Source organism: Schistocerca gregaria, chromosome 3 (assembly GCF_023897955.1).
Source record: "Schistocerca gregaria isolate iqSchGreg1 chromosome 3, iqSchGreg1.2, whole genome shotgun sequence".
NCBI lineage: Eukaryota > Metazoa > Arthropoda > Insecta > Orthoptera > Acrididae > Schistocerca > Schistocerca gregaria.
Genome location: NC_064922.1, coordinates 309937952 through 310010040, shown reverse-complemented (window position 1 = coordinate 310010040; position 72089 = coordinate 309937952).

The following is a 72089-nucleotide window of genomic DNA, read 5'->3' as shown; positions in this document are numbered from 1 at the left end:
TCTCTACTTTCCTTTCGTGGCCGCTAAAATTACTTCCGATTCGTTTTGCCGAGACATTCAGAACCTGCAATCTTCTTTTTCTTATAAAAATACTAGTCCGATGCAAAAGAAATACTCTTAGATTTAAATAATTGCCATTCTTTTACCCAGGCCACGGGGATTGATAGAACGTACGTGTCTCTACTCTGAATGTACGTTCGCAATCTCCGAGTGTGTTACGACGAAATTATTTCACAATGAAAATTTCTCATCAGACCGCAACCACTCGCACGCGAATGTACGTACCCTCTGAATGTATCTAGTCAGTCACGCGCGTTGTTCAAAAGCTTTACTTTTAATATTCAGTGGATTACATTTCCGAAATTAATTTTTGTTTATGTTGCAAATCGTACTTCACGCGAAGTATTTATTACGTAAGTTTTAGGCTCAATTTCATAAAAAAAAAGATTCCGAATAATAGAAATAAAGAATAACAATCAAACAAATCAAACCTAAATAAACAGAAAGAGGGAACGTTACAAACTGTAGAAGCAGACAGAGACAATTATAGACAACGTCAGAAAAAGAAGTGCTAAATTCTATTGGTACATTTATAGCATGACCGAAATAAGCTGATCAAGAAGATTTTAACACAGTGATGAAAAATATTATGGAAACTAACTGGGCAAAGGAAACCATGGAAGACCTCAAGAAACATCTCCACATAAGAAATAACAAACAGAGAAAAATACAGAGAAAAAAATCAGGAAACAGAAATTCGAGGAAATACCAAACGAGAAGAAACCGGGAAAGAATTGTACAGAAGAGAGGAAGAAGAAACAAGGTGAATATATGAAAGATTTTTGGGAAGAGAAAAGAAAGAGACAAAACAAGTGCCATGAGAATTGATTGTGTTTGACGCGCTCCTAAGTGGGAAATTAACAATGATAATAATAATAATAATAATAATAATAATAATAATAATAATAGTTACTTTCATAGGGAATTTTATAAATTAATTTAGTACATTTAAGTGTATGGAGAAAGGAGCGAAACGAATATAGGTGAAGGAGAAGATCGAAATGACAGTGACTTTAGATGATATGAAACAATAAAATACAAATACAGAACTCTGCTGACTATAAAGGGGGGGGGGGGGGGATGGAGTTATAGTGTAGAGGGAAACTGTGAGACTAAGCTTCGGATCTGAGAATGGTATAGATGGCTATTGAGATAGAAGGTGGGCCATTAGCTGCTTTTGAAACTTGGAACGGATTTGGTATCTTTGTTATTTTGTGGAAGATTGTACCAGATGTGGCTTCCTGGTATGGAGAATGATTTAGAGAGTATGCCAGTGTTACGTACTGGCACAAAGAAGATTTTACTGTGTTGAGAACGGGTGTTTCTTCTGTGTTGTTCAGAGAGTAGTGTAAAAGTTGACGATAAATAAGAGGGAGTGCAGCGACTGAGAAGACGATGGAGCAAGCTTAGGATATGATAGTCTCTACGCTTATTGGCACATAGCCATGACAGTTGTTTGTAGGCAGGAGTCGTATGGTCGAAAAAGCGAATGTCACTAATGCATAGTGCTCAAGCATTCATCGTCAGCTTTGAATGAAAGTTCTTGGAGGATAGCATCACCATAGTCGAGTATAAGGAGTCGAAGTGACTTTACAAGTTTCTTATTAAGCTCGAAAGGAAACAATTTTCTATATTTATATAGTGAGAGCAGTGACGCTGACACCTTCTTGCAGACTGCAATTGTGTGTTTAGTCCAGTGTAGGTGAAGGTCCACATTTACTCGAAGTTCTCTGCAGAACAAGGAAAGGTTATTTCTGTGACATTTGCGATTAATAGTGGAAGAGAACTCTGTATTCAGGGGCAATGTCGTCAAAGTAGGTAACCAGCAAAGTATCGATGTAGATAGAAATGTAGAATTTGCTGATGACTATTTGCTCTCCCATGCTTCTCATCGGACACTGTGATGTGCTGTCGCTCCTCGTATGTTAACAGTAACCTGTCGGCAAAGCCTATACCGTCGTCGTCGTCATCGATTCGTCGTTGTTAATATGGATGTTGGCAGTGGCCGTCTGCATTGAAGCCCTCTAAGATTAACATTAGCGTGAGGAATGCACGCGCCCGTCGGTTTAACCCCAGTATTCGGTCACTGTGGTGCGATAACAGGTACACCTTGGCGAGAGGCCAGAGCACTTGCGTTGTTCCCGTGCATAGTGGAACAAGCGGCGAGTAAATCTCTCAGTGTTACGTTGAGTGCGCTACCGGCCAATTAGGCTGCTAGCGGCCATGCAAAATAGCGTGCGGGGCCAGACTGGTGTGGCTTTGGACAATGGTCTCTGCGGTGCTATTGTTCTACCCAATGAATGGCAGAGGCCATGCGTTAGCTCCCGAGGGAGCAGCTAAGGGGCAAACCCGTGGGTTAACGGCAGGCAGTATTTTGCCTCAAACGCTTTCCGGCCGTGCGAGAGCCTATACTTTGACCGGCACATTAGCCTGGTTACGGAACACTGTTATCGCCCTACAGCACCTTCAGCTGACGTCACAACGATGACTTGAGCGGTAATAAAAATTGCAAGATGCGTCTAATACGCTCGCTTCCATAGTATCATATACGAAATTAAAAACATGAAAGCAAAATGAATTTATATTTAAATTAACTATTTTAAGGCGAAGCATCAGCAATCGTTTATTCTAAAATGATTTTAGTTTCCTAATTTCGTTCATCATCTTCGATGTTTCAGGAAAACATGTATCTGTGTCATTCATGATTTAAACAATTAAAACTGTACCACTTAAATTTTTCATGCTTAGCACAATGCGTTTAGAGAATTTACTTTCATTTTCAAGAGCATTTATTTACATCAATATTTTTGGTGATGTTTGCATGTGTGATATTCTGCATTTTGTAGATGTCTTTTTGAGATTATAAGGTATTGTTCCTCCTTTATTAACAGACTGTATGTCTCTCTCTCTCTCTCTCTCTCTCTCTGTCTCTCTCTCTCTCTCTCTCTCTCTCTCTCTCTCTCTCTCTCTCTCTCACACACACACACACACACACACACACACCACACACACACACATAAACATACACACTATGTGATCAAAAGTATCCGGACACCCCACAAAACAGGTACTCCATACCAGCGACCTCAAGGGTCATTAGACATTGTGAGAGCAGAATGGGGCGCTTCGCAGAAATCACGGACTTCGAACGTTATCAGGTGATTGGGTTTCACTTGTGTCATACGTCTATATGCAGGATTTCCACACTCCTAAACATCCATAGGTCCAATGTTTCCGATGTGATAGTGAAGTGGAAACGTGAAGGGACACGTGCAGCACAAAAACGTCCAGGCCGACCTCATCTGTTGACTGCCCGGACAGCCGACAGTTGAAGAGGGTCGTAATGTGTAATAGGCCGACATCTATCCAGACAATCACACGGGAATTCGAAACTGCATCAGGATCCACTGCAAGTACTATGACAGTTAAGCGGGGTGTAAGAAAAGCGGCTGCTCATAAGCCACACATCACGCTGGTAAATGCCAAACGACTCCACGCTTAGTCTAAGGAGAGTAAACATTGGACGATTGAAAGGTGGAAAAACGTTGCGTGGAGTGACGAATCACGGTACACAATGTGGCGATCCGATGGAAGGGTGGGGGTACGGCAAATGCCCGATGAACGTCAGCTGCCAGCGTGTGTAGTACCAACAGTAAAACTAGGAGGCGGTGGTGTTACGGTGTGGTGGTGTTTTTAGGGAGCTTGCACACCTTGTTGTTTTGCGTGGCACCATCATAGCACAGGTCTACATGGATGTTTTAAGCACCTTCTTTCTTCCAGCTAGTGAACAGTTCGGAGATGGTGACTGCATCTTTCAACATTATCTGTCACCTGTTCATAATTCACGGCCTGTGGCGGAGTGGTTACACGACAATAATAGCCCTGTAATGAACTGGTTTGCACACGAATCCTGACCTGAATTCTATAAAACGCCTTTATGATATTTTGGAACGCTGACTTCGTGCCAGGCCCCGTCGGCCGACATCGATACATCTTTTCAGGGCAGTACTCCGTGAAGAATGCTGTGCCATTCCAAAAGAAACCTTACAGCACCTGATTGAACATATGCCTGCGAGAGTGGAAGCTGTCATCAAGGCTGAGTGCGGGCCAACGCCATATTGTATCCCAGCATTACCGATGAAGGGCACCACGAACGTGGAAGTCGTTTTCAGCTAGGTGTCCGGATACTTCTGATCACATAGTGTATCATTGTGCATGTTTTGACTACTAAAAAAACGAGTGCGAGTGATGATTTCTGTGTGTGTGATAGCGTAATGGAAAAGGTACAATACTTTAAGCAGGAAAACAAAAATACTATCTCTAAACATACTCCAAGGCTACTTTGTCCAATTTTTAAACTGCAATGTGACTTCAAAAATACAACTACAGTTCAACAGTCGCAGTCGTAGAAAATATCTCATAAAAAAACTGTTTAAACAAATGCACTTGAAAATGAGAAGAAATTCTCGAAACGCCTTGTGATAAGCATGAAAATACGTAACTGCTGCAGTTTTCATTTTTTAAACTATGAATATTACTTTCAGTCCATATCGTAAGCTTTTACAGCTCTAACCGGTTCCGAAGTTGACTTACCATCAGGTGGCCAGTCTTGTGGCTCGTGATCCTTCTGAGCGCGTTTTAGAAGTTGATTAGCAGGTGCACTTCGACCTGTGGATGTTTAATGAAGACGACGTCCCTGACGGATCCAAGAGCCACAATGATTAGCCATCTGATGAGGAATTAAACGTCAAAACCTTTCATAACTGTAAATGTTTGCGACTGGAAAAAAAGGTCTCTTTTCTTCTCTTTTAAGTAATCTCCGTTGCCCACAGTCCACATTTGGCAAATCGAGCAATTACAATAGTGAGTAATAGGTATTATAACCGCAATGTCTTGCCAACGCAAGAAGTATTTAATGCTAAATTTCATGAGGCTATCTATAGATGTAATTGTGTAGCAGATTCAGTAAATATTTGATGTTAGTTTAATGAACTTTTAGTTGGCCCCGTCTGAAAAGCCAGTTTGGTGAGTATGTAAGGATGTCCATCTGAACTGTATTATAATTTCACATGTTCTTACTTTAAAGAATACCTGTGTGTCTCTAAGCATGAAGAATGAGAAAATCTGATAGTAGCGTCCCCCATCCTAGCAGCACCTGGCAGCTAGAACTTACATCTTTGTGCAAATTTTTGAGCCAGCTGCTAGTTGACGCCACATTTGGCATGGATTTTAATATCTCTCAACCTTGTTCTGCAAATTCTGGTCTTTTTGGCGAATGTACTTTTAAAGACATTTTTCTAATTTTTAACTTTTCACCTTTTGTAACTTCTTGTTTAACAAATGGCTGTCGCTCTTTATCATCCTTCTTGAAAATACTAACAATGGTAGTAGCGGAAACGGCGTAGGTAGTAAGGTAAATTTTAATAGCGCTCTGGATTGTTTTATTCACAAAGTCATCACAATGACCGCGGACTCCTAGAGGAAATTAATTTATTTTGTCAAAAACGTTAATTAATTTCCTGGATAGTGTCAGTGAAGGATTTTTGTGATTTAATAGCACCACTGATATCACATAACTTTGCGAAATGTTACTCTGATGTTTGATTGCCATAATATGTATAGGAGAGGTAGCACAAGATATTATGTCCTGAACATGACTGCAGAAATACGAAGTGCTGGCCAGAAGTTGCAGCCGCTTTTTCACATCAGTCGTTGTGACTGGGGTAGATCTTCTACTTACCTAAAACGATCAGACGCCCCGATTTGACCGGGACACATGCAATTTTTGGAGTCCAATCTCCTTGTTCATATCGTGTTCTGCGGGGACGCCTAAACATTCTGGTTTTTAGAAAGCAAATCAAATTCACAGTCATGTGAGGTTTCGAAATATAGCTATGTTTCTAATGCTGTAAAAGTATCTATACTTTTATTTCATATAATTTCCCTAATTTAACGTACCATGACGCGCCGAATTATGAAATGCTTTCACAACAGGCTACTTGATGGTGCCCCCAATTTCGGGATCTCCAGAAATAATTGTGCTGAAGTTAGTATTACTGAAATTAGTTTGCTGAGCGGTAACCAAACGTTTTCATATGTATTTCATTGGCGTCAGTATTGTACACGTGTAGCACAGGTAATGGGTTCTTTATTCTCTTTGTTCAGACGGTAAACCACTTCTCAAAGACCAAGTCGCACTGCGTTTTCGATTAGGTACATTGGGAAATGAAAGTAACGTATTCATAAACAAATGTCACAAACAGTATAATATAACTATTTTTTAATATTCTAAAATAATTCGAAACTGGTAGCTGTAGCACCCTGCCACAATAGAATGGAATAATTTTTACTGCGTTTTTAATTAAATCAAATTTAAGCAAACAAATGCTCATAGTTCATTACTTATATAATTTTAAAACAGGTATCCATTTATAATAGAGGGCGAGCAGACTGCGATGTCCGCTGCACGATATGTAGAGGCGAGATTTTTGTTGCTCAAGGACCAAAGTACGACATACGTAATCGTTTCAAAACCACCAAACCCAAGTTGGCAGATACTAGTGCCGCATCATCCAGAAATTTAACAAACTTATTTCGCTAAGTTGTCGCAAGTGACCACGAACTTTAAACTGTCTGCAGCGGGAGGTACATGGACCTTCCATTTAGTACAAGACAACCATAGCTTCCGTTCAAGTGACTGTACGTACAAACATATTCAGAAATGCTTCGAACCGAGGTACAATTGTGGTCGTACAAAGTGAGAAGTCATTACTGTTAACGTGCACGCTCCATATTATCATGATGAGTTGCAGCGGGAACTGTATAAAGTGGGTTGTATTGCTGCTCATTCTGATGCATCTAGTCATGGAAACATAAAAATCTACCCCCCCTTCTCGTCCGATACTTCTTGCCTCTTGAACGCATATGCGTGAAAATTCTCCAGTTTAAGGAGCCACCTGGTGAAACTGCAGGCACTGTTGGAAAATATCTGTGTGACACCGCCACAGAAAATAATTTAATCGATAAAGTTGTAGTAAGCTGCGGGCACTATGCTAACATAAATTCTGGTGAGCGGTCTCGAATTTCCACGAATAAAAGGCCTGTATTTTTCAGAATAGCATTTCTTTAGAAATTCTATAAGACAGCTGCAGATCGCTTGCGAGTGTATGAAGGGTGTGCCATTCACAAGATTTATTACTATTCCAACATATACATAGTTTAAAAGAGTTCTGCACCTTTTTTGGACGTAGAGCACAGACAGTTGTTGGATACAGAAATAGATGGTTAGCCTATTTCGAGAGTTGTGCAGCCCTATGGGCTACTAAAATCATATTTTTGGAGAAAAGAAAACTTTCCAAAAATATTAAAGGCAGTTTTTGAAAACAATGTTCTGTAGACCTGCTTGTGTTTTTACACAATTAGACATCAGCTTTTCACGTAGTATTATTGAAGGTAGAAGGACAGTATGTTGCAGCTGCCCTGGCTGGAGAAGCACTTCATGATTTAAGAATGAATATGACATAAAAACTCCCGGGTTCGATTCCCGGCGGGGTCAGGCATTTTCTCTGCCTCGTGATGGCTGGGTGTTGTGTGATGTCCTTAGGTTAGTTAGGTTTAAGTAGTTCTAAGTTCTAGGGGACTGATGACCTAAGATGTTAAGTCCCATAGTGCTCAGAGCCTTTTTTTTTTTTTTTTTTTTTTTTTTTTTGACAGAAAAACGAAAAACCGAATTCATGCCACACGTTGTAAGAAGTTCTGTTGAATCTTAGTGTATACACATTATTAAGTTTACTGAAACAGTATGTGACTTTTATGACGGTAGTGCACAGTTCATTGAGCAGTGCACGGATCATTTTAATACCTTTTCAGGCTACATATTGTTTCTACTGAATTAGGCAACTACGTCGGATGACGAGTCGCTTTCAAATGTGTTATCAGACAGCAAAATTAATGATAATGACTTGCTACAAGTGTAGGTTAAATGCAGCAGTTTGTCACACCTCAGCGAATAGAACAATGGAGCATAGAAAAAACTGTGACTGATGTGCTTTGGGTACAAATGTTTCAGCAGTTCACATCCATCTTATGAAAATATGTCTAACATTGTGGAATTTGTGTTACGACTTCTCGGAACAAATTCAGTAGTTGAGCGTGTCGTTTCGTTGATGAATGAGGTATCAATACTTGAGAAAACTGATGATGGTAGCGACTCTTAAAGCAACACTGATGGTGAAATGTAATTTGAAATACAGATGTTGGAAATTCTACAACTTCTTAATCCTAAGGTCAACATCTACGGAATCAGACTAAATCATTACAGAAGTATGGGGCCATGAAAAATTGACTGTTAACAGCTGTGTGTAGTTACCTAAGCAAGTTTTGTGTCCCACGTTACAGTTATGCAGCAACTATGAATGAGCCTGTGCTACAGACTATGTTTGTTACCTTATCATTTGGCGTCCATCATTCATTTTGTTGTAAGCTTTAATATAGTGTAACAATTACAGAGCATTGTTGCATTCCGAGCAGTGAATTGTTATGAAATTGGTCCCAGGTCCGACTCCCAGAAATATGGTCACATTAGATCACCCAAATATCTGTGAGTGCCAGTGTGAAAACCTCGCTAAATTCAAATTTTTCTGATATAAGCCCCAAAGACGGGCGCCTTTGTTTTGCCGATATCTGTTGAAATTAATGTAGGCTGTGCTTGCAGTTGTCTGCAGTTAGCCTGAATGTGAGCATTACTGAGTTTCCTTTCCGTCCAGAGTACACTGGAACTAGTCACAAATATACGTTGTGTTAACGGCTTCTAATCCGCACTCTTAGATCATCAACATGCGTATATCTCACCGTGTTTCGTAATTTTTAACAAGACCTGAAGTTTCTGCGTTGTTCGTTCCTATGCACGAATTGTAACGACACACACAATTTTTCATCACTCTCATAGATACCGCAGTTGTCTATTGTAGAATGAAACATGCAACTAGATACCTATCAAAAAGGTCAACGTCAATTTCTGCTGTGGTTTCAGACGACGACTTCGTGTGGCTCCATCATAACAGTGCTTAGGAGCGATAGCACAGGATCTTAGTGGCCATGGTACACAACCTAACCTTCGAACCAAATCATAAAGATATTTGTGTTTCTGTGGCATCCTCACATCAGTATGGAAATGTGATGGTGCACCACCACTTTGAAGCCGCATCTGCTTGTGGCAATCGAGGGATTCAGTGTCCAGCAACTGTGACGGAGGATCTCGTATGAACATCAGGTGATGCGTACCAATAAAAAGGGATGGCAGAAAATAAGGTCCTGTTGGTTGAACTAGCACACCTACAGTCCTCAAGTCGATAGGGAATTGTTTGTGGTGATCTATAACAACTGTGGCGTATAGGTTACCATCACTCCATGTAAGGCTATGGTGCACCACCACTTTGAAACCGTATCTGCTTGTGGAAATCGAGGGATTAAGCGTCCAGCAACTGTGACGGAGGATCGCGTATGAACATCAGGTGATGCGTACCAATAAAAAGGGATGGCAGAAAATGAGGTCCTGTTGGTTGAACTAGCACACCTACAGTCCTCAAGTCGATAGGGAATTGTTTGTGGTGATCTGTAACAACTGTGGCGTATAGGTTACCATCACTCCATGTAAGGCTATGGTGCACCACCACTTTGAAACCGCATCTGCTTGTGGAAATCGAGGGATTAAGCGTCCAGCAACTGTGACGGAGGATCGCTTATGAACATCAGGTGATGCGTACTAGTGAAAAGGGATGGCAGAAAATAAGGTCCTGTTGGTTGAACTAGCACACCTACAGCCCTCAAGGCAATAGGGAACTGTTTCTGGTGATCTGTAACAACTGTGGCGTATAGGTTACCTTCACTCCATGTAAGGCTATCGCGGTAATTGAAAACACCATCAACCCTTTCCGTACTGCAGTACTCCTCTGGAAAATCCATCGGCAGAGCTCATCTCTGGGTTGAGGAACTCTTGACCTCATTATTTGAGCACTGTGTTTTCGATGCCGTTTTAATAACTGTAGCAATTCTACCGGTGCTATTCTGTTCCCTTTTATAGGATGCTACATTCAAAGTTCCTAGTACCTAGCAACACTAAAAACTGCTTCTGTCAGTCTTTCATACACTACCCATCAATGTTAATGATTTTCTTACTCTCAGTCAACCGACATATGGAACAAAAGGACAGTCTTTGTTATTTAACCTACCTGTCGACATTTCTCACTGAAGCTTCAGCGTTGCTCTGTTTCTTGCCACCTGTCGTATGGGGTTTGTCTTCTGGTTCTGCGACCTGTTGCGACTTTCAAATTATATACTAGAATTACTTTTTTTCCAGAAAAGGTCATTCTATTAACTTAATACTTAATTTTGCACTTTCATTCAGCCTTACTTCGAGTGCTGAAGATAGTTCAGTATGATGAACATTGAAAAAATGCGCGGTATCGGTAACATTACAGCCCCAAAATAACTAATAAATTTTTTTCGCCTGAAGCTGAATAATTTAACTAATATTTTCACTGATGGTGGAGGCGCCGAAACGACCTACAACTGATATCACTGGAGGTCACTGCTCCATTGCCTCTGATATCGTTATAATTTTGAAATAAGCTTTGTGCACAGTTTTAAACTCTCACGAGTGAAAGGCTTCACAATACAAACGCAGATTATTATAACTAAATAGTCTTTTCATTGTAACATCCCTGTCACATATCGCTTTGCGATTTTGTTTCAGCTCTGTTCTATTCCATGATAATTAACTGTGAACTTAATATGTTCTGCTGCGTGTGAAAATCACTCAATATCACGCCAGAAGAGAGACGATCTTGAATGCTCAGCAGCCTCACAGGGTCGTCAGAAGGCTTTTCACGGTGTCTCAAAAGCGGGGAATGAGTGCTCCTGGGAAAGCAGCCAGCTTTATTGGAAATGGCCCTGTTTCCCGGAATGCTTATTGTGGACAGTTCCTGGCGCTATGTCACGTGCCAAAGGCTAGGTGCCGCCACTCAACACAGCTTTCATTCTGAGAGTGAGAGTGAAATCTGCCTTTCCCTCCCCACATGAAAGACAAACCACGTACTGGCACTTCCCAGGCATAAGAAAGTTTTTGTTGCCCTCTAAAATTACGTACTGTCTAAACCAGAGTGACGCCATCGCTAGTATACGCTGTATGGACAGCGCTGACCAATGGAGAGAGACTGTTTGGAACCAGTAACAACCTCATGAATCGTAATGAGGATTTTTGCAAGGTTGAAGTTGTAAGTTCTGCTGCTTTACGTAGAACAGAGTAGGGGGCGGAGAGGCAGACCACATACGTTCGTAAGATAGGCAGCAGCATTTAATCCCCCTCGAAGTACAGCCTGGGAATTGCGAGAGCGCAGGAAGAACTTAGAATGGAGAGAATTTGCTTCCCAGTTATCGACTGGTGCTGACTGGCGCCATCTCACTGTGCTCACAGAAAGTATACTGAGTTAGTAGTGTAACCCACCTCATGAGCCGCTCGCATTTAACTCATTAGGTGGTGCATCTTGATGCTCAATTATCTGTATAAAACATTAGTTTCATTTATCTAGCTGTTGCTAACTGTCAAGATCTGGGAGTTGTAACGGGACATCCTCCTATGGCAATACTCTTCCTCAACAGTAGATGTGGATAAAAGTATTATTTTTCGAATTTTGGACAGGTCAATATTATCTCAGTTGCTTTTCTAGAAACTTTCATATAATTTTAAATTCTGTATATTAAATTTCAAGCTACAATTTTTTAAAATGAATTACTTACTTTATAAAATGTTTTAGTCTGGATGTCATGATCTGTAAGAACTAATTCTGAATGTACAGTTAAAATTATTTGTTTTAGAAACAATTGAAATTACGAACTATCGGCACAATTGATATTACAAATTATGCAATACTGTACTGTTTACTATGTTTATTTCTGTATTTATTTATGAAATAGTAATCGAAATTAACAACATAACAGAAACGAGTAGAAATTCATTTGTTAAGAAAAATTGTAAACCCTTTGGAACATGGTTAATTCCGCAGAGTGTGAGAGCATGCCTCTGATGTGATCGGACGTATCTTTGTATTTTGGGCGAACAATGTAATTTTGGCTTTGTTAATATGTAAAATCAAAAGACTGTATGATATACTAAAATGTGAGAAAATATTTTAACGAAAAAACAAAAATTCTGCAACAACCATTTTAAAATTTGTTTAGATCAATCCTACTGTGAGGACCTGACATGTGACATTTTCAGCTTGAAGAATTAGACACCTAAAGAAGAAAAACTGAAGCCAGGTCTACATGAAAAGCTAAGTAAATTAGAAAGTTTATAGTAATCGTCGCTTCTCTCAAATTTTTCATAAAAGACATTGTTAATTGTTGACAATGGCTGCAAGTAGGAAGGTGGCAGTAGATTACAGAGTATTATTCATTTTTGCATCGCACAGTCTTCCAATTAAATGAGAGTCCCACAGAGTTTAGAGTCATTTTATGTTAGTCTCCTACAGTTTCGAGACCATTACTCCTTATTGCCCATCGTCAGTTGTTCACTTGATTAAATTAAAGTTAAGTTTTGTTTTCTTGATCTGACTTAGATTTTGAGAGCCGTAATGTTCTTCAACTTCCCTGTGGTAAAGCGATCCTTAAACAATAAATATAAGCAACAACATTCCATATTTTGTATCAAAAATCTGGTGTGGCCGTGCTGTTCTAGGCGCTTCAGTCTGGAACCGCGAGACCGCTACGGTCGCAGGTTCGAATCCTGCCTCGGGCATGGATGTGTCTGATGTCCTTAGGTTAGTTAGGTTTAAGTAGTTCTAAGTTCTAGGGGACTGATGACCTCAGCAGTTAAGTCCCATAGTGCTCAGAGCCATTTGAACCATCTTTTGTATCAAAAACTGATAGTCTTTAATTTTAAAAATATCTAGTTTCAAGTGCAGACGCATTAGTAGGCTTGAAAAATAGTATGTCAATAATTTTAAAACCAATCATGTGTACCTATCCTGTAAGCTGACTCGTTTCACATCATCTTTCATAAGATCTATGGAACATGTAAGTAACTGTGTAACGATTCAGAAGGAAAAAAAATAAGAGTGTAGTGGCTAACGCATTATCGTTCAGAATTTTTAGATACAGCAATGCTTCGATTCAGTTATAAAATATTACTGGAAGCATGACGAATTGCTTCTAATTTAAAATAATTGACAAAATGAAAATATGCCTTTCTCTATATACAATTTTCACATTATTAAAGCGTTCCTCTGTGTTACGGACTTTGCTAGTAAACTCATAAAATAATCCACAGAAGAGATGCAGACCGATGTTTCAACTCGGTTTCCACATTAAAAGCGCTTGAACACCTCTAAATTCTCCGCTAAAACAGAATGTTCGTAATTGCAAATGGAACAGGTGCACTTAATTGTCGTAATTTACGTACAGAACGACTATTATAAACCAAAAGCAATGCAAGGTAAAATATCACGCAATATTCCAGATACTACATAATGTTTTCGAAATACTGACCGTTGTGCGCTCATCAAAATGTATGGGTGTATTGCTTTAGAAAACTGGTAATATATACTTACGAAACAGGGTGATTAAGAGCGGGAACTGTGTAAATTCTAGACAGCTACGCTAATCCTCTTAGCGACTGTGCATGAGCAGGAAATTCTGTTCTGTAAATATGATCCATTTGACGTAAATTACTGGAAAGCAGCAAAACAAGCCTGTGATGACGGACAACACACACAAACAGTGCTGGTGTAGAATCACACAGTTTAGCCGTAATTAAGTCTATCCAAACAAACACCGCGTTAGAAGGCAAACTTTCGTGCGTCCTGCCGGGTTACTGGTGGCCACTTCACACTGTGTACTACGGAATACGGATCTGACTATAGATATAGATACAGCAACGGGTTCTGGTTACTTATGTGCTATAAAAGGACTTCTGACGTGTAAACTGCTTCCACAGTTTAAGGAATATCTGTCATGTTTTCCAGTCTATACTGACACCGACTTATTAAATGAGGTACAGTGGTTCAGCAGCGGTCTCAAATACCGTAAGTCAAGAAGTTATGTAGCTCATACTAGTCTACTGCCGGCCGTATTGGCCGAGCGGTTCTAGGCGCTACAGTCTGGAACCGCGCGACCGCTACGGTCGCAGGTTCGAATCCTGCCTCGGGCATAGATGTGTGTGATGTCCTTAGGTTAGTTAGGTTTAAGTAGTTCTAAGTTCTAGGGGACTGATGCCCTCAGATGTTAAATCCCATAGTGCTCAGAGACATTTGAACCATTTGAACTAGTCTACTGGTAACTGTCAATGTCTCTCTAGCGGCGCAGTGCAGTGCCGCATCGTATTGTGCACGACTAATATAATGCCTGAGAATACCCAATAGCAAAATTTGGGGAGAAGTGTAGAACTTTATTTCGTCAACGAAGGGGGAATCTATAAAACTGACCATAGTGCATGCAGTACCATGAGCAACGCTGAAAAATTCATAAACCATATTGAATCTTAAATGTTAGTTTCGTGTAATTAACGTTACTAGTAAATAAAGAGGAGTGAGGGTAGCACTTTTGTATCATGTACGTATTATGTTAACAAATGATCTAGCAAATATCGAAGTATGGTAAACACTGTATAAAGAAGATATATTTATTGTACACATATACAGGGGCACTCAGGAAGCATGATTACAATTAATAAACGTGGACTCTAATATACATACCTCAAGAGCTATGGGAGTTTGATGTGTTTCACAGTAGAGAAGATGAACAGTTGCTCATACCTCGTACGTTATGCAATGTATACATTTTACTTTTTTCATGTTTTAGTCCGTACTACCACCTCTCAAAATATAGAAAACAAAGAGTTTGTAGTACAAGAGATTTCGTTCATAGTATCGACGACGAACAAGTGCTAAAAGTTTTTAAGGCATGCATTTTAGAGCCCATGTTTACCTGTATCTTTTTGCTTCGAATGATCGTTATAATTATATCCCTGAATATTGACCTTCCCCCTGGGACTCCCTGTATACATGAATATTGACTTCAAGTATCAGCGTTTTATTGGATGTAAAGGATTATTGTGTGGGCGATGACTGAATAGATGTCCGATGCTCGAGACAAGTCGAAAAATAATGTGGATTGGAGAAGAAGTAAACTGAGAAGCGAATCGTTGTCCATTAGGGAAAATCACCGGGCGGCATTGATCCTTCCCACAGCTATGTAAAATGATTTGTCGACTGTTGCAAGTGATATTTATTTACATGTAGAATACAGCGCCAGAATTAAATTTCGGCATACATACTAACACGTTTTAGCGGCGCTGAATACGCGCAAGAATGCGCCCCCCTTGCTGCTTTTTACATCAGAGCCATCTCTCCCAAGAAAATCTAGTAAAGTCACTTTATGATTAATTATTATGAACTTAACAGTTGTAGATACGTGTGTGAGAACGATACAGCATTTGGACTGAGTAATCTAAACAATGATAAGACTTAACTGTTATTGTCCGTGCCACACGCAACACAAAAGACAATTAATTACGTATCAATAAACAGTTAAAAGTCATGCAAGTTGCTATCGACTGGCATCGATCACACCTATCGTGTGACGTACAGTCCCCTTAGATTGGACAGATACCGACATTATTCTGAGAAATCACCAGCGACTCTCAGAGTAAACTATTAGTTTCCTTTATTCAGATAATCTGGCTTTGGCAAAGTTCGTTAAGTCCTTTGACCAAATGAAAGCGCATTTAACAGATGCTTTGAAGAATATGACTATATGTTACATTAACAGTCAAGTTCAATAAAACCTATTTCAACCAATCCGTCTGTTTTCAACCTCAAACGCAGAGAGCGAGATCGTAAGTTCAGTGTCTCACGGTAAGGAATATAATTCGATGCCCTACCATATCTGAAATATTTAGCTGTTAAACTTAATCTGTGAAGACTGAAAGTTGGAGCCAGAAGTAATATCACCAAGGAAAGCACTGCTAGTTGTTCGGCTCTCAGCCATGAACCTGAAGAACAAGGCCACTGTCAGCCTTGTGCTCTGTGGATGGTACAAGTCCGTCGGCAAGCACGACACGAGGTCGACCAGGACACGGAATGAGACGTGCAGGCTTAATAACGCCTATCTGTGACGTAAAATCACTTGCCGAAGTATCTCAGGTGACAAATACCTCTCCACCAGAAGTCCATCGTGAGTTTACTGCCGGTGGGGAAGGAACAAACCTTAGCCACAATTACAAGGTCTACTTCTGTTTTTAAAGGTCCGATCACTCGTAAAATTAAAACTGCACAGAAAATCCGGCGAAGCTTTATACAGGTGTGTTGCACAGTGTCTCTAGTATTCCCGTCGATCGCGTCACGTCACACTTTTCAGCTTCTAGCACACAGAGAGCACGTAAAGACGCCGACAGAAATCGAGTCTCCCACCAAGAGTGAATGCATGGTATCATTAAATTTATTATTGCTGAGGGGTTCCACCGGATTTCACGCAGCCCACATAACCCAACTGTCATACATCACAGCGAAGTGCGGTAATGTTGCAAGAACTTTGAAGCAGGACGTACAGACGTTCACCATGCACGTGGTCAATGAAGGAAACGACTGTCACTCGAAGATCTTGTTCAGTGAGTGGGTCAGGCGATTCGAGAAAATCGTCTCCGAAGGCAAAATCAGAATAAGCGGAAAGAAATGTTGACATCAGACCTTGATGACAATATTCGGCTGCACACTGCAGTTGCGACAAAGACGGATCTAACAGCGTTTTTGATTGGAAATGTTTGATACCCGACCACACAACCCAGACTTCACCACCTCTGATTTTCGTGTCTTTGCGCACCTGAACACCTTATTATGAGGACAGCATTCTGACACAGACAACGAACTGCAGAATAGCACAGAAAATAGGTGGAAACCACGGGCTTGCTACGACGAATGTACTGAAGAAATGGCACCACGCTATGAAAAATGTCTAAGAGTGAGCGGCGATTATGTAAAGAAGTAGTAGGAAGGTCTAGCAAAGTGATGAAAATAAAAGATTTTTTATTTTCACTGTGGTTTCCATTTAGTCACTGATCGGATCTTGAAAATAAAGATTTAAAAAATATCTCTCCTGTAACCAACCGCCCAGAGACTGAGGTCTGGATACAACTGAAAAAGCTATAAGAAAAGTAACATTATTTTTCTAACGTATCTGTTCAAAGCAAGAATCTAAAAGTACAAGGCACTGTACAAGCTGTAAATAGTACTCGTTGGCCTCACCCATCTGAAAGCCTCTCCTTGGCTACTAAGAGAAGTGGACCACATAGCATCCTGCGGAATTGAAAGATCTAGATGTAATGTCCCAAGCTGGAGATTTCCAATCGTTACTGCCGACAGCTACTGTGTTTATGCGCAAACCAGAGACGCCTAGTGAACTGCCGGCTTTGTTCCGCGTTCTGCGCCGTGGAAGATTTACAAAAGGTAGGTCCATATGCTCCTGAGTTTGCCCACTGTTCGTTGTCAATGCAGTAATTTTCTGTGCATATATATGTTCATTTCAAATAGCTTATTCTATGTATTTTGTAACTTTCTGTGTTGATGTTTCTGAGATTTATTTTTAAAAAAAGTGAAGCAACAGCAAGTATTGCAGAAGCGGAATTACAAGGTTCTGTAAAAACAGAACCATTATAGGATCGTTTTTTATCTGTCCGTCTGCCTGCCTTTGAGTCTGTCTGTCCGACTGTTAAGGACCGTTTTTCTCAGGAATGAGGAAATGCTTCACGTTTATGTCGTATACTCGTATTAAGACCTATTTTCCTTGGAGGTGTAAAAATTTTAAGCTTCTAAGTCAATTCAACAAGGAAATTCGGCCACTTGCGTTACTTACTTTGATACTCGAAAACTCTCAAGAGAACCTATAGAGTATTTCCATTGACTAAGAATCGCGAAATTTGAAAGCTAGGTTTCACAATACAAATAAAGGTAAAAATTTGAAATTGATGATTTGCAATTACTCCACACGGAAAAAATATTTCTTTTGTCATTTGTATCAGACCAAAACCGTTATGAAGACATTATCAGGGTCGATAACAGGGAAAAAAATGTCATTATCCTCGGTTTCCAGAAGGATAAACTGTAAGTACATAATTAAGTTTCGGCGCAGGCTTCAGTGCACGAGTCCGGTTCGAACCTAGCCAATAATTTATAAATGTCTTCTGTCAATAACTTTTTGTCATCTGAAACTCTGTGTATATATACAGTCCTCGTACGACACACAAGGTTATTTTAAACATTCACTGGTTGATATTGCAATGGTATTGTAATAACACATATGTTTCTAACCAAATGCTAAGAACAATCATATGTTCTTACCACCAATGCCATTTAAATGTGGTAGATACTGGCTTCTAAATATATATGAATGCTGTGTGTCTCATAACACGTGTACCTAAAGTTAGTATAATGTACTATACATATCCAGTAACCTTTTAAAGTTGTACAGTTTGTTTCAAATCTTATGTTTCCATCTAAATTTTTAACAAACTGACGGTAATAGCAGCGGCAGATATTAATGAATTAAAATCTTGACGGAACAATGTAATAAAAAGCGGGGCATAATGTTTGATGTGCTTCCCATTTATTACTCGGTGAGCGCTGTAATTAGCACACTGGCTGGGCCGGCAAAGAAGCTTAAGGAGTTCGCTGCGTGGAGCGTAACACGTAAAAAGAGAAAGAGAGCTTAGCCAGCCACTGCTGGCCATTCAAAACAGAACAAGTGATCAATAGCACTCAGTCGCATTGATGGCAGTTTCATATATTCTGCACATTTTCCTAATTTCAGGGGCTTTAATTTTTATTTATTCACTTCCGAGACTCGGTGAATGTGCCCTACAACTCATTGCTTACTCGCTGACCAGCCTTCCTGATACTCGAGACCGGAGTCTGAACAGGACTCTACCATATTTTTATGTCCCGAATAGTTAGGCAAGCACGAAAGCAGCTGATGATTAGCGAGTGATGATGCCCAGGTAGCATTTAAGTACACTTTTATTTGCACGAGAGGCAAATGCAAAGTTCAACACAAATCAGAGTCTCAGTAACAGAACTGAAATATCATCCTGAACTGATACTGGTACAACACAACCAAAGTCAGTTGTAACAGTAACACGATGGCCAGTACCAAGCACAAGTATTCCGTCTAAGTTTCATGGAAGCACTACCCGTCCTGTAGCACCGAGTCTCCACGGAGAAGGGGACGGCACCGATGGACGTGACTTCCCGCTCGGTGTGACTGCTGGAGCAGCGTGCAGTGTACATTCCGTCCCAAAGGCGATGCTTCTTGACAAGGGCTGACGTATGTTGCCTGCTCCTTTTATTCTGGTGTGTAGTGTTGCTTTAAGTCTGGTCCATTCTGGCGATTTGTACTTCTGTAGTGTATGATATAAGTAAAGGTTTTCACATATTATTTATTGCTTCAGTCAGTCAGGCTTTGGGCACTCACTTCGGTCCGTGAACATTCTGTTGTTTAATTCGTTGTTTCACATCGGCAGATTTGAAGGACTGATGCTCTCTCTACATATTAATGTCTTGCTTTATAGAGTGACGAACACAATTGGCTTGGGAACTTTGTGCTTTTATCTTAGTGCGGGTTCAACGTTTCCTACTGAGCTCATTTGGAGTACCATAGCTCGGAGGACGGGCGAGCTTGTCGAACATGTTTGTGACCTTGTCTTTCACTTTGTCTTTAACGTATTTCTCGAGGAGTTCGCGGTGAATATTTTGGTTTCTCCCCCACAAGAGGGCTCCTGTGGCCCAACGTTAACATCGAATTTCGAAGAGTCTCTTAGGTTCTTGTAATATTGTTTCGCACTTTGTTCTCCGAAATGTTGATCCGTACAAATAAGTTTGGTTCTACTGTGACGCTGTAAAGTTGTAGTTTTTTGTGTAGATTCATATCTGTGCCCTTCAGCAATGGGATTAGTGCCCCCATCATCCTCAGGCCAGTTCCCTTTTGGCTCGAATGTGTGTTATATAAAGCAGTTTCCTGTCGACATGGACAATTCGTCCAGCTACCAGTCAAGCAGAGTCGTAAGTAGGCATCAGGCAGAAGCATATTGCGCGGTCCTAGACGAGCGCGTAAATCGCAAACGTATCAGAGTCCAGCCATGTTGCAGCGCTTCTGTCGCCGATGGGTCCATCACAGCCTATGGGAGAGGCGAGCTCCTCTGTTGGTGCCTGCTAGAGGTTAGCTTGTTAACAGGCGTGTTACTGTTGATCTGCAATAAGTCTGCAAAGCACGCGGTGTAGTAGTGATGATGGGAGCGTGACAACTTCCGCACCAGCAACGCCTGCAGAACTGAAGCAGACTACCCGTTGGTCGTGGAGTTGTGCCGGAAGCAGAAACGGCCGCCTAACTACAAGTTGCCATATACGAACAGGGTGGTCCACTGATAGTGACGGGGCCAAATATTTCACGAAATTAAAGTGAAACTAAAAAACTACAAAGAACGAAACTTGTCTAGCTTGAAGGGGGAAACCATATGGCGCTATGTTTGGCCCGCTAGATGGCGCTGACATAGATCAAACGGATATCAAATGCGTTTTTTAAAAATAGGAATCCTTATTTTTTTTTTTACATATTCGTGTAGTACGTAAGCAAATATGCATGTTTTAGTTGGACCACTTTCTTCGCTTTGTTATAGATGGCGCTGTAATACTCAAAAGCATATGGGTCACAATTTTAGACGGACAGTTGGTAACATATAGGTTTTTTAAATTAAAATACAGAACGTACGTACGTTTGAACATTTTATTTCGATTATTCCAATGTGATACATGTACCCCTGTGAACTTAACATTTCTGAGAACGCATGCTGTTACAGCGTGATTACCACATTAATGCCATAAATACTCAAAATTATGTCCGTCATCCTTAATGCATTTGGCAATACGTGTAACGACATTCCTCTCAACAGCGAGTAGTTCGCCTTCCATAATATTAGCACATGCATTGACAATGCACTGACGCATGTTGTCAGGCGTTGTCGGTGGATCACGATAGCAAATATACTTCAACTTTCACCACAGAAAGAAATCCGGGGACGGCAGATCCGGTGGACATGCGGACCATGGTATGGTGCCTCGACGACCAATCCACCTGTCATGCAATATGCTATTCAATACTGCTTCAACCGCAAGCGAGCATTGTGCCGGACATCAATTATGTTGGAAGAACATCGTCATTCTGTCATGCAGTGAAACATCTTGTAGTAACATCGGTAGAACATTAGGTACGAAGTGAGCATACTTTGCACCATTTAGATTGCCACCGATAAAATGGGGGCCAATTATCCTTCCTCCCATAATGCCGCACCATACATTAACCCGCCAAGGTCGCTGATGTTCCACTTGTCGCAGCCATCGTGCATTTTCCGTTGCCCAATAGTGCATATTACGCCTGTTTACGTTACCGCTGTTGGTGAATGATGCTTCGTCGGTAAATAGAACGTGTGCAAAAAATCTGTCATCGCCCCGTAATTTCTCTTGTACCCAGTGGCAGAACTCTACAAGACGTTCAGTGTCGTCGCCATGCAATTCCTGGTGCATAGAAATATGGTACGGGTGCAGTCGATGTTGATGTAGCATTCTCAACATGACGTTTTTGAGATTCCCGATTCTCACGCAATTTGTCTGGTACTGAAATGCAGATTAGGTGCGACAGCAGCTAAAACACCTACTTGGGTATCATCATTTGCTGCAGGTCGCGGTTGACGTTTCACATGTGGATGAACACTTCCTGTTTCCTCACATAACGTAACTATGCGGCGCACGGTCCGGACACTTGGATGATGTCGTCCAGGATACCGAGCAGCATACATAGCACACGCCCATTGGGTATTTTGATCACAATAGCCGTACATCAACACGATATCGACCTTTTCCGCAATTGGTAAACGGTCAATTTTAACACGGGTAATATATCATGAAGCAAATGCCGTCCGCACTGGCGGAATGTTACGTGATACCTCGTACTTATAGGTTTGTGACTATTACAGCGCCATCTATCACAAAGCGAAAAAAGTGGACCAACTAAAACACTGATATTTCTTTACGTATTACACGAATATGTAATAAAAAATGCGGGTTCCTATTTATAAATACGCAGTTGATATCCGTTTGAACTATGGCAGCCCCTTCTAGCGGGCCAACCATAGCGCCATCTGGTTTCCCCCTTCAAGCTAGACAAGTTTCGTTCTTTGTAGTTTTTTAGTTTCACTTTAATTTCGTGAGATATTTGGTCCCGTCACTATCAGTGGACCACCCTGTATACGAGGGGTATTCCGAAAGTAAGTTCCGATCAATCGTGAAATGGAAATCACTGTCAAAATCAAAATTGTTTTATTTGCAATAGTTAGCTACACCTTCCAGTTACTTCTCTACATAGTCGCCGATCCGACGACATCTGTCGTAGCGTCGTACCAATTTTCAATACCCTAGTCATAGAAGGCAGCCGCCAGCGCATTTCGCCAATTCTCTACGTCCGTCTACAGCTCGTTGGTCTGTGCCAAAACAAACATTGTCTTCATAGCCAGCGGTTCATATGAGCAGAGATGAAACTCATGACGAGACAATTACGAACTGTCTCGTGGGTGATCAGACACTTTACATCGAAAACGCTGCAGGAATATCTTCATTTCCCCTGCAGAGTGCGGCTGAGAAATGTTATGAGGAACAAAACGAGTGACTGCTATGTGGGTTCCACAATATCATGCGAAATCTCTCGGCAAGCCCTCATACTATTTTCAAGGCATCTCTGTGGGCTCAGAATTGAGAAGAACGACGTGTCGCATATTAGACACACTGCCCAACACATCGTTGCAAAACTTCATCGAATTTTGACAGTGGTTTCCATTTCGCGACCGATCGGAACTTACTTTCCTAACAGCCCTTGTAATAAGTATCAGTATCTGACTCGGTGATGTTCTTAGGTCAATTTTGCCTTAGATATGAGTATCTCATTATATTTATTGCTATTGTTTTTTCCATGGGTAGCACGCACGACGATTGTATTACGTAACCATCGGGACCATCCGACCGCCGTGTCATCCTCAACTGAGGATGCGGATAGGAGGTGCGTGTGGTCAGCACACTGCTCTTCCGGTCGTTATGATGGTATTCTTTGACCGGAGCCGCTAGTATTCGTTCGATTAGCTCCACAATTGGCATCACCAGGCTAAGTGCACCTCGAATAATGGCAGCAGCGCATGGCGACCCGGCTGGTCACCCAACCTAGCTCCGGCCACGCCCGACTGTGCTTAACTTCGGTGATCTGACGAGAACTGGTGTATCCACTGAGGCAAGGCAGTTGCCCAAAGCGTGAAAGAGAGGGAAATCATATACATTTGTTGTTAGTTCCATGCGTAACGTGCAAAACGACTCACTATGTTGTACAACAGGGACTGGAAGGGAGGAAGATTAAGTTTAACGTCTCGTCGACTACGAGGTTATTAGTAACGGAAGGCATGTTCAGGTTAAGAAAACTACAGTGATCGAAAGCGGCCGTGCCTTTTCGAAGGAATTATCCTGGTATTCGACATTTAGGTAAAACACTGGAAACCTGAACCTGGATGGCCAAACAAGTATTTCAACCGAGTCTTTCTGAGTAAGAGTGCACTGTGGTATCACTGCCAGGTGTCCCGGTAACAAGAAGTGGACGTAGTCAGCTGGTACACAGTATGGTGCGAAACTGATCTGAGGAATGGAATAATACTGTAACATATCCGTATGAAGTTACGATCGCTGCAAGTGAATGAAATTGACATTCAAGTGAACAGAAAGCTTTTCTAGTTGAGCCGTGCGTGGCTCGTGTTCGTGCCATCTCTTATTCGACATCCTGTTTTTACTGTACTACCACCTCGTTGTGTTAATTTCAATTACTGGTGTCACTCAGTTGCCGCGTTGCCTGCCCGTGAGCGGCAGCAGCGGCGCTTATCGGTATAAGCCCTGGCGTATTATGTCCGCAGCCCGTGGACGTGCGGTAGCGTTCTCGCTTCCGGCGCCCGGGTTCCCGGGTTCAGTTCCCGGCTGGATCAGGGATTTTCTCTGCCTCGTGATGACTGGGTGTTGTGTGATGTCCTTAGGTTAGTTAGGTTTAGGTAGTTCTAAGTTCTAGCGGACTGATGACCTCAGAAGTTAAGTCCCATAGTGCTGAGAGCCATTTGAACCATTTTTGAACATGGCGCATTATCTTTGCTGACTGCTATTACTTCCCGGTTGTCGCGTGCTCAGAGTTAGTTCGGATCTGCCAGTGAGTTGGAATGTGCCAGCAGTCAATTCGGACCTTGCAGTGTTTGAAATGGCACGCGCCACAAGTTCAGTCGCGGCGCGGCAGCAGTGAGGTCCGGACCGCCATGACTTGCCCGACGGTTGTCGACACGATGATTAGAGTTGGAACGACTCTGGTTGGTCGTCGGTCGTTCGTCTTGCCGGCGATCGCTTATGGGTTGGCTGTCGTCCCTGTTCAATTGTTTACTTCTTCGTGCAAGTGTTCGTGGAACTGTGCGTAGTTTGAGTGATTTTGTAAGGTGTCAGGCAAATCCAACACCTTCCATGAAAACCCTAACATGATAAGCAAATCCAGTAGAGCGTCACATAGCTCCGAATAAATCGTGACATTAAATTAACCAAAGTATTACGAGTAACGAGTGAGCAAATGGAATACCACAGACTAACACAAGAATGCTTAAATGCATGTCATACCTTCCCACCGTGAGACGGACGCAGTTCCGAGGGGAGAAACGAGAACAGAAGCCGAGAGCAGAATCGTGCTAAGCTGGAAGGCCTTACGATAAGGGACGAACACCCACGTCGCCAGCTAACCGCTAGGACCACCCCCAGTCCATGTTAAAAGCTAGAGCCCTCCAGAAGAACAGTATAGATCTTACGATAACACTAAAAGGACCACACCAGCTGCAAGTTTTAGCGTGAGACTTTTTCGTGTCTCTGTTAAGTTGCAAACTTCAAAAACTTTGCCCCACCACGAAAAGTATAACGTTTCTCATTGGATAGACAAAATTTTTGTAGGCGCAGGTTAAGGTTAGCATTGAGACCCTGATTGGTCAGATGAAAACACAGCCAGATAGTTTTTTTAAACCAACTTCGGTAAATTGTAGTGAGGAGAAGTCAGGAGAGAGTTGCTTCCGAGACGGCGAGATGTGAGGAGCTGCGCCGCCCTCTCGCTGCCTAAACACCGACAAGGTAATGAACGCACGCGATGCCGCATTTTTGAGCGCATAAGGCTTTACTCAGAACTGCAGAAGTCTCATTTGTTACACCCCCGTTTTGCGTAATACCAGTGTCGATCGTCAATTAATGCTCATAGTATTCACATTTGCTACGTAAATTAAAATCTGAAGCGTGATGATTTTTCTGTTATATAATTATTGAGAAGCCACATCAGCCACTGTAATTTACGACAAGTTAGATAAGTAATTAAAGATAATTGAGGGTCACTGTAGACCATTTTGATAGTTTTCTCTTTTGTGAAACTTAAATTTAACCTAGATTATAGATGTGATATGGCATAGGTCATCCTTTGATCGATTGTAGGACTTGGAAATCCATTCAGGGAATATTCGTTCACATTTTTGTTGAACGCAGTTGGTTTTTACCATCCTGTATTAAAACATTTCCTTTTATTAATAGTGCAATTTATAAACGATGTTTTGTGATTAGAATAAATTTCCAATGGTAAACTTAACTGCTTTTTCGACGTTATTTTACCAGCTAACTAAAAATAGGAAAGCCTTGAACCCCTTCCACTAAATTTAGTTAGTATTAAGATTCTTTTCCAGGAAGTGCACTGGAGCTGACGCTGAAATCATTAAGTATTTGGTTATATCATCGCTAGTCTCACTGAACTCTTCTGAACTCTACATGTCATGTGCGGTCTGACGTCTCCTTACCAGCAACAGGTCCCAGGTTCAAACTAGTCAATTCCCTCAAAAACTCGCTCAGAGCGTCGTTGCGCGAAAGTGGTAGGGAGACACGATATAGAACAATAGACACTCGCAGAATGTTAGAATTTTGACTGACAAGTTATTTTAAATGTTGTCGGCGTACTGGCTCTGAGCAGTAGGTCGGTAGGTGTGGATCAACCAGGAAATCTTCGCGCGGCGCAGTGAAGCGGAGCCCACTGGCGGTCGCTACGCAGTGTCGGAGTGTGTGGGAGCTGTTCCGATTGCTACGAGGTTCGTGGCTCACCGACCCAGGACATCAAAGTTGAGTGGTGATATAACCGCCGAAGCCAGTCTGTTCACATTGTGCAGTTGGTTTTTCATGGTTGGCTGTTGGGGGTAGTCCCATGAGCAACAGCGAGTGTTCGAATTGGCGAACGTTTGGCCACCACCTGGTGGAGTTTAGCTGTATTTTGGTCATTTTAAGTCCAAGTGCACCAGCGGAATTTTCTGCTTTGTGGCCGTTAGCGTTCCGGTTACCTGCCCTGGCCGCTGACGTAAAATTCAGGCAGTGTCCTTTCCTCACCGTGTTGTCGCTGTCCAGCACGTGTGTGTAGTTTTGACTGCTTATGCATACTTGGTTGTGGGCGGCTACGCCTTTTACGTTTTGGCTTTGAAGTTGCTTGTGTACTGGTTGGGTAGAAAGGAATTTGTCTTGGTGGGACCGTTGACTGATTCTTGGTCGGGTTGCTGGCGGTTAGGATATAGTTGGGCTGACTACCTGCCTCCTCTAAGCGAACGTTAATATTTCAAGTGCAGACCAACCCCCGGAAACTTCTGAGTGCTGCTAACTGTACTGACTTTTCTTATTGGTGTTTGATTGTGTATTTTAATGGCTCATAGCCGATGGTTTGAATTTGTATGCTTTTAGTTGGGTTTTAAATAATGAGCCTTCAGCCGTTTTAAAATGGAAAGTTTCTTACTAGCCAAGTCCTGCATTGTTTGGGCCTTCAACCTCATTTAAAGTATTTTTTTTTTTTTTATAAAGCTTTGGGCCTTATGACTTTTGAAAGTTTATTGTAGTTGTGTTTTTCAATCATGGGCCTTCAGCCGTCTTAAACTTCGAATTCCTTACTTGTTAAACCTTAGATTGTTTGTGCCTTCAGCATCATTTTACAAAACTATTAAAGGGTAAAGCCTTGGGCCTTCTGCCTTGTAAAAATTTATTGTAGTTGTGTTTTTAAATCATAGGCCTTCAGCCGTTTTAAAAATTGCCCTTAAGCGATAGGATTGTGTGACATATTCAGTCAATAGTTAAGCTCGGAAATTTGCGCTGTAATATTTCGGCAACTAAATAAAGATATATGTGCTCGAGTGTAACTGACAGCCGTTTTTGGCCCCTTTCCACAATTCCAACTGTCTGTTATGTCCTGCCGATTTAACCAGGCTTTTCAGTAGTTCCGTACAGGCGCAACTACATGATTTGATCAAAGCATCTGTATACTCATATGTAATGCAGGAATGAGCACGAGATATCCATGAGAGACAGACCCACCATTATAAAGGGATTCGGGTAGTACTGCGTTGTCAGAAGAGAAGCAGTAATAGCAGAATGGTCAGGAGAGCTCAGTCACTTCGGACGTCGATCAGCCATTGAATGTCACCTGAGTAAGCGACCAATCAGTGACATTTCACTCCTCCTAACGCTGCGCAAGTCGAGTGTTTTTTTATATGAGTGTAAAGTGCAAAAAGGGAATAATTAACAACAGAAAAACCAAGAACAGGCACACTTCTTGTACTGACGAGCAGAGACCATCCAGCATTACGGGTGTGTTTCTAAAAATAGCGCAGAATCACAGGAAGGAATCATCCCTGAGTTCCAAACTGCTTCCAATAGTCCAGATCGCACGTCGAGTGGGCGTAGTGAGTTAACAATATTGGAGTACAGTAGTCGAGCAGCCACACATTTGCATAATCAGTGCTTTATTAATACGTCAGGACTGTCCAGGAGGGGAAAGCTGTAGGCACCGTAAAGAAAACATATTTTTATATACATGAAAGTTTAATGCCGGAAACAGGCTGGCCTAGAGAAGCCGCCGGGACTGAATGGGCACCGCCCAAGAGAGCAGGATAGGAGGTCGTCTGGTCGGTTTGGAAGCTGCCAGCAGAAGAGAGCGAACAGCATGTCTCCTCCCGACAGCTGGCTGCGATTCCACCCCCACTTGACCACCTCAAAGCCTCGGTCAAATTGTAAGGCGCGCAGTTCGGTAGCCTTACCTCGTCAGCAGCACGTGAGAGTAGCTGCTGATGGTTCAACACGTGAGTTTCAGTGTGGTTCTATCCGGTTTTGGGAAACGTAACAGACGTTGCAACTTGCCGCCAGGCAGAAAGCACTGACGAACATCAAGTGAAAAATAAAAATCAAATTTTTATACTATAAAATCATTCAGTAACGCCCCCCACTGTACAGCTTGAAGCATGAGGCGGTACACAGAATACGTTTCAGGTGGCATAAAGCGAACGCTGCTGTACAGAGGATGAATGGAAACCAGTGATTTCATGTGATGAACCACGCTATACACAGTGTCATTCCGATAGAAATGTTTGGATTTAGCGAATGCCCGGAAACTTTGCCTGCCATCATATGTAGTGGCAACAGTGAAGTACGTTGGAGGTGATGTTACAGAGCGGTTCTAGGCGCTCCAGTCTGGATCCGCGCTACGGTCGCAGGTTCGAATCCTGCCTCGGGCATCGATGTGTGTGATATCCTTAGGTTAGTTAGGTTGAAATAGTTCTAAGTCTAGGGGACTGATGACCTCAGATGTTAAGTCCCATAGTGCTCAGAGCCATTTGAACCATTTGATGTTACAGTTACGGCATACTTCATGCTCCTGGTGTGCTCCACCTATTGCGCTTGAAGAAAAAAGCTAAATGCGGGATTCGAATAAACACACTATAGAGCACTGCGTCCTACGTACAGCAGAGGAACAAGAGGAACAGTTCAGGAAAGATGATTGTTTTTATCAACATGACAATATACATTACCAGCACGAGAACATACAGTTTCGTAAACGAACGTCTCCGAAAAAATCATTTGTGGTTGATAACATTCCCTAAATGGACTCACCACCGAGAGTCCCGACAACCATGCAATGGGACAACATCGGGATGTGTTAGAACGTCGACTTACCTCCAGATACTAACATCCAACAACACTACCTTCTCTTGAGAAATGTACTGCCACCTCCCCTCCACAGACATGCAGACACCTGACTGATGATGTCCCTATCAGAGTTCAAGCCATCATAAAAGCGAAGATGGACACATGTGATATTAATGTCCACTAATTCGTCTCCGCATATTTATGATCGTATAGTGTAGTTGCATGTCACGAGTCATTAAAGAGATACTTCTCGCAGCACATTGTGCAAAAATTAATGGGCATGCCTAGACTAACAGAAGTGCAGAGTTGGTTATCAATCATATCACACCGCACGTAGCTCAGAAAAAGCGTTGACGTTTACTGTCGGCAGCGATATTTTCACCCGTCAACGCGTGAGAACTACTACTGTTGCTGATTCAATCGCTGGCAGACTTTGATGCAGTAGTCAGCAGAGGGGTAAGATAGATACTGCCTACAGGAAAATTAAAGAGACCTTTGGAGAAAAGAGAACCACTTGCATGAATATCAAAAGCTCATATGGAAACCCAGTTCTAACCAAAGAAGGGAAAGCAGAAAGGTGAAAAGAGTATATAGAGGGTCTATACAGAGGCGATGTTCTTGAGGACAATATTATGGAAATGGAAGAGGATGTAGATGAAGATGAAATGGGAGATATGATAATGCTTGAAGAGTTTGACAGAGCACCGAAAGACATAATTTGAAACAATGCCCTAGGAGTAGACAACATCCCACTAGAACTACTGACAGCCATGGAGCAAAACTCTACTATCTGGTGAGCAAGATGTATGAGACAGGCGAAATTCCATCAGACTTCAGGAAGAATATAATAAATGCAATCCCAAAGAAAGCAGGTGTTGACAGATGTGAAAATTACCGAACTATCAGTTTAATAAGTCACAGCTGCAAAATACTAACGCGAATTCTTTACAGACGAATGGAAAAACTGGTAGAAGCCAACCTCGGGGAACATCAGTTTGAATTCCGTGGAAATGTTGGAACACGTAAGGCAATATTGACCCTACGACTTGTCTTAGAAGAAAGATTAAGGCAAACCTACGTTTCTAGCATTTGTAGACTTAGAGAAAGCTTTTTGACAATGTTGACTGGAATATTCTCTTTCAAATTCTGAAGGTGGCAGGGGTAAAATACACGGAGCGAAAGGCTATTTACAATTTGTACAGAAATCAGATGGCAGTGATAAGAGTCGAGGGACATGAAAGGGAAGCAGTGGTTGGGAAGGGAGTGAGACGGGGTTGTAGCCTCTAACCGGCGCTATTCAATCTGTATATTGAGCAAGCAGTAAATGAAACAAAATAAAAGTTAGGAGTAGGTATTAAAATCCATGGAGTAGAAATGAAAACTTTGCGGTTCGCCGATGACATTGTAATTCTGTCAGAGACAGCAAACGACTTGGAAGAGCAGTTGAACGGAATGGGCAGTGTGTTGAAAGGAGGGTATAAGATGACCATCAACAAAAGCAAAACGAGGATAATGGAATGTAGTCCAATTAAGTCGAGTGATGCTGAAATGTCGTGTGACGAGGGCCTCCCGTCGGGTAGACCGTTCGCCTGGTGCAAGTCTTTCGATTTGACGCCACTTCGGCGACTTGCGCGTCGATGGGGATGAAATGATGATGACTAGGACAACACAACACCCAGTCCCTGAGCGGAGAAAATCTCCGACCCAGCCGGGAATCGAACCTGGGTCTTTTGGATTGACAGTCTGTCGTGCTGACCACTCAGCTACCGGGGCGGACGGGTGATGCTGAGGATATTGGACTAGGAAAAGAGACACTTAAGAACAAGAAAAATTTGTTAACATCGAGTATAGATTTAAGTGTCAGGGAGTCGTTTCTGAAAGTATTTGTATGGAGTGTAGCCATGTATGGAAGGGAAACATGGACGATAAATAGTTTGGACAAGAAGAGAATAGAAGCTTTCGAAATGTGGTGCTACAGAAGAATGCTGAAGATTAGATGGGTAGATCACATAACTAATGAGGAGGTATTGAATAGAATTGGGGTGAAGAGGAATTTGTGGCACAACTTGACTAGAAGAAGGGACCGGTTGGTAGGAAATGTTCTGAGGCATCAAGGGATCACCAATTTAGTACTGGAGGGTAGCGTGGAGGGTAAAAATCGTAGAGGGAGACCAAGAGATAAACACACTAAGCAGATTCAGAAAGAGGTGGGTTGCAGTAAGTACTGGGAGATGAAGAAGCTTGCACAGGATAGAGTAGCATGGAGAGCTGCATCAAACCAGTCGCAGGACTGAAGACCACAACAACAACAACAACAACAACTTGGGCCCAATATTAATAATTACTTCTTGTACATTTCAGATGTTAAAGTCTCTCAATTAAAAGACGAAAACATCGTTTTGAAATAATAAGAGTATGAATCAATATCACTTTGATTTATTATCCTTTTACCACGTAACATACTTCTTAAAAATGCCTAAGCTCATTCACTCTTTTATCAGCAGTTAAGCTTATTTCACATACATATTGAATAACCATTGCTACATTGCGTTATCACATTAATTTAACCGGTAATCAGTGACCAATGTAGCCTTTTTCAATTATGTACTAATAGCAATAGTTCTGTCCTCGACGTTACACGTTAAGAACACGATTATGTCTCGTACACAACGTTTCTAAACATCTTAGACAAATTAAATCTTCCATACTGCCGAAATTTTAATATTTAACACTGTGACCGAGAAATACGTTTGATACCAGTACAGTTGTTTGTTTATAAGGTACGTCTAGCGGAAGCAGTCCATGTTTCTGCAGTGAGGATGCAGTATGGAGTTCTATAGCAACCGTATCAACTGTAAAAATGCAATATTTCTGTTGTATGTCATTGAGAGAGTTGTGTTGCTTCAGGATGGTTCGGACAACAGTAACGTACTATTAGTAGTTCCTTATAGACACTCTAATGGAGTAGGAAGTCAGACAGGCGAATGTCGCTGTGAGTCAAACTGATGTCTCTACAATCCGGAAGTAGTTCGTAACGAAAGATCAGTTGAGAATCGTTACAGAAGCGGCCGCGGAATGAAAAAGAAGAAAGTGAGCAAGACCGATATTGCGTATAACACCAATCTCGATACAACGCTACACGTCTACGGTGTCATTACCAAGCAGCTACAGTAGTGCTGGTGTCAACACAGACGATACGAAATAGGCTCCAAGAGCAGGAAAACCTCTCAATGTTCCTCCACTAAATCGAGTTCGCAAATGGGCTCGCGTCGCATGGGCACGGAACCACTCTTTGTAGATAAGCCAGCAGTGGGACACAACCTCTTTTGCAGGCCGCTATGGCCGAGCGGTTCTAGGCCCTTCTGTCCGGAACAGCGCGGCTGCTACAGTCGCAGGTTCGAATCCTGCCTCGGGCATGGATGTGTGTGATATCTTTAGGTTAGTTAGGTTTAAGTAGTTCTAAGTCTAGGGGATTGATGACCTCAGATGTTAAGTCCCATTGTGCTTAGGGCAACTTGAACCATTTTGAACAACCTCTTTTCTGATGAGATCCATAGCACTCTCCAACCCTAAAATACTAATATGCGTGTGTGGAGGCAACGACGACATTTGCACCCTAACTGCCTCATGGTCACCCACCATAACCAAGGCGGTTCAGCCATGTTAGACGCCTTACAAATTGCAGATAACAGTGAATAAAACTGTAGTGTTTGCAGTGGAATCATTTGTAATGTTTTGTTTATGTTTTTTATGCTGTGCTTATGATGAATAAATGTGTTTATATTCTTTATTTTTGTTTTATTCTGATTGCACCTCAGAAAAAAAAATCAGTTTTTTTTCCTTTTATATCCAGTATTGACAATAACGCAATATGCAACATTTATTTCCTCTCAACTTACCACGGGTAACCGAAACACTGAAACACTTTCACTTTATGAACCGAGATAATGTTTTCAGCTTTTAATCGTACTTTCCAGCAAATTCTTTCGACTATTTGAGCGCTATGTGGGCACACGACTACTCTGTACATATCCCCAACAACGACGCTCTGCACACCAACAACACCCGTAGCGGTGGGGCATTGTTGACGTTGAAGCAAGTGTGTCGCCACCAGAGGAAAAGCGCGTTCACCTTCGAAAATTTCCAGAAGGCAGGGATGAAAAAGGAGTGCGTTGTCACTACGTTATAACGCCAAAGATGGCAGTTTTCGTTACATGCTGGATCGGGGCTCGAACCTAGAACCACCACGGGGCTCCGGAGGGTAGGGAGGGGGAATGGCAATACCAAATGAGCTATCCCTGTGTGATTCACGATCCATCCTCACAAACTTCAATTTTGCCTATATCTGTATCTTATATTTTGACTTTTCATCGTATTTAGAATTGCAAATCTTTGTCTTACTTTATTTTTCTTTATCCATCTTCCAGGAGACCGAGTCCAGTAAGTTGTGGCTATTCAAAAGCGCATGTATGAGGTTCGACATATATGAAAAATATACTGGCCGAGGTGAAGCTGCAGATTCCCGTAGCGTACGTTGTGCATGGGTAGCTCATTAGGTGAGCGCATTGACCCGAAAAGGCAACATTCCAGGTTTGCGTGCCCCTGTGCCGCGGACAGCTTTAATCTTTAATTTTATATGAAGTTTGAAAAGAGTGAACACTCCGGTGTAGAGTGAAAGTTTCGTTTTGTTTCCAACTTCATTTACATCTAGCGGGTCCAGAATCTCCCGTACGAGACGGACACTGTTGAGTCAAACATTTTCGTACCATTTTTAACGGGTATTCTTCGTTCGGAAAACAGTTATTAGTATTTCCAAACTGAATTCTACTTACTTCTTTGAAGTGACCTTAGGCGTACTCCGTACCGCCATTCCCAACATTTGTAAATACTTGTGACAACACATTATTATTTTCGTTTTACGCTCGAAAACTGTTAAAAGGTCTCTAACAAACGCAGGCACAATGTTTAAGGCACAACACTTTGCACCTTCAGTGAGTCACTTTTTGTACAGCGTCAGTATTCTGGTGCTCAAGATGCCAAAAATTACGCGAGGTCTTGGTTGGACTGACGCTAAGATCAAAATTAAGGTGACGGAAGCGGAGAAAACCAGAAGGAAGGAGGGAATGAAGCGGTATTGGAAGGAAAGATCACGTACTGAAGGAAACACTAGGGATTGTGAAGGGTTGAACAAAACAAATAAATTAGAGTTTAATGGCCCGTCGTCAAGCGAGTGATTAGAGATGGAGCACAAGCTCGGATTCGGGAAGAACATGGGAGGAAATAGGACGTGGCCTGTCAAAGTAGTAACTGCGGCATTTACTTGCAGCGATTTTGGGGAAAAGGAATACCTCAATCCGGGTAGCCGGAGTGTGATGTGAGCAGCTTTCTGCTCGAATATAAGTCCAATATCTCTCTCTCTGCTCTATGTCTGTATAACGAACGCCATGAGTTTAATGTAGCTGTACATTGCCAACCCTCGTAATTAGGCCTCGCACCGAGGATGAACATAAGCGATACAGTCGTGTATAACGATGAAGAAAGTCAGCGGTTTCAGAGCACTATCGCACTAATAGGCACCCTATAGGCTGCACCTTGTGGGGGAAACAGGAGGCGATTGATGTCACTCCCACCCACGGAGAAAACCTTGAGAGATAAAGCGAGGCGCTCGCATTATACTCCACCGGAGACACATTTTCGGATTTTTCCGTCGGCGCTCGGCTCGCCTCGGGTTTGCATTCATGACGGAGGCCAGTGGAAGGCGTGACTACTTTGCATATGCGCAAAGCCATTTCGCCGCCGCTGGATTTGAACAAAGAGGAAAACGTTTCCAGTCTTAGCGGCTAGTTGCAGCTCATATGCCCATGTACATGCGGAGAATGTGGGAGAAGTATTTTACCTCTTGATCAGTGCCGACAACACATGCGTTATTTGCTGCTTGCTGCCTATAGATCGCGAACCTTTGTAGTAGGCGACAATGCCACCAAAGTTATTGACTACTGGAGAAATTTCCCGAATTCAACAACGGCTGCAGGGACCGTAACTTGGTAAACAAATTAATTATCAGTTGTTGTTTCAGGTGTTGATTTTTCCACGATGACATTTCAAGATGCCTGGTGTCCCATCTTCAAAAGCTTACATGTTTTTATGTGTCGTGAACATTTCTTTCTTTACTAAAGGCGTTGCAGAATTTTGTAACCGAAATTTTTTAAGACAGCATATGTAAAACGTCGTAAGTAAAGAAACAACGTTCATTACGCGTAAATAAATGCAAACATCTGTAGATGGGGTGATCTAAATTGATGCACTTTCGAAAATGCATGTCTTGAAGCAAGCGTAATTTGTTGGCGTGGTGAGGTGGGATAGGGATGCCATTAGTATCGGTGCGTTATCCCAGAAAAACTAACGTCAGGGACGCTATAGTCACAGTCAAATACATCAAGTCACGAGTCTGTCTAGCGTGAAAGATTTTTTTTGTAAGGCCAAGTGCTAATCTGCGAATAAACAATTTTTCAAGCTGAATTTGTGGTTAAACAATGTTGGTCTTAAATTCCATAAAGGTTTCCGAAGTTTCAAATGGCTCTAAGCACTATGGGACTTAACATCTGAGGTCACCAGTCCCCTAGAACTTAGAACTGCTTAAATCTAACTAACCTAAGGACATAACACACCTCCATGCCCGAGGCAGGATTCGAACCTGCGACCGTAGCTGTCGCGTGGTTCCAGACTGTAGCGCCTAGAACTGCTCGTCAACAACGGACGGCTCCCTAAGTTTCATATTCACTATTTGGCTGAAAGTGTTTCGAACAAAACTCTTCTTTGATCGGTAGATATATAGTAAGTCCTTGTGCAACGTCGGTTCTTCTGGTATTTATTCGCAGTTTTTGTTATTAAAGGAAAACGATATTATTCAGCAAATGTCTGTATGTTACAAGAGAATCAGGAATAAACTGTCCTGTAATGTACCGTTTCGTACCTTTCAGGGTTCTTAGGAAACTAAATAATGACAAATGTAGTCATTTTTTGTTACTGTCGATTTTTATTTCACTACAGATGCCTGCTATTGTATAAAGTGTGTTACAGCTCAATATAAACTTTAGTATTCGCCGATATCTTATTCAGAAGTGTCGCTTGCTGGCCGCTGTTATCGCTGTGGATAACAAAAACGAGACAGAGTGTCGCGAATGTTATGTTACACGGTACTATAGTTTTGATTTTATGCGCTAAGACGGCAGTGGCAAGTCACGTGACGACATGGCCTGTGAGCTAAATTAAGTATGCGAATCAGTGCGGTGGCTGGCCAAAAATGTCCCATGTCTTTGAGCCATCATTTCAAGCTACTGCAACAGGGTACCGAGGGAATTATTCATTCGCAGATTAGCACTTGGCTTCATAAATGGAGTCGGTAGGTTCTACTGGAAGTCTGTGTGGGACTCGGTTGTTTCTTTATTAAAACAATAGTTGGTTCAAGTATCGTTCGCATCTTTCAGAAATATATTGCTGTGATAAAAAAGTCTTTCCCTGTGATGATCTCTCTTTTTTTAAAAAAAATGATTTCGGTTTCTCCTTGCTCTTTTGTACGGTTTCCAACAGTGCAGCCCAACCACCCGTGGTTTCAAATCGTACGGTTGCACTAACCTCGCTTAGATTTCGCGCGTTGAAAACAGCGAGGAGTCTACCCGCCGAAATACTGACTGTCATCGTCGACTCCGCCTCGCTGCAATTGCGTGATGTTCTCAAACAATAACCCGCACGTTTATGTGCAATTTACCCGTCATAGTGATCAGCATGGGGTAACTGATAACTGTTTACAATTTACCACGTTGGCATAGAGGAAGTCGTGGAGAGTAATTTGATACATGGCACTTGGGAGCTATCTAACTCGGAAAATAACCTCAAAGTGGCCTACAAAAGCCACCTAAACTGAAACGCAGGCGCCGCGAGAGATTTCGAATCTACTCACGTTCTCTTATACCACCGGCATACTCGGATAAATCGTGAAAATTATTAATTTGCACTTTCCCGTGCCACGCTGAATAATGAAAGAAAAAATAGTTTTGTCAACGTCACGCAAAAACCAATTATGTATACAATTCCATCTAACATTAACCCACACAAGGACGATAGTTTCGTAGTAAACAAGTCAGGCAAAGAAAATTATTTAATTCATTATTTTATGCAGTTTAAATTCACAATATTTTTAGGTTAAATTTAAACAAAGGTCAATTTTAATTTTTTCAAGTGCAAAAACTCGTGGCGATTTTGGCCAAAATCCCGCGCGACGCACTACCGTGGTGGATTATGTGGATTTTGTAGGCCTATCTGAGGCCGCTTCTCTGCTTCATAGACCACAAGTGTCCTACATCAATTTTTACGCCTCTACCTCACCTACGTCACTATGGCCCGTTGTAAAAAGTTATTCTTTCAATCTTGCAGATCATCATCTTTTTACTTACATCAGCTCCGTATCTCATCATAGAAATAAGTCCATATTAAGACATCGTCTAGTATTTCGGCGACACCTGCAGGCGTATGCAATGATGATCTAAACACGAAAGTTAATAATGAGATACCATTTTCCTCTCTTCATCTCACAATGATGCACAAATATCACAAAAGTCTGCAACAGGGGTAGAGAAATCAGAATAGCAATCAACAGAAATGATGACGTACATTCCGAGATGTTGAACAGAGTGACTTATTTTGCAACTTCTAAAGTCAAGAGCCCTTTCAGACGCGCGCTAGCGCCGTGAAAGCCAGGCGAGAGTAAAGCCTTGGAGGCTTGAGGAGGGACGGATGGGCGGCTTGTTGGGCTCCGTGAGGATAAATGAGACTCGCGCTTGTGGTCTCGGCCCAGCTGGGGCGCCCTGAAAGCAGCGCTTTGTCGCCGTCGGTGGCGTCTGTAGCTCCGCGTAAATCATTCCTGTCGAACCGCTTCGGAAAAGTCTTCTGATTTGTCTCACCTCCTGACTTTCCAAACCGGTTTGTGAGAATTACTATGCCCTTCACTTCGGCATGTGACTGCGGTAAGACTTTATGCTACAGAAAAAAAGCAGGAGACAAGTGCACAAATTTACGCTGACGTGGCCGACTAACACACTCACTGGAATTAGGTTTTGGTGTATAACTCAAGACGCCATTTAATAGTTTCTCAAATCCACATCTCGCAAGGATATACGTTCACCTACATCTACATCCATACTCCGCAAGCCACCTGACGGTGCGTGGTGGAGGGTACCTTGAGTATCGCTATCGGTTCTCCCTTCTATTTCAGCCACGTACTGTTCGTGGAAGGAAAGATTGGAGGTATGCCTCTGTGTGGGCCCTAATCTCTCTAATTTTATCCTCATGGTCTCTTCGCGAGATATACGTAGGAGGGAGCAATATACTGCTTGACTCCTCGGTGAAGGTATGTTCTCGAAACTTCAACAAAGGCCCGTACCGAACTACTGAGCGTCTCTCTTGCAGAGTCTTCCACTGGAGTTTATCTATCATCTCCGTTAGGCTACCGCGATTACTAAATGATCCTGTAACGCGCGCTGCTCTCCGTTGGATCTTGCCTATGTCTTCCATCAACCCTATCTGGTACGGATCCCACACCGGTAAGCAGTATTCAAGCAGTGGGGGAACAAGTGTACTGTAACCTACTTCCTTTTTTTCGGATTGCATTTCCTTAGGATTCTTCCAATGAATCTCAGTCTGGCAATCTGCTTTACCGGCGATTAATCTTATATGATCATTCCATTTTAAGTCACTCCTAATGCGTACTCCCAGATAATTTTTGGAATTAACTGCTTCCAGTTGCTGACCTGCTATATTTTAGCTAAATGATAAGGGATCTTTCTTTCTATGTATTCGCAGCACATTTCACATTGAGATTCAATTGCCATTCCCTGCACCATGCGTCAGTTCGTTGCAGATCCTCTTGCATTTCAGTACAATTTTCCATTGTTACAACCTCTCGATATATTACAGCATCATCCGCAAAAAGCCTCGGTGAACTTCTGATGTCATTCACAAGGTCATTTATATATATTGTGAATAGCAACCGTCCTACGACACTCCCCTGTGGCATACCTGAAATCATTCTTACTTCGGAAGACTTCTCTCCATTGAGAATGACATCCTGCGTTCTGTTATCTAGGAACTCTTCAATCCAATCACACAATTGATCTGATAGTACATATGCTCTTACTTTGTTCATTAAACGACTGTGGGGAACTGTATCAAACGCCTCGCGGAAGTCAAGAAACGTTGATGGGAAAAAAATCACAGCACCAAAAAATAACTAATGATGAGTAACGAAATTTCTGGAATACATTTGTCTAAGTGATTAACATTGCAACATCACAGGTTAATGGACCCTCGGGATAATTCATTGCAAATGCGAAATGCTAGTACATTAATGAGCGGTGTAACCACCAGAATGTTGAATGCAAACGTGCTTGCATAGTATTGTGCAGGTACCAGATAGTCTATGGGACGGAGTTCCATGCACGTGGCACTTGGCGGTCAGTACAGGTACGCTGGATTTGTCGTCCGATGATGTCCCATATGTGCTCGAATGGAGACAGATTAGGTGATCGAGCAGACCAAGGCAACATGTCGACACTCAGCAGAGAATGTTGGGTTAAATCAAGCATATGTAGACGAGCGTTATCCTGTTGGAAAACACCCCCTGAAATTTTGTTCATGAATGGCAGCACGAGAGATCAAATCACCAGACGGACATGCAAATTTGCACAGGGTGCGTGGGATAACCACGAGAGTGCTCCTGCTGTCACACGAAATCGCACCCCAGACTTAACTCAAGGTGTAGGTCCAGTGTATCTAGCACGCAGACGGGTTGGTTGCTGGCACTCAACTGGTCATCTTCTAACCAACACACGGCCATGACTGGCAGTGAGGGAGAACGATCTTTCATCTGAAAACAACATTCCTTCGCCCTGCTCTCGAACGAGCTCTCGCTTGGCACCACTGAAGTCATATTGGCAGCAGTTTGGGGTGAGTGGATTACACGCGACAGGGCGTCTGGCTCGGAGCTGTCCTTGAGGTAACCAATTTCAAATTGTTCGTTGTGTCACTGTGGTACCAACTGCTACACAAATTGCTGCTGCAGATGCCGTACGATTCGCCAGAACCGTAAGCCGAACACGATGGTCTTCCCTCTCGGTAATGCCACGTGTTCTTCCGGAGCCTGGGCTTCTTGCGACCGAGCATTTCTGTAACTACTGCTGCAGCAATCGTCGACAGGGGCTATATTCTTGCCAAGTATTTCTGAAGTACTGTGGAAGGAAGATCTAGCTGAAACCCAGAGAAGTGTTGACAGTGGCTCCTTTGTCGCCTTACACCGCCACTCATATGCGACTGGCGTACTGTTTGAATAGACGGAATCTTTCAGATGTACAAACACTGCTACCAGCTTCCTCTTATGTCGCACAAGTCGTTCTTGGTGTTGAGATTTTTATCCGTCAGTGTACTTATCTTTTGCAGATCCACGGCTTTGCATGGTGACTAATGTGATTTAAATGCTTTCTATAACGAACAGAAAAACTGCGTACTGTATGTTTATAATTGTTAGTCTTGAACAAAAAGCAGAAACATGTCTGTGCTTCACCACAATTAACCACCACTAGTGTTACCACGATATTCCTACTCAGAGTTGAAAATATAATGTCATCTGAAGCCGGAAGGGAAACCATTACCTGCAGCTACCGACGCTTACCTAGCAATTACCCAAGGTATCTGTAAAGCTGTGAAACGCCTACTTTTAGATGGGTGGCTTGTGTTGTCATTCTTATGGCATCAGCTAAATCGTAAGTCAGGATGACAACTTGATTTTTAGTAAGCAATCTTTGTACACATTCAAATACTGATTTCTCGATTGTAAACCAGGAATCAGATTTTAACAAAGCAAAGTATTTCGTAAATTATCGATGTTTTAATTAATCAATATTAGTTTAAAATTAGTAAATATTCTTGACAAAACGCAAGCACAAAATTAGGAACAATGTATGCACAAGTTTATCAAAACTGCCCAAAAGCAAATTTCCTTATAAAAGCCAAAAATAACCTTGCTGGAACGATAGTTAGCAACAGGAAATAAACTCTCGGCAGGAGCGGCTCAAAATATGGAATAGTGAAAATTGAGAAAATGGACATGAGACGTTCCTGGAAATTAGAGAAAGAGCTTGAAAATTAATTACAGAAACAGTAAGACAACGTGAGAAGAGTCAACTCCATGAAACTAAAGACGGGTTTTTAAAAAAGGTTTTTTTATAGTATATTTGAAACTAGGCTAAACTGGTATCTGCTCCAGAATCTCTTGGAAATGAAATTGTCAGCCGGCCGTGGTGGTCCCACGGCTCTAGGCGCTCAGTCCGGAACCGCGCGACTGCTACGGTCGCAGGTTCGAATCCTGCCTCGGGCATGGATGTGTGTGATGTCCTTAGGTTAGTTAGGTTTAATTAGTTATAAGTTCTAGGCGACTGATGACCACAGATGTTAAGTCGCATAGTGCTCAGAGCCATTTGAACCATTTTTTTGAATAGGTTAATTAGCGCCAAACAGCCAAAAAAAATTGCAGAGAAGCTAGCAAACATTTTAAAAGAAACTGCCTTGAGACACAGAGATTTACATCAGAAATACCCCTAAAAACCAGTCCAGAGTCACAAGAATCAAATGATGTGGAAATTACTAACCAACCTAAAAGATTAAAAAATAACAAATTGTTTTATGAAGAGAGAATTTCTGCAAAGCTCATGAAATTAGGCAGTCCAAATACCTTAAATGAAATTTCATGGGTGCTACAAATCATTTGGCAGACTGAGAAAATTTCGGAGGAACGGAAAACTGCACTGATGCAGCCGGCACATAAAAAAAGGAAGTATAACTCATGTTGATAATCATAAAGAGATTTTTCTTCTTCCTGTCCAATACAAAATTCTATCTCAGTATCTCCTGGACTGATCACGACAACAACTTCAATGCAAAACTGGTGTTGTGAAGCGGATCTTAGTGGTAAAAAGAATTTAGTTTTGAAACTAAATCTCGACCTTCAAAAATTATAAGAAAAGAGTGGTCTGTAGGTCTAAAGAATAATAATTATGAGTGAAACACTAAATTCTACAAAATGAAACACTACAACACATCCATGAAACAAGAGTGTCTTTATGAGGACGAAACACACTTTTTGAACAGAAAGAGCGACGCAGAAGCAGCCCAAAAGAGAGAACAAAAACTAATCAGGAAAGTTTTAAATACAAATTGTACTGGGAAGTAACATAAACACTAAGAACAAATAAAGAAATTAACATTTATTCGGAAATGAGAAATGCTGGCTAAAAATTTTATGGACAAACTAATATTTAAAACCTGGAACCAAGCAGAGTAATTAGGCAGGATGTTGAATTCTACGAAACTCGCAGGTGATCTACAATTGGAATATTATAATACATTGGTGCAGTGAAAGGATACCTGCGGATTTAACAAAACTCAATGCAGTAACTATGTAGTAGAAAATTGACGATCGGACAGTTTGCCTACCTGAATTCTCAAGAAAAACCGCAATACGTAACTGTTTCGAAACAAATGAAATGTTTCGATACATCTTGAATGTCTACTGTATGAGTATGTCCATAAAAATACAAATTGAGGTGCGAGAGCGCTAATCATATCGCAGAAAGTATGAAACTTTCACTTAGGCGTCTTGGTAGTTTCGTATTTTATGCAGCAAATGCTCTGCTTTCGTGTCGTGTGACTTTCATACTTTTCAATTGGCTGAGGACAGCCATAGCTGAAGACAGAAGAACCACCACGAACGGAACTGGAGGTGGGAGCAAACTGCAGAAACAACGGATTTGCTACTGGGACTCCCACATTCCGTTAGTACGGGTAGTATACCCATCCTGCCTATTTCCATGCACACAAAGGGAATCATTGTGGATAATAGGCACAGTGACTATAGACTCACAAATAATTCGAATAAATAACAAAATATAACAGAAAAAAAATGTGTCCTTCAAGGTGTTTCGAACCGTTACTATAAATTCACCATTCTTCCCAGCCCTTCCCGTTCACCATTACACTATCAGTGATATGTCAAATAGATTTCTTTCAATTATACCTACATCAATTTTATGTATATGTCTAATAACTGTCACTCTACGCCTTTTTTTTATTCAAAATGTTATAGGCTTACTTGCGTTTCTTAATATGATTACTTTACATGAACAGAGAAGCGTATGTTATAAAAAAAAGTGTACTTTAACTGAATGATTTTCACATATTTATTATTTTGAATGTGAATAGTGTGCGTTGTTTTATTGTTTGGTTAGTGTTTATAAAGCAGATGTTACGCCATTTCGGAATCGGACAGTCAGCTGGAAACGAAGCTTTATTTTCAGATATCTTAGGCTTCATGCTATTGCTTGTCAAAAAGATTTCGACACACTTTAGTGTTTCACGAAGTGGTATGTTGTGTTTCAGTACCTGTGCCGAGCTCGAATCTCGTCCGACACAGAGCGGAATGAAACATCACTGTTTCGATACAATTAGTCCATTCCATGCACAGGTGGACTGAAACAGCCTTATTTTGAAACAGCGATACAGTTTCTGTATTTGGCTCCAGATCGAATCTGGTCCGGTTATCCGACACAGGGGCAGAATGAAACACCACTGTTTCGGAACAGTGAACCACAGCCGTTCCGAAACACTGAAACAGTTCCACGTATCGATACACTGTATCGACACATAGAAACAGTGGCCAAGTCTAGAGCCCATTCTGTGAAAAAAAAAATTGTGTGGCCTTAAAGAAAACTAAAAGAAGTCTCGGAAAATGCCCATTGTTACACCTTGCGTGTCACAGAAGTGCTCAAACGCGAATAATAATAATAATAATAATAATAATAATGTAAGAAAATGATCTTTTAAGTGAAACACATTAAATCGTATTACGGTATTTTTATCCCGTGCTTCGACTGTGACCGTTTCGTCTTGATAATTTTCGAAGAAAGTAAAAAAACGTAACTTGCACAGGGCTCCAGTGTTATGCTTCGACGGATTGGTTGGTGGAAATTGACCTCAAAAAAGATATTGAGGGAGTAACAACTGCTTTCGACTTCCAGTAGATATTAGTTATGTGGCATATAATTTCTGAACCAGAAACCATATGCGAAAACTTCTCTTACTCAGTGAGAGCTAACAAAGTAAACAGAAAAGTTAAGATTGCTACAGAAAAGAGACGAAATTGAATCTGTGAGGCGTGCTTGGGTACCTCAGTCGGTAAGACAGAAGTCCCAGGTTCGAGTCATAGACCGTCACACGTTAAACTGAATTACAGTTTCGTTGTGAAATCTTAGATCTGAACGTTTTATCGCTAACGGAAACTTATCCAAAGTTGGCGAAGGTATATTGGGTGTAACTACTAAACCCCTTTTTCGTCCAACTACATTACATTATATCGTGATAGATCAAATTAATCTCAATCTACTACGTACATGAACGTTTTTACCCTGAAAATGTACAATAAAAAGCTAGAAACTTTGATGTAATTGTTTTTTCCTTATAGGGTCATGCGTGCAGTGCACATGTTCGTGCAATTTGTGATACGTGCAAAGCTATACGGACATAAAAATTTACAAATTGGTTTCTATCCAACATCAGACCTTTTTGCGCTCTGTCCTCACCTCCCTAGACTGTTGTCATCGCCATGACATCCTCCAGATCGCTCACCCACTGAAGAGATAGGGTTCTGATGCCGAGAGAGACTGGCACACGACCACTCGCTAGCCACTAAGTTTGATGAACTCTGCCATGGAGTCGGAGCAGCATAGAATGACGTACTCGTATTTGTCATCAAGTTTACTTGGTGTCGAGTTGGGTCAGAGCGTATGTGACCGCCAGAGGTAGCAACTCTTTCTCAAATGGTTCAAATGGCTCTGAGCACTATGGGACTTAACTTCTAAGGTCATCAGTCCCCTAGAACGTAGAACTACTTAAACCTAAATAACCTAAGGAATCACACACATCCATGCGCGAGGCAGGATTCGAACCTGTGACCGCAACGGTCACGCGGCTCCAGACTGTAGCGCCTAGAACCGCCGGCCCAAACTCTATTTAATTTGCCCCCCCCCCCCCATCCTTCCATCCTTTCGCACACTCCTAAAATGACCTACTAATTTAATCACGTACTATTCTTACTGTACTATATATGTACAATAAGTAAAATTTCTTAATTTTCTGTCCCTCGTATTCCACTTTCAGTGACCATCGGGGTATACACGGTGTCCCAGGGCGAATGATCCTTATTCATGGATACGACAGGAACGATTATTTGAATCAAAACCTTTATATGAACATATGCACTTTTCAGAAACAGAATATATGTAATGTACCTTGTTATTTATTTTTTGTGTCATACAACTAGCGAAAAAAATACTCCTATTGTAGCACAAAAAGGTGAATGTGCTTCTATTTAAAAGACCCCGACTGAAAAGTGGGGTACCAGCTGCCTCATTCTACCTTCCTCAGCACCACTAAGAATTCTCCCAAAACGTTTGGCACATTCGCGCCCTTTTTAACATGCAGTTCACCTCTCACTCCCACAAGCTCTCCTGACAGTAACTCGCTGACACCCACAGTCCATCGCTGTAAGTCGCTCATACCCATCCACTGCCAACTGCCCATTCTCAGTCACTCACTCAGCCCAATTATTCGCGATCATCTATTCGTGTCTCTCAACTGTCACTGTCTCCTGACGCTCAGCCGCAGTCTCCTTCGTTCTGTCCTATTACTACTCTCCCCTCTCTCACTGTTTCAACTCTTGCTCTCTCTTACTGCTACTGTTGTTCTCATTGGTGCTGTAGTAGAATGACGCAGCTGGTACACTACTTTTCAGTCTCTTGAACAGGAGCGTATTCGCCTTTTATGTGATCCGATAAGAGAATTTTTGCCCTGGTTTCCTTCTCTTCCCTGCTATAGCAGGTCATGCAGCACATATGAAAAGAACTTCATGGGTCAGTAAAATTTTGCTGGTTTACTTATGTGAAATCGAAATAATGCATGATTAATTTTACAACTAAGACAGAATTTTACCTGCACAAAAATGATTCAATATGTGAATAGGAACGCGTTATGTAGGTCTTGGATTCACTCGCGTCCATCTAGAAAAGTTTTTACTCAGTTTAACGAAGGTGATGTTGGCCTGATCTATTCGACGATGCGCTTTGGCTAAACTGTCTAAAGGATCGTTTTAAGAAATACCAAATTAAGATCAACCTGAGGATGTCTAAATAAGGCGAAACGCGTTGTTGAAAAATAAAATAAAATAAAATTGCAACCAAGACTATTTTTACCAGTACTGCTTCAATATTATAATACTGGGTTTCCAGATGATAGCCGAGACAATTCTTACCATCCTTCTCCGTGCTACGTTACTTTACAAACTACGTTTCCGCCTCACACCAGATTTTACGTGAGTGTTTCACCTGTGTAAGTAGGGCAGCTTTGAACTTCTGTATCTCGAAATGGATGAAGATATCAAGAAAAATGTCAAGGTTGTTCGACATCGGGATCTTAGTAATATATCGTTGTAAAAACTACAGCCTTTTGCTGTGCGTAGCCGTATTGGAATCCGCGTCTCAGATTTAATACGGAAAACCCATGTTTTTGAGGGATTTCCGATAACAGATAAAGAATTAAGACGGGAAGATAGCACTGCTAGATAAATGTATAGAGATTATACGGTCAAAATCTGAGCAATTTGCCGCAGTTAGCTATTTAAACACCAGCTGCCTCGAAAAATGTAGAAAAACGCTTTTTTCTCAGCAACCACTAATGGTCTAAATGGCGCCTCCATAGGCCACATCTAATGCAAAAGGAATCATTTGCTCCATTTGCCTAAGCTGGAGAAAGTGCGTAATATTCCAACTTTGACCCTGTACTGCAGGACAGTTACAGTAAGACGATCCTTACGTTGGGTATATGAAGGTGTCTGACCCAAGGGTTGTCCAAAACAGTTTACGCGACCTTCAAATCACCAGTAGAACCTGAGGTATGAGCCTCGGAAAAATCATATCCTGCTGTTGTACGCGTAGTTATGAAAGATATTGGTAGCTCATATTGTCGCATGCGTATCGATACATGGTCAGGTTTATAGGTGTACACATCTGTAAACATGGCTTCATCAGTGTATAGCATTGACGGAAGCGAATGGCGATTGTCATTTAAGGCTGAGCAAATTCTAGACGTGTGGCACTGTCGGCAGCGTGAAAATTATGGACGCGCTGTATGTGCAATGGCTACAAGTTTTCCGCATGTAATGTCCGCCATACACGTGCTCGTGGGACACTGCTACGTTCAGAAAGACGCCGTGTGCTGGTAGTGGGACTACGCTGCACCATTCCAACAATGAGATGTCCCTGCACAGGTTGTCGAACTATGCGTTTAGAAGAAAAACGGGAACTTCAAAAATTATCTGGTTCACGCAACGTGCTGAAAACTCTGGTAAACTCTCTACGATCAGGAATTCGATTTGTCGGAAAGCGCCGATGGTATTTTTCGACAGCAGCAGGGGAACTACAATCGCAGATGCTGTAAAAATACACCATACTTGCATATTTTCCATTAATGTAAATGAGTGCCATTTTAGCCAGTGCAGGTGCAGTTAATGGATTCTTCTCTCTGATACATTCTCAACCCCTCCGATTGCTTCACTCACAACACATCATGAACAACTGCGCGATCAAAGTGGTAATTAAATGGCGGAAAGACATCCCGAGCAAAAACATTAAAAGCAATGACGTAGTTTGGGATAGAATAAAACGCCAAAGAGTTATGATGGTAAGACACTAGCCCAAAAACAGGTTTACATTACATGTGTCCTATCTCGGAATAGTACTCATGTCCATATTAAGTTTTTTGCTCCAAATGACCGTTTCTGTCATACCCCCAGGTAGAAAATCCCTCCTGCGACACGCTATACATCATCTCATCCATCAAAACTCTCGTAGTATAATGTAAACGAAGCTAACGAAAATAAAACTTCCTGGCAGATTAATACTGTGTGCCCGACCGAGACTCGAACTCGGGATCTTTGCCTTTCGCGGGCAAGTGCTCTACCATCTTTTTTTTTGTTATCTCATTTTGTTCGTTATAGTTCGTTGCAATTGTTGGTGGCGGACGTCCCTGACACCCATTGAAGTTCATTATTGATCCATTCACTCAGTTTTTTTTTTTTTTTTTTATTATTACAGAGGGCAAGCAGCCCTCTGACCGAACACGCTGAGCTACCGTGCCGGCTACCATCTGAGCTACCGAAGCACGACTCACGCCCGGTCTCACAGCTTTACTTCTGCCAGTATCTCGTCTCCTACCTTCCAGACTTTACAGAAGCTCTCCTGCGAACCTTGCAGAACTAGCACTCCTGAAAGAAAGGATACTGCGGAGACATGGCTTAGCCACAGCCTGGGGAATGTTTCCAGAATGAGATCTCATTCTGCTAACAAAACAGTTTACCTACATAGTAGTCCAGCCATAATGTGGTAAAATAATGTGAGAGATATCACTTCAGAACAAGAGTTTAGGAGTATTACCAATTAACAGAGCCAAATGACCTGGTTGGACCAACCGTTGACATGTAGAAAATATGATGATTAACTCGCTGTACCAGTTATCGTTGTTGAAGGAATATCAGATCGTTTATGTTGAGGCCGTCTGAAATACTGAAATTGACCTTTTAGTATGATTTGGCAGTAAGAGTACCATATCATCGATGAAGCCTTCGTCTAGACGTAGCAATTACTAATACCAGTACACAAAAAAATGGTTCAAATGGCTCTGAGCACTATGGGACTCAACTGCTGTGGTCATTAGTCCCCTAGAACTTAGAACTACTTAAACCTAACTAACCTAAGGACATCACACACATCCATGCCCGAGACAGGATTCGAACCTGCGACCGTAGCAGTCGCACGGTTCCGGACTGCGCGCCTACAACCGCGAGACCACCGCGGCCGGCATCAGTACACAGATCTTTATAAAGAATATATTCTTGGGAAGTTAAACGTGTGCTACCTGTGACAGAATTTGAACTGTGGAGAACTAAAGAAAGGAAAAGGTTCCACAATGGCTCTCCCACGATACCACGACTGTAGGTTCTTCAGATGGGTATACCATGTTTTGCATATTTATATGAAGTTAGAGTGAACACAGTCATTAATTCACACAGACACCAGCATCACGTCATCCAACCTGCACTATTCAACAGCAACGTGAGGCCACTGTGTAAAATTAACATTTTCCTTAGGCGGCTGTCAACGGTTGTTAAATATTTAGAGAGATTCATGACGTGCAGTTCCGTGGGATTCTGTCATTGACAGTCCTACCTCCACCTATATAATCAGTTAAAACTCTAACTCTACAAATGCTCCACAAAACGCGTTTAGGCGAATATTTTTAATCGAAAGTCTGTCTAGATTTTGGAGGTAATGGAAAAGAACTAATAACAAATTGAACCTTTCAGTTGTTTCGTATTTATTTAGTCCAGGTGGCAGGACACAGATGCCAGAAAATGAGGGTTTGAATTCGATCAAGGCAAGGCCTACTCAGTCGGAAAAGTTGATCATAAATATTATTCACCGCAATGACAGTACTACATTATATCCCTGAGGGTTCTCACGCAATGCGAAAACATTCAAACTAATAGATGAATTTCAGTTGTAAATGAAATGACTTTTTTGGCGCTCAGGAAATAGTAATAGCTTAAACGTTCACCGGTTTAATTACAGTTTCAGTAATTAGATAAACATTTGGCCGACGTTTAGAGCTTGCCCCTATAGCTGAGCTACTGCAGATGTATTACGCGGTGCTGCGGAAGAAATAATTACAAATTTTTATTTTACAAAATGACAAAAAGTTTCAGCAGGTACATTACGCTTTTCAGTAAAGCATCCTGAGTAACTTTGTGTTTCTAGACTGAAGTGTAATCTTTCGAATTTCAGGTACAGATCTATTGGAAATTCTGGATCAGGCGTCCATATCACTTTTATTTTAGTAGCCATTTTTTTTTATAGCAAGTGTTACATAGGAATGATCAGATTGCTTTTTCTGTCCTATAACCGTACACTGAATGTTAAACACATTTCACTAGACTTCTTTTACTTTATTGGGAAAACGTTATGTAGGGTGATACAGTTTTACTGTTGCTTTTCTCTTGTTAATACTTGATCCGGACACTGCAAGAAGGCTGTACAAGCAATGATCACACGCACGGCACAGCGGACACACCAAGAACCTCGGTGTTGGCCGTCGAATGGCGCTAGCTGCGCAGCATTTGTGCACCGCCGCCGTCAGTGTCAGCCAGTTTGCCGTGGCATACGGAGCTCCATCGCAGTCTTTAACACTGGTAGCATGCCGCGACAGCGTGGACGTGAACCGTATGTGCAGCTGACGGACTTCGAGCGAGGGCGTATAGTGGGCATGCGGGAGGCCGGGTGGACGTACCGCCGAATTGCTCAAAACGTGGGGCGTGAGGTCTCCACAGTACATCGATGTTGTCGCCAGTGGTCGGCGGAAGCTACACGTGCCCGTCGACCTGGGACCGGACCGCAGCGACGCACGGATGCACGCCAAGACCGTAGGATCCTACGCAGTGCCGTAGGGGACCGCACCGCCACTTCCCAGCAAATTAGGGACACTGTTGCTCCTGGGGTATCGGCGAGGACCATTCGCAACCGTCTCCATGAAGCTGGGCTACGGTCCCGCACACCGTTAGGCCGTCTTCCGCTCACGCCCCAACATCGTGCAGCCCGCCTCCAGTGGTGTCGTGACAGGCGTGAATGGAGGGACGAATGGAGACGTGTCGTCTTCAGCGATGAGAGTCGCTTCTGCCTTGGTGCCAATGATGGTCGTATGCGTGTTTGACGCCGTGCAGGTGAGCGCCACAATCAGGACTGCATACGACCGAGGCACACAGGGCCAACACCCGGCATCATGGTGTGGGGAGCGATCTCCTACACTGGCCGTACACCTCTGGTGATCGTCGAGGGGACACTGAATAGTGCACGGTACATCCAAACCGTCATCGAACCCATCGTTCTACCATTCCTAGACCGGCAAGGGAACTTGCTGTTCCAACAGGACAATGCACGTCCGCATGTATCCCGTGCCACCCAACGTGCTCTAGAAGGTGTAAGTCAACTACCCTGGCCAGCAAGATCTCTGGATCTGTCCCCCATTGAGCATGTTTGGGACTGGATGAAGCGTCGTCTCACGCGGTCTGCACGCCCAGCACGAACGCTGGTCCAACTGAGGCGCCAGGTGTAAATGGCATGGCAAGCCGTTCCACAGGACTACATCCAGCATCTCTACGATCGTCTCCATGGGAGAATAGCAGCCTGCATTGCTGCGAAAGGTGGATATACACTCTACTAGTGCCGACATTGTGCATGTTCTGTTGCCTGTGTCTACGTGCCTGTGGTTCTGTCTGTGTGATCATGTATCTGACCCCAGGAATGTGTCAATAAAGTTTCCCCTTCCTGGGACAATGAATTCACGGTGTTCTTATTTCAATTTCCAGTAGTGTATATAAAAAAAAAGTTCAAATGGCTCTGAGCACTATGGGACTTACGTTCTGAGGTCATCAGTCCCCTAGAACTTAGAACTGCTTAAACCTAACTAGCCTAAGGACATCACACACATCCATGCCCGAGGCAGGATTCGATCCTGCGACCGTAGCGGTAGCGCGGTTCCAGACTTTAGCGCCTAGAGCCGCTCGGCCACTTCGTCCGGCTCAATATATCCCAGGCATGTTTGATAGGTCTCATGTCTGGAGAACATGCTGGCCACTCTAGTCGATGGATGTCGTTATCCTGAAGGATGTCATTCACAAGATGGGGGAGCGATTTGTCGTCCATGAAGACGAATGCCTCGCCAATATGCTGCCCGTATGGTTGTACTATCTATCGGAGGATGGCATTCACATATCGTGCAGCCGGTAGGACACCTTCCATGACCACCAGCTGCGTACGTCGGCGCCACATAATGCCACCCCGAAACAGCAGGGAACCTCCACCTTGCTGCACTCGCTGGACAGTTGGTCTAAGGCGTTCAGCATGAACAGGTTGCCTCGACACACGTGTCAGACGATTGTGTGCTTGAAGGCATGTGCGACACTTATCGGCGAATAAAACGTGATCCCAATCCTGAGCGGCTCATTCGGCATTTTTTTGAGCTCATCTGAACGGCACTATATGGTGCTGTGGTTGCAAAGATGGACCTCGCCATGGACGTCGGGAGTGAAGTTGCGCAAAATGCAGCCTATTGCGCACAATTTGAGTCGTAACTCGACGTCCTGTGGCTGCACGAAAAGAATTATTCAACATGATGGCGCTTCTGTCAGGGTTCCTCCGAGCCACAATCCGTAGGTAGCGGTCATCCACTGCTGTAGTAGCCCTTGGGTTGCCTGAACGAGGCGTGTCATCGACTGTTCCTGTCCCTCTATATCTCCTCCGTTACCGAACAACATAGCTTTGGTTCACTCCGAGACGTTTGGACACCTCCCTTGTTGAGAGCCCTTCCTGGCACAAAGTAACAATGTGGACGCGATCGATCCGTGCTACTGACCGCCTAGGCATGGCTGAACTGCAGACAACACGAGCCGTGTACCTCCTTCCTGGTGGAATGAGTGGAACTGATCGGCTGTCGGACTCCCTCCGTCTAATAGGCTCTGCTCATGCATGGCTGTTTACGTGTTTTGGCGGGTTTAGTGACATCTCTGAACAGACATACAACAGTGATACAACATACACAGTCAACGTCTATCTTCAGGAGTTCTGTGAACCGGGGTGATGCAAATCTTTTCTTGATGTGTGTACTTGCTGCGTAGGCGATCTTCCGAAACAAATAAAGCAATAAGAAGTTAAAGACGTTGTATGTGGATAATTCTGAGCAGATTTTCTGGTACGTTTCTTCATATTGCATGGTTACAACGATAAAGACCACAGAAACCAAATACTCTCTTCTAAATTTTCATATGTTAATGAGTATCGCACACAAATTTTCGATGCAGTACAGTTATGGGACTGTGGGTGCTACATTCTTCGAAATTGATATCGATGTGTCCATATACAGATGGTGGTGGTATCATGTACATAACGAATAAAAGCACGTTGTATTGGTGGAGCTGTCATTTATACTCCGGTGACTCAATATTTGTTCAGGAGATTTCCGATGATTTGTTGAATCCATGCCGCGTCGAGTTGCTACGCTACGCCGGGGAAAAGGAAGTCCTACACATTAAGATGTCTCCCATGTCTTTTGTGACCTTAGTGCAGACATGTATAGCAGTGTAATTCATCCAATATATAGAGTCAGGATTAGAATTAATGTTTGCATGCAGCACATTCCCTCAGTAGCAAAGCATAAGTCAGATACCATCATATGGAAAAAAGGTATGAAACTCTGTTACGTAAATAGACATTTAAAAACCAACACTTAAAGATTATACAGAGTTTAATGAGGTAACATCACATTATATCTTCCCATGCCACTCCAAATAAAACCCACGCACTATACTTGCGCTTGAGAGGCAACACAAGAGAGCAGATAACGTCCATAATGTACCGTTCTGACCTCAGAGTTCCCTCAGTTACTACTAGCCGCGACGTTACACCTGATGTTTCCTCACGTCATGACGAAACACGAACTAGCATGTACCTGTCCAAATCACCGAAAGAATGAGATCTCTCCCCAGATCACCGCCATACTGGCCGACAACGGTCATCCTCGGTAGTGCAGAACAGTGATTCATCGCCGAACGCAATACGAAGCCATGAATGGCTTCGTGCCCTGGGTACCATTCCAAACGCAGCCTTTGCGTCGCGGTATTAACAACAGCTTACGCAGTGGACAGTAATGACCTAGACTGGCTTTTGCTAGTATCCAGACAATGATATGGGATGACACAGAATGTTGTATGAAGTTTATTAGTTGAACTCGGACGTTAGGTGCAAATATGAAGAGGTTACGATGTGCCTCGCGCTGTATAAAACATGACATTCTGATACGCTTATTTACTGCAAAAGTGGTTAGACAAGTGTAGGTGCTTCCTGAAAACCTAACTGAGGCTGGCCAGCAGAACCAACTGTGATTGACGTGTGTGTAATCGTGGTGGCAAGATGAGGTCGACTGTCACCTTGACAAGAAGCATGCCTGCCGTCTTCTACCCATGCAGTCCAACATCAAGCCACTGTCACATCCGAATGACGCACCAGTCTGGATGTTGCACGATTCGACCATCCAGACGAATGGAGACCTACAATGGGGCCCCTTTCAAATTCTGTCAGGCGCTGATAACGCTGTCTCACACGCGCACACAGAATTTCCCAGTGATACTCTGCACCTGACGGTATTCACAGCCCTTATATTCCCTACCAGGACTGGAAACGACACTAAATACGAGTTTCACTAATGCAGACTTGTGGCTTTCTACCTGTCACAGAAAATTGCCAACTATAATCATTTACATACCCACAGATGGTGTGTGTATGTGTTGTAAACTACATTGTCGTCCCACTATGTATTCTGGATGCTTCACTTTTTTTTTCAGAGGAGCCTTTCCTTCAAATAGTAGGAAACTAATATGTTTAAAAACATGATGACGTGTTGGTGAATAGGGGCCCGGTGTGGCCCAGTGTTGGTCAGTGCTACAGGCCGTGCGCGACAAGGCTTATTATCGAATTCTTTTTCCCTTACACGTCAGATCTTCTAACATCCCTATTAAACGTCGTGTTCATCTCTACCTCGATACGGTCAAGGCCCACGCTTCCACTGAGTCCGCGCTACTGCCACCATCTCACGGTGGCGCTGTGGACTGACGCAGGTAGGGTACCGCAGGGACTGCTGCCGCCAGCGTCTGCAGGGACCGCGCGGGCCACAGCAGTCCTTTCTCGTTATCTGCGGCGCTGCGCGATGCTGTGCGGCTGCCGTCCGTCCTGCTTTAGCGCTACTCACCGATTCCTTGGAGTCCTGCTGCCCGCCGCTTCCGCCGCTGCCGCCGCCGCTGCTGCCTCCGCCCCCACCTCCGCCTCCTCCGCCACCACTGCCTCCAGTGCCGCCGGCTGTTTGCGGGTCCACGCGGACGTCCAGATGGCCGCCCAGCACGGCATACCAACACGAGCCCTGGTCGCCTTGCCGGAACACTGCAACACACACCACAGGTAGGGAGGTATAATTTTCGGTCCGTATATCCACAGCGTGGAGGTCCTCAAAGATGTAGAATGTTTCATGAGAACAAAACAAGAAGACGGACAAGTGAGAATAGGTTGGTTGGTTGCTTGGGGAAGGAGACCAGACAGGGTGGTCATCGGTCTCATCGGATTAGGGAAGGATGGAGAAGGAAGTCGGCCGTGCCCTTTCAGAGGAACCATCCCGGCATTTGCCTGGAGTGATTTAGAGAAATCACGGAAAACCTAAATCAGGATGGCCGGACGCGGGATTGAAGTCGTCCTCCCGAATGCGAGTCCAGTGTCTAACCACTGCGCTACCTCGCTCGGAGTGAGAATAGGATTCTAGCTCTGAGCGTTCCGTACAAACTTAATTACGTGTACAGACAGTTCATCTACAGTTTCTGATGAGTGAGTTTGCGACTATAAAAATGTGTAACACAAGTGGCCGTATGTTTTGACTGCATTGACTTAGAAACTTAAATTTTTTGCACCGTCAAGGGATGGTTGACTTTAGTATTTACACAAATTTTAACTTTATACTTCTACCTATTCCTGTGAAAAATGGCTCTTTAGGGCGGAAAGACAGACAGATGGACAACAAATGGCAAAAAAATATTTGTTATGGGATATAAAGACAAATTAACAATTCTCTGATGTTTTCCGTTACTTGTACTATCTTGCAAAATTTCATGATCCTATGTCAGCGGGAAGTAGCCTACAAGTATTTTATGAGCGAATTCGCGAGAGTCAAAGTATGTCACATAATTGGTCGTATCCTTTGACTGCATTCTCTCAGGAGCTTAAATTTCTTACGGCCTCAAGGGACCGTAGACCTTTGTATCTGACATGAGTCCCAACTTGATACCACTGCCCGTTACCGAGAGAAAGTAGTCTTAACAGGCGGACATAAAGATGAACAAGAAGGATTCAGTTTTAACTGACTGAGCTACAGAACCCTAAAGATACATATATACAGAAGGACTCATATGCTAATTTGGAAAACCCGACATCGTCAGGTGAAGGAGACATAGCGGTCTTTATCACGTATTACAGATTTCAGTAGTCTTCTTCCCAGTACAATACGACAGTAACCATATAATCGGTTTAGGTTGATTAACGGCCAACTGAGCGTACTTTCACTGTAAATGGTACCTGAGACACCGTAGAATGTTAACCACCACCAAACCATTGCTATGAGTAACTTGTCAAAATCCGACGAGAGAGAGCCTCCAGATGTATAGAGTCTCCCTCTGGTTCTATACGCCGACAGATAAAGCCATGACAGATCTTGACAAGTTACTCATTGTAAAGGATTTGTGCTAGTCAACACTGCACGATGTCTTAGGTACGAGTTACAATGAAGGCATGATCTCAGAGTGGTTACATGGCACCAAAATCTGTATTTGTAGTTAGTATTGGATTCGATTGCGGTCAAGATCATTAAACGTTGTAACAGACCAGCTTTCTGCGCGCGCCTCCGACCTCATACGCATATCACATACCCCATACCTATCTCTGACGAATGTCGCCGTCCAGTTTCATCTGCATACTTAATAAACTTGTAATTGGGTCAGTGACTGATGCGTTTCAACCGTTGCTGGCAACTGTGTGATTGTCATTGTATTTTACGCCACACAGCTATAGTGAGAGCGTTAAATGTTTGTTGGGATTGAGCCATGTGGCACGATTTTTGGCTCCTAAACACTCTGGAACAGTTATTGGCTCGCAGTGGTACTCATTTTCACGATGAAGTTGATGCAGTCAATGACATAAAGTAGAGACAGATTGTGCTGCATATTGCTGAAGTATTGTAAGTCAACTAATTACAGGGCAGAAATACCAAAAGGCCAGTTTCGGATGTTTCTACCTGCCACTCCTCATTGTCAGCCCCATCCCTAGCGATAGTTGGGGTATCTTACTCCCACATTATTTTATACAAGTAATGAGACATGTGTATACCCAGTTCCGTTGAAAGTGCTCAAGCCGTTCCTGAATTATGCTTTTATGTTACGTCTTTTCACCCCAAACCTTCAGAGATAGGAGTTTTGGATGTGTCACACCGTCACAGTAACATTTTCCGTATAGCAACTGCTACGTGTGCCAATTTTGTTAGAAATCGCTTCGCGTGTTACAGAGATATAGTGATATGTCTTTCTAAGCTCCATCCTTACCCCCACTCCAGTGGTTGAACGTCAGCATGGCTCTCCAGAGTAAATGTAGCAAACCTGAAAACAATGCATGTGGTGCTAATATCGGTCTTTATCGAATATTTGGTGTCTTATAAATACCACCGACACCCTGTGAGGGGTCATCCGCCCCTTACGTATTGAGAACAATATATTTTTGCCCCACGCAGGTCGCAGTAGGTACTATCGATAGTGGAGCGCCCAGTACGCCAGAGGGTAGCCAGTGTTGAGACTCCGAGCAAGTAGGTTCTTGGCTGCTAAACGAGCAGGGTGGGTTTCGGCAGGACGGCCGACCGAATTTACAGTGGTTTAACAGCTGAGTGTGTCACCCAAAGCCGTGGACCTGACCTCCAGTAAATACATAAATGGCGCTAATTGAGTGATTTATTTGATGTATTTGAGTGTTCATTTTTCCACAGTGATTACGCGACAACCGCGTCGGACACCCACGATTTAGATTGCAGCGAGGATTGTGTATTCAGTGCCACATGAAGAATATTGGTGTGTGTCTACATTAATAGGCGACGTGTGATGAGTTAACCGTTATATCTTTGTGAGACGAAGGGAGTAACTGCCTCTTTCGTGCTGTTTAGACAAGAGACATAGAACATTAACAACAAAGTATGTACCGATTATTGCTACCTGACATCCTAAATAGCTTTGTTGGGTTTGATACGAAACAACTCCCGTGAAAATATTAACCGATCAGCCTTTATCAGTTGCACACTGTCAAACTATTTTAAACTGTTAGGCTGTAATCCACTAGTCAGTAATGGTGGGTTTAATGGGGAGTGTTTCAACCCTCTGGTCGAGTTGAGATGTATTGCTGTCACAATATCTCTATATAGATAATGCGTGGTGTAAATTTGACTTAAATTTCTCGAGAAGTTCCTGAGTTAAGCTTCTATGTCACCCCATCCCAGTCCTACCCCTATGGGTGGGAGGTGGTTCTTAACTTCACAGACACATTTGCGCGCATGCAAATGACCTATAGCCTTATCGTAGTCGGATGAATGGTACAGGAATGCACAGAAGACGACCAAACAAATATTCATTTTGTTCCTTCCTGAGATCCTACGTGAAATAGTCCTCAACTAAATGGAATACTTAAAAATCGTAATAACAACATCGTCATAAACACTTAAATGTGCACTCAACGACAAAAAGTCAGGGGATGTCAATGCAGCCAACGGCCTTGCACGTTTGTAACACCGGTTGACACCCGTTCACCAAAATTAAAATTGCGCCCGGCCGGTACTTGGATGGGTGACCGTTCGGGGAAAACCGGCTGTTGCTGGTATTCAGAACACATAAGTTGTCGAACGGGCGTGAAATTGAAGTATTTACATCTGGCCGTTATGCCACACCCCTTTTACTGTTTTATGGGAAGGCACTCTACGTGACGCCAGTTGCCACTTGCTGAAGCCTCTGCAGTGGACAAGCATCCAGTGGGTAAGCATTCGTGTAGTCCTGGTAGAAATACGCTCCTGACGCCCCCCGCCATATCGGCGGTGGTCTGACTCTTATCAGATTGTCGATCGACCTGCAGCGCCCGTGCTCCATACTCAGCATATCTTCCAACGTAACAACCCTTCTCCTGGCTTTTGGCCAGTCAATTTAGATCGCAGTGAGTAAGATAATTTTATAGCACTTACTTAAGCAGATTGTATTACAGCAGTCAAGATTTGCAGAGATCATGTTTATTTTTGTAACACTCGCGTTATTTCATATTATGAATAATACCTTCAGCAACAAACTCAACCAATGAACTGCCAAAAGTCATCGAATATCTTCTAATATCGTTCTGGACATCTTAGATACGCTGCTCTATAGCCGTCCATATCTGCGAAAGTGTTGCCGGTGAAGGGTTTTGTCCACTGACCTCTCCATTATGTGCTACGAATGTTCGATGGGATTCATGTCGAGCGATCTGGATGGCCAAACCACTCGCTCGTATTGTCCAGAATGTTCTACAAACCAATCGCGAACAACTGTGGCCCGATGACATGGAGCACTGTCATCCATAAAAATTCCATCGTTGTTGGGGAACATGAAGTCCGTGAACTGTTGCAAATGGTCTCCATCTAGTCGAACATAATCATTTCCAGTCAATGATTGGTCCAGTTGCAGTTGGACCATTATGGATACACCATTAGCTTGCACAATGCCTTGTTGACAACTTGGGCCACTGGCTTCTTGGGGGTCTGTGCCAACACCCGAATCCTACCGTCAGCTTTTACCAACTGAAGTCGGGAATCATCTGACGAGGCCACGGTTTGCCAGTCTCTAGGATCCAACCGATATGTTCACGGTCCCAAGAAAGGCTTAGCAGGCGATGTCGTGCTCTTAGCAAAGGCACTCGCGGCGCTCGTCTGTTGCCACAGCCCATTAGCGCACCGTCCTGACGGATACGTTCGTCTTACGTCCCTCGATGATTTCTACGGTTATTTGACGCATTTTTGCTTCTCTGTTAGCACTGACAAGTCTACAAATGCAAGTGATAACGATCGTTAAGTGAAAATGTTGTCCGTAGTGACGGGTACGCTTGAAATTCCGTAGCTTATTCGTGACACACTCTTGACACTGTGGATCTCGTATTACTGAATTAGCTAACAATTTCCGAAATGGAATGTCCCATGCGTCTAACTCTTAACTAGCAATTCGTCTTCAAAGTCTGTTAATTACTGTCGTGCTGCCATAATCACGTCGGAGACCTTTTCACTTGAATTACCTGAGAACAAATGACAGTTCTGCCAGTGCACTGCTCTTTTATACATTGTGTACGCAATTCTACCGCCATCTGTATGCGTGCATATCGCTATACCACAACTTTTGTCATCTCAATGTACTGCGTAACGTACAGCAAGTCCGCAAGGTTCGAACGTGAGCCACACTTAAGTCGAAGTCGCGAGGCCGATTAGTAACCTTGGCTGCTGCATCGGCCAGCCTGAGTGTTTTGTTTCCCAAGCAGTTTTCTAAGGTCGTTTAGGCAAATGTTGGGCTGATCTCCACTTTCAGCTTCAGAAAGTAAGATACGCAAATAGTTAAAACACGACAAGATGCAGAACAAAATTTACACAATTCACAGTCAGGCGGCGCACACGACTTCCCTCCAGTGCAGCTGAGCCCGCACTAGACAAGGTAAACGGTAACGAAAAGAACAATAGGACAGACATCAAATCATTTCAGTAGGACTTTACTACCGATACGTATATTAATATTTCGTTAAATTTTCATTTATTGTTAGGTAAACTTTTTTTTATCTGATAGACGATTTTTCTTATTTTTAGCATTGGTATCACGAACTGAGATGTTGATTTGAAAAAGAGACGCACGGACTGAAGAACAACAAAAAAGCGGCTCTAAGCAATATGGGACTCAACATCTGAGGTCATCAGTCCCCTAAACTTAGAACTACTTAAACCTGACTAACCTAAGGACATCACAAACATCCATGTCCGAGGCAGGATTCGAACCTGCGACCGTAGCAGCAGCGCGGTTCTGGACTGAAGCGCCTAGAGCCACTCAGCCACAGCGGCCGGCGAAGAGCAACAAACTGTAACAGGATAAGAGCAGTGGAAGGGACTTCGTATCTAACAAAGTTTTCCAGATTACCTCTGGTCGCAATTGCACCGTTGTGGCCATAAAACGAAAGCCAATCACCGCCGAGCACGCAGTAGGGACAGCAATTAAATTAATTTGCTCTAGATAATAGCTGCTAAGAGCACGACATCGCCTGCTAAGCCTTTCTTGGGACCGTGAACATATCGGTTGGATCCTAGAGACTGGCAGACCGTGGCCTCGTCAGATGAATCCCGACTTCAGTTGGTAAAAGCTGACGGTAGGATTCGGGTGTTGGCACAGACCCCCAAGAAGCCAGTGACCCAAGTTGTCAACAAGGCATTGTGTAAGCTAATGGTGTATCCATAATTGTCCAACTGGACCAATCATTGACTGGAAATGATTATGTGTAATCACTAGTTGAATTTTCTAGGTTAATGTTTTCAGCTGCACAGTGAAAGCAAGACGACTTAAAATTCCAACAATTTTTTTTTTATTGTGTGGTTCTACAGCCTCCAAATTCTTAATAGAAGACAACGTGGTCCGTAGAAGGGTGTAACGTAGAGAATCTATATCTAAACACGCAATTAATTAATTTCAGCAACTTGTCATCTGCAAGCACATGTGTAATATTAAGTATTACATATCGTAATTGTAAAATTTATACAAGCAATGTTATAAGAAAATAGACAGCCTCATTGAAGGTTCTATGTTCTCTGCTGTAACCAAATCCTTCTTTGCCTGATGATATATATTTCCATTAGTTTCCAGGTCCGGCTTTCTACGGCAGAGATGAAGACTGTAATAAACATCGAATCTGTCTGTCGCCTAAAGCATTCATTAAGTCGCTTACAGGCACAGAAATTATATATACAGTTCCAAAACAATAAATCCAATTCTTCTTCCACGTCAAACACACTCTTCCAAAACCATCACTTTCTATTTAAAATATTCTGTAACTCCTTTCCTGTAATCCTCGCCATCTTAATAAATCAGTACATTACTCTCCATTAGTAAAACAACTTTATATGGATAAATATCCACAACCTCTCTCACTTTTATTTTCTTCAAAGTTACGATGAAACAGTCTGAAAAACGTCTCGGTAATAACAGAAATAAAATTATCTTATCCATTAAGATTAGGTTTCGAATTCACGATTAAGATTTCACGCAAAACATAGGGACAATACGTGATCGTTGCTCTGAGGGACTACGGATCTCGGTGCATTACGGCTTGCGAAAAGATATTCGACAGCGGGGGATAGTCTTCAAAGTTGTCACACGTTCTCCCCTTGATCAGCCATTATATATAAAAAAAGAAAAATACAATTTCTATAGTCACATAAGATACATACGTATAAATCAAAACATAATAAAACTTGAATAACATGTGTCGAGCATAAATCAGGTTATGAAAAACGAGTGTCACAAACAAACTGTGACCCTACGTACAGTAACGTAAAAATATTCTGGGAAACATTATTTAGCATTCCAATTTCCTTGAATCGAACTTAACATTACTCCTCTGAATCGCGTCACAAATGTTTCTTATTAAACGCTTCAGGGCTCGCAAAATTTTAACCTCGGCTCACAGTTCACACCATATGACCCCCTAACACCATTATACATCCGCTCAGCCTTCTCTGTGTTGCAATGTTTCACACAGAGCCTTTCTTATTTGTGATTTCACTGGACAGGTTTTCAGGGAATGGACACAGAGTGGGAATATGCGAAAAAACAAGTTCTGACAAAAATACAAAAGAATCACAGAAGTACAAAAAGTACTGTGATGAATGTAATGAATCTTTACGTAAGTTATACCACGTGCCTACGCATACATAAAGCGTTAAAAAATATCCATACACTTTATATTCAAACACAGCAATGTCTGAAATGAGCCAAAGTGCTATAACAAGAACAAAAGTCTCGGAGACACTTTTATGAATTCCTTGGATCTTAATGCAAAGATCAGCAAACAGACTCGTTTAGCATGGACGGAACAACTACAGCTTTGATGACACAGTCCTTCCAAGTGACTAGCGCCCAGTAAGGCACGATCACACATCATTTCATATCTGTTACGTTATTGGAATCAGCCGATCGTAACACATTATAAACGATCCGTCATATCATCTTCAACTACGGTTACAGTTCTGACCTGACTTTCTGCATGAAATAAGCATAAACCAGTCAGTTGTGATAAAATGGTAGACCTTCTCGCACTGCAAAGTCACATTTCTTGTTGGAATATGATATTGGTCCTTTCATCTGTCTACCAGCCATCTTAAAACGGAGATCAAAACAGACTCGTTTAGCACTTACGGAACAACTACAGCTTTGGGTGTCTCCGAACTAATTTCTGTATAGGTTCTGATCAACGTTAACATGTGTGCATCATAGAGTCCTAAGATCTCTCAGTGTAATGGAGTTCTAGATAAGACTAAATACTAACACAACTGCATTTCCTGTTCGTTTACGTAGAATATATTCTCAGGAAAAAGCGAAGCTGATGATAGCGCACTCTAGCGGCACGTAGAACAATTATTCAGTACCACAGAGGCTAACTACAAGACAGTAAACGCAGAATTTAAAGGCAAAAAGTGAAAATAAAATATTAATAACATTGAAATGAATTTTACCCGTTGGTATACTTTACTGGAAGATGTTAAATAATTTCTTTTAGACAGTAATACCTAATAATCCACATCTTGTAAGACATTCTTTTTCATTTGAGAGCCGTATTACAGTAGAGTAATGACAAGCTATGATATACTTTTGTACTGGTTTCATTTATCAAAATTTCACATGATATGAGGAAATTTATTCTGTTGCATTTTCTGAGAAACATGCTTATATACATGTAAACTTATATAAAGCAGGAACAGGTGATGTTGATATATTAGGCAAATGGTCTCATGAGCGGTCCCATAATCTGTGAAGATATATTTTTCATTATTTCCTAGTTCTTATGAGTAATTATTGAAACTGTTTGTTCAACAAATTTTCTTTCTTTTTAACTTAATTCGTTTTATTTCAGTTTTTATGCCAACCAACAGAAACTATTTTTTATTTGAAAATTACTCAACAACTGCTATTTTAGGATATTTGCTTGATTTGCTATTAAACTGTCAGTTACTCAGTTAACTTCATTCTTTTCCTGCGTAAGCTAATGTTCGTTTTAAAAAAAATGTGTTTTTCATTCGCGAATGACGATATCTTCATTTATGTGAGAACAGTCTGAAGCTTGGTCTCACGTATCCTTACAACAAAGTTATTACTCGGTTTTCACCTTTTTTTCACTAAAATATTTTGCTGCAGTGATAGCAGAAATTATTTTGGGACCAGCGAAACGATTTCCATTCATTTACAATCCCGGACGACATGACGCCTTTGCACCGATGAGTTTTCATCTGGATGACATTTCTGTGCTGACAGCCACGTCTCTAGTGGGACGATTGTTAGAGACTTTGGGTTATATCCCGTTCTAGAAGATACTGGAAGGTGGATTCGTAATAAATAAATAAATATTTTGGCGCCAAGTATGTCAGAGTAGGTGTAGCATCAATTGTGTTTGTGCACATGTTGTTCTCTGATCAGTTATGTTCTTTGTGTGGCTCGATCAATGTATATTTGAAAAGTTTCAAATATGTGATAGTAAAATAAGTTTCAAGAACATGCAAGTGAAATAAGAAAATGTTTAAAAGTAACATAATGTTCGATCTACTTGTCATTCAAACGACTGTCGACAAAATCTTTTCAGTGAGGTGCACAGGAACGAAGGAACAAGCCCTGACACTCAGCTCGGCTTTGCAAGGTAAGTAGTATTTATCTGCAAATATAATGCATTTCCTGTTCCTCTACATTTTTACGTAGATTAAACTATGAGATACTTATTACAAAGTAATAATTGTGCTTTTTAATACATGGACTATAAGTAAGGGTGTGCATTGTGAACTGAAATGTAGGTAAAACATAAAAAAGTATCACTACTGATTTAGAATTTTTCACCATTCATCATCAGACGGATTTTTTGTGATTTCATCAAAATAAATTATAAACTAGTTTCATGTGAGCTGCCGAAAAATGTTCATCTTGTGCAGTTGTTTTTGCAATTAAATACATTCACAAGATACAAGGATCATTGAGAATGTATTTCATAGCAAGAAAACTGCAGAAACAAATGCGCTAGATGGGCATTTCACAGCTACTTGCAGTAAACCAATGCTTAATTTGTTGTGATGACGTGCCGGTCGCGGTGGTCTCGCGGTTAAGGCGCTCAGTCCGGAACCGCGCGACTGCAGGTCGCAGGTTCGAATCCTGCCTCGGGCATGGATGTGTGTGATGTCCTTAGGTTAGTTAAGTTTAAGTAGTTCTAAGTTCTAGGGGACTGATGACCACAGATGTTAAGTCCCATAGTGCTCAGAGCCATTTGAACCATTTTTGTTGTGATGAAAGCACGAGAAAACCGTCTAATAATGAACTGTGAAAAATTCGAAGATGGTAACGATACTTTTTGAATAAAGTAATCTAAATTGAATTTGTTTCTGCTGGACACCATCAACAATTTATTTCATATAACAGTCAAGATCTCCATCCACTTCTTTATTCGATAATCTTGCGATAGTAAATGTAGTTTGAAACCTGTGTGTAACTGAAGCAAGGCCTAGCAATAACAGTATTAAGAAGCTTGTTAAATTATATTAACATATTCGAAGAGAAAATTCACTGATAAACACCGGGTTGTTACGGACCAATGGAGCTTTATTTAAACGAGAGAGTGTTGAGAACATTAGTCATCCAAATAATCGTTGTGGTGGCAGCCTCTGGAGTTTGTCGAAATATCGTGGCGTCCCAGTACTACTTGGCTTCATTTATCGTCCTGCAGACTGGAGGAGGCTTCTCTCAGTGTCTGACAGCCGGAAGCCACGACAAGTAGGCCCGATCCTGCCAGCTCTCTCAGGCGCCGTTGTGCAGAAACTGGCAGAGAGAGAGAGAGAGAGAGAGAGAGAGAGAGAGAGAGAGAGAGACTGTAACAGCTGACGCTGCTCCAACCGCTAACGACGTGATCGTGGCTGGGCGCCAGATGGCAGCCAAGAGACGAGCTATACGCAGTGTCACGTCCGCAGCGAGGGGTGGGCACCAGGCAGCGGAGGAACACCAACTTTCGCTGCTGCTCCACCTGTGTTACTAAGCGGTAAACGTTCAGAATGGTAGGATCCACGGTTTCTCTCAGCCCTGGGTGTTTCCGGTTCAAGCAATATCCGCAGCTAATGTCTACGGTTCCCAAATCACATACGCCACAGAAAATGTTCTCATGGCGTTGAGATCAATGAAATTGGATTTTTGTTACTTTGTGCACATAAAGCGAAGTGCCAGGTGATGTGTGAAGTAGACTTGTATGAATTTAGTTCTAATGCCGTGTTGTCATTAAATTCCATACACGCTATGTGAACTAAAGTACTCAGACACCCCCAAAAACATTCACTTTTCATATTAGGTGCATTGTGCTGCCACCTACTGCCAGGTACTCGATATCAGCGACCTCAGTAGTAATTAGACACCGTGAGAGAGCAGAATGGGGTGCTCTGCAGAACTCAAGGACTTCGAACGTGGTCAGGTGATTGGGTGTCACTTGTGTCATACGTCTGTACGCGAGATTTCCACACTCCTAAACATACCTAGGTCCACTGTTTACGATGTGATACTGAAGTGAAAACGTGAAAGGACACGTACAGCACAGCAGTGTACAAGCCGACCTCGCCTTTTGACTGACAGAGATTGCTGACAGTTGAAGAGAGTCGTAATGTGTAATTGGCGGACATCTATCCAGACCATCACACATGAATTCCAAACTGCATCAGGATGCGCTGCAAGTACTATGAAAGTTAAGCGGGAGGTGAGAAAACTTGGATTTCATACAGCGTCTGCTCATAAGCCACACATTACGCCCATAAGTGCCAAACGACGCCTCGCTTGGTGTAAGGAGCGTAGACATTGGGCGATTGAACAGTGCAAAAACGTTGTGTGGAGTGACGAGTCACTGTACACAATGTGGTGCCTCGATGGCAGCGTGTGGGTATGGCGAATGCCCGGTGAACGTCATCTGCCAGAGTGTGTACTGCCAACAGTAAAATTCGGAGGCAGTAGTGTTACGGTGTGGTCGTGCTTTTCATGGAGTGGGCTTGCACCCTTGTTGTTTTGCGTGGTACTGTCACAACACAGGCCTACATTGATGTTTTAAGCACCTTCTTGCTTCCCATTGTTGAAGAGCAATTCGGGGATGACGACGGCATATTTCAGCACAATCGAGCACCTATTCACAATGTACGGTCGGTGGCGGAGGGGTTACACGACAATAACAGCCCGTTAATGGACTGGCCTGCACAGAGTCCTGACCTGAATCCTATAGAAAACCTTTGAGATGTTTTAGAACGCTGACTTCATGCCAGGCCTCACCGACCGACATCGATGCCTCTCCTCAGTGCAACACTCACTGAAGAATGGGCTACCATTCCCCGAGAAACCTTCCAGCACCTGACTGAACGTATGTCTGCGAGAGTGGAAGCTCTCATCAAGGGTAAGGGTGGGCCATCATTACCGATGGGTGCGCCACGAACCTTTAAGTAATTTTCATCCAGGCTTCCGGATACTTTTGATCACATAGTGTATTTAACGCCACCTTACGCGGATGTATGTGAAGTTGGACAAGAGTAATAAGAAGGCTGTTCTCTTTCTTCCTTACCCTGACATGACCATACATCAATGAAAAAGACGTGACGTATTTGAAGTGCAGTCCTTTAATTTGGCACCCTCCACGTATTCCCGAGCCAATGAGAAATTGTGTAACGATTATGAGTTAATCGCAAAAGGCTTTTTGTTTCAGAGTTTTCAGAGGTGCACAAGGAGGTGGATACTCTCTGAAAAAACGTTGCACGAAGAAAACACACCTGTGAAAGGACTTCAACGAAAAATAAGTTCGAGGGCAAGAATATTCTGCCTTGTCCTCGCAAGGCTTACGTTAAGAAACATGTACTTGACGTGAATTGGGTGTGTAGTGAAGAAAGCCCAAGTTCTTACACACTAACAGCAACTGTGGCGCTACCGACGGACGTAGCATCTAGCGAATGGAATAGCCGGCGTTAGGTAGGGAAGTTGGATTTAATTCGGGATGAAATGATATCAGTGATAAGATCTGTTAATGACATTGCTGTTGTCTGTTCTATGCGTTGAATATGTCATTACAGTTTTTCATCATTTTCACAATCTACGGAGAGCAAAATATGAACTGAACATATATCTGTTGTGTTGGCAGAAGAGCCAACACCGTATTACTAGAGGAGGCCGAAATGCACGCGTTTTAGCTCACGCAGGCTGGCGTGAGGGGGGAAGAACTATACTGACGTGAGGTCTGGAACATGACAAGGAATTAGAATTCAGAAAGCGGACGTAAGTAATTTGATACTTAACTTTAATCCATTAATGATGAACATCGCTCTTGACGGTAGATGAGTCACAATATTATCTGTTTAGAAGACATAATAACTGAATATGGCGCCTTGCTAGGTCGTAGCAAATGACGTAGCTGAAGGCTATGCTAAACTGTCGTCTCTGCAAATGAGAGCGTATGTAGGCAGTGAATCATCGCTAGCAAAGTCAGCTGTACAACTGGGGCGAGTGCTAGGGAGTCTCTCTAGACTAGACTTGCCGTGTGGCGGCGCTCGGTCGGCAATCACTGATGGTGGCAACACGCGGGTCCGACGTATACTAACGGACCGCGGCCGATTTAATGGCTACCACCTAGCAAGTGTGGTGTCTGGCGTTGACACCACAATATCAAAGAAAGACGAAATAGTTGAGGTACAGCGGAAGTGAGAGTAGCTATGGATTTAAAATCAAAATTGGGGCCCACACAGAGATGAAGAAAAGGAATTCCTGCTTTGTCAAGCAAACACCAATATTACCTAGTGGCAGTTTCAGCTGAGAGTGCTGGAAGCTACGAGACATCGTATAATACTAATATTTCGGGCAATGAACAAACAGCATAATACAATATGACACAGTGTTTATTCCACCTGATCAGTGCGAAAGGTAGTTAAAATTAAACTTTCGCTACTTGAGAAGGCGTTCATGAAGAATGAGAGAGCGTGCAACAACGAAACTTTGTGGAAAAATTTGTGAGAACATAGGAACTGAAATAACGAATAAACCATTGAATAAAAATATTTTAATTAGCACATGAGAGGGTAACATTTGCCAACTGCGTAACACGTTTGCGGTTCAAATTACAAACGCTGCTCAATTTGAAGACCACCTGCATCCACGACAGCTTGGAAGAGTACTAGAGATAAGTACCATTTCACAGCACTTTTCCAACGGTGGACCAGGGAATGCACAGCTGTCGTGACAAGAGTACAGTGTTCTTAGTTGTGATAAGAGTAACTTCTTCAACAATGTGTGGGGCAATTAGCCGTCGACCTCTCCCAGAAGCAGTTCGTCAATCGCCAGTTAATTCCTCTTCCGAATGATGTACTTCAACCCGATGTGGAAGCAGGATCTTTCCGTATTCCTTTATTACCCAGAATACTCGAGAAGAGCAGCAGCAGTATTGCTGTTGGTTTGATAAAAAGAAGCTTGTGAGTAAGGCTCTGCTCACCTTGTCCGGACCCACGTTGACTCTCTGCAACTGTAACGACACTGATGCCTGTGTTTCAACCATACGTCGCCGTAACTGCAGCGGCGCCTAACAGCAAGTTATCACACTAACACTATTACAACGCAAATCCTGAAACATACAGTTTGAACATCATTCTTACAAAGTTTTGTACCAATACGGTAAATAGTTTTTCGTCTACAATGGCTCAAGTCGCGAAAGGTTACTGAAAAATCCATGTATTTCGATGCAACAGTTTTGAGTCTATCCGAAATCGTTCTTTTGTTAATAAACAGGTACTTTGAAAATGTGAAATGTGCTTTTTCAATTAACTGAAACACTAGATCCGTAAACCATTTCTAATCTTCATTTAGCGAATGGGCCTGTACTTATAAAACGACACTCATGGTACTTAAGTGGGGATGTACACGAAAGTGATCAAAATAATGAAAAAACTTTTTATTGTGTTTTCATTTACTACATGACATAAAAATTTCAATTCCTGAATATTACGTTCCAGTTCCACTCCTAATTGTGATGAGAATAATAAATATCAAAAGCTCTCTATTATATCTTACTATTTATTCTTGTTTTCTACCAGTTTTATACAGTCCCAATGTGCGGTATGTTTCGGCGTTTAGCAAATGCAGAACTTTTACAGAAGTATGTGCATAGAAAAACTAAAAATCGTAGTGAAAGTTAAACTCTCTGGTAGTTACACCATGACCCAGGACAACATTTGTTTCCACAACTGCTGATGAAGTTGCAGCTTATGATGCTTGTTTTGTTTTTAACTGTGCTAATCTTGGCAGACTACGGACTCCACAGAGGCCAGGATTTGATCCACGAGCTTTCACACTGTCGATATTGAAGATAATCGCTAACACGAGAGTTGGTGCAACTGGCATTATGATTACTCAGTTTCGAAATCAGGTTAGCCTAAGGGGACAAGCAAAGAAAAGACTACTTGAGGCTGAAGAGCAGAATGCAAACAGATTGCCCTAGTTCACCCAGGTAAGGTAAAGCCTAATGCAAACACTGCCAACTATTTTATTCAGGTCTCCCGTAACTTACATTTTGACAACATTATGTACCTGTTCCTCACAAACCACTGATATTACAGTACTCAAATTTGGCATGCAAATAGTCAGTACTATAGCGAAACATTCTGTGGAAGGAATTTTCATACTGCAATAGTAAGGCACTCATGTAACAGAAAAGCCCTAAGATTTAGGTATATTTTTCACAGACATTTGGAGAGCTGTAAAAACCTGGCAAAAGAAGACACGAATATTCATGTCCATAGATATTTGTAATAACTGTATATCAAACTTTGTTCAAAAATATATTAATTTCGCGCTGAAAGATTTTTCTGAAAAGAACATTTGTACTGATCTTGTTGAAAAAATTTTCAACTGTTTATAACTAAAAACATTATTTCAATCAACATGAAACCATATGTGTGAATGAATATGACATTCTTCAATAACTGTGCCAAATTAAGTTCCTATTTAATGCCGTTCCAGATTAATAGTATGACACTTGACTATACTAACAGGACGCTAAAAGAGTAACGAAGTAAGTCCACCACGTGTTCGTGAACTAGACAATCTGATATCGCCTAGCAGTAGTACAAATAAAAAAACTAACACCATCATACCGACGAAAGTCAATACAAAAGCGTAGAAAACAGAAACAAATAAGATAACGTAATGCAAAAGAAACGTACAGCTGACTGTTGATCTCGACAGCATCAACCAAATGGTGTTCAAAAAGTTAATGAAAAACTATTCGCTAACGCAAATTAAATTCTGTTACATATGTCTGTTGCGCAGTGGAGATCTCTCGCGAGTATTACGAAATAGCAAACGGCTCGCTGTGAGCTGTTTCCGTATTTACAATGCCAAGGCAATCTATATAACAAATTTGGCGCACGATCTAGATTCTCATCGAGAATAATTCGTATTCAGAGATAATTTCCTGTGTATTCGATAACTGACAGGTGATCTGATCCTCAACATACATCGTAACGAGTGGAGGAATCGCCGATTCCGTTTGCATAACAGATATGGTGTAGTTTTAATATAGCTTCCACAAATACGCTGAGCTGCGGTTTCATACGGTCTAGAAACTTCAGTCTTAACGTACAAGTGAAATCACACAACATGCAAGCATGTTTTGTCTTGTTCCTGATAAAGTGTTCGTTCAAATGTAAAACGATCCTATTGTCGACTCCGCAGTTAGTACAATTGATAGTTTTGGGTTCTCAATGACT